Raw genomic sequence first — 53,174 nt, forward strand, 5'->3', positions numbered from 1 at the left:
CTTGTGGTCCCTTTCCTTTGCCATGCTTGTTATTTTCCGTTTAATAAAACCCTGTTTGCTTTTCCCCACTTCTGCCTTCGCCTCCGTTTTTCCTCGTAAGGTGACACCTGCCATGTTGACCACATTTTCATGCAGAGCATTCATATCAGGGTATAGTTCTGCAAATTCTTTCTGCATAGGCTTGGTCTTCTCCACTGGAGGATGGGCTTTTGCCAAATGATGAACATCTAGTCAGTGAGGATCCAATCTCAGATTCAAAGAGATCACCAGCTTCAGAAGCATGGGATAGAAGATCCTCTGTGATCTTCTTAACACAACTACTTTCTGCCAAAATGTTTGGAAGTCCTTTGCCTGTAATTCCTAATTAATAATTACTGTATATGTAACAGTAGACAAGTTTCTTCCTTTAATTAAAAAAAAAACAAAATACCTGGAATTCTATATGCATTCTATGCCTCCAGAACTCCATGCCAAGGCTTGAAATCTGGCATGTTAGATTAGATACACAGAAATGTCTTCATCCATGTTGATTTCTTCTTGATCCATAGGATTCACCAATGCAGCTTTGATGGGATAATTAACCCTGTTGTTGATTTCTGGCCAAATAGTTTCAATTCTGTGATTCTACATATAAGAAGATACAAACTAGCCAAAGAGGCAAGTCAATCAATTAAAACTTTATAAAGAATAAAGGAATCTTGATAGCTCTATTTTTAATAAAGGACTTGTGATAGCTCTGTTTTTAATTTGTATTGTAATTACAGTAGTTTAGGAATTGTTTTGAATCAGTTTTATAAGATTTAAATAGGTTTATCAAATGGATAGAGTGCCTTTATTTCTGATTGGTTACATTGGTTCCATCTTGTGATCTTGTGATAACGGGGAGTTATAGGGGACTGTTTAGAAAAAGAAAAAGGCAGTTCTATGCATGTGGCTGTTCACAAAGTAATTTGTCTCCTCAGCTTATCTGAAGGGTCCATCCGCTTAACTGCAACCCACAAGTCCCAGTCATTATGTGATGAGCGGGGTTCCAGACTTTATAGAACTAATTAGTTCCTTCATTGAAGTTAGATCGTGGGTAAGTTTTTAAAATTTGTTATTAATAATTAATATATTAAAACATGGCCACGATATATATCATTTTTATCTTTATGTCATGAGTGAGGCTCCGCAAAATTGAGAGAAATGGGTGAGATTAAAAATGGCCAAGGCATTATTAAATTACGTTTATAAATATATTTCAAAGATTAACACAAAGATTAAAAGATTAAGGCGGGTGGCTCATTCTTTCCTGGATGTCCCACACTATACAAGCACACAAAATCCATGATTTCAATAATGATTAGATTAATTTACTGTCCACTTATTTTCACATGGCCCTCTTGAATGCCTTTGGCTACTGCCAGTTTTAGACGAGTCTGGGAGAAAACTGCTTTGGCCAGCTTCCTAACAACAAAATACCTTTTGATAGTGGCTACTGAGCTTCCTTTGTGTATGCCATTAGATCATACAAATACGGAAATGCCTTGGTAACCCTTGGTAACCTGTTTTTACATTTCCATAATAATGTCAAATGGATACAGGGTTGGGAAACTGATACTGACTTGCCTGTTAAATATAACATATGCATAACTTAGTGTAGCCAATTAAGAACTGGACATCTCTTTCCTCTTTTTTCATCTTGTTTGCCGGCATTTGTCATCCAACTTAATGGATCATTAACACCCCCTTCTATTCTGGAATTTAGTTAGAACAGCAGAACATTACTATGATTCTGGGACTTTTTAGTTATTTAACCTGAGCTTTAATGTTCCAAACTATGACAGAAAAAAAGAGAAAATGTCCAAAATAGACTGCTGAAACCAAGGGCGTAGATTTGCTCTGGACATTGGTGGGGACCTATGACTCCACCCCCCCCCCCATCCCCTGCCCCACCCACCAACCCCGCCACCCCAACTCCGTCCACGGAATGCATGTTTTTTTAATATGCTGCAAAATGCAAAATCACTTTACATTAATACTAGCAATGCTTCGATTGATATTAATCCACTCTAAATGCAATTAATTAAGTTAAATTAATTAATTAAATTAATGTCAAAACCCCACTAGCATTAACGTTAACTGTTGTCGTTACTTTGATGGACTTTGATGGATTCACTAGCGAACTTGAAGTGACTTACACTTTTCTTTGAAAAAAAGCTCCTTATGTCCAGCTTCTTTTTTTTTGCTGCCCCCATCCTCACATGTGTCACCCAACACACCTTCTTGCACGGGGAAAAAAATCCACTGCATTTGGCGCTGCTTGTATCTGAACGCAGCCACAGCCTCTCACATGATAGCAGGAAAATGCACAGCCAATCAAAATGTTCATATGTGTTTTGGGGGCGGGAGGACTCAAGGAGAGAACGTGATTTATCCCTTTCTGCGTGTCTAGGTTAATGTTGACAGCACGATTGTTTTTTTTGTTTTGTTTTTTTTTAAGTGGATTAAATTATTGGTGGGGACATTTCAATGGTCGGAGGATATTGGTGGGGACACATCCCCTCCGTCCACCCTAAATCTACGCCCCTGGCTGAAACATGAAAGTAGGGTATCAAATCTAGTTAAAGATCATTTTCCCACTGCATTGATATGGGGATGGTTCGGAATACCCCTAAATAGGCATGAAATTTGCAGTCCATGTAACAATGCTACCACCCACTGAGCACAGAATGAACACAACCTGAAGCAATCAATTAGACAATAGATGGCTGATTTACTTTTAAGTTTCAGCTCTGTGCAAATCTCAACGGACTTGCATATTAACAGTAGTACGGAAAAGTTATGTAACTTTACTTTTTTATTAATAAATCAATTATTGGCTAACATAAATTAATGAACAATCATTTTACTATTTGGTTTCAACATTGTGCAATTCCCAAAACACTAGCACTATACTCACTGGCCACTGCTGTGCTAAACCAAAAATAAGCAGCGCACTAATAGCCTTCCAACATTTGTGGAAGCTGGTTAGATGGATTAAACAAAATGCAATCTCAATGAACATCTGTGAGCATTCTGTGAACATTCTTCATGACTGCTAGTGCCTCCCCAAGTCCACTAATTCTGGTAAGAGACTGTCTGGAGCCATTCATGTCTCCCCTGCATTTCAAACACCAACTGGAGGTTTGCTCAACACAGTCGGCATCCTACCAGACTTCTGCAACAACTTGATGCCATTGGATCCTCCATTATGTCTGTCATAACAATTAAAATAACACAGTATGTCATTTTACATAGTATGAGTGTAGCATTACTCAGATTGACCAAATTCTGTTTGCAATGGTAGAGTAGAAATAAATTTCACAGTCAAAAAACACTGCAATTATTTTGTGATTACATAATATTTTAAAGCCCGTTGGTGAACCCAAGAATTCTCTGAAGACACACAGTACCAAAGGAATCCAATCATCGTCTCAGGTCACATGATACTATCCATGTCTCTCAGCCATACAGTAAGACAGGGAGCACCAAGACCCTAAAGACTTGGACTTGCCCACTTCTCTTGCAAAGATATCAGGAGCACCACATACCCCTTTCTAGCGACCCCATAACCCCCCATGCTCTCCCAATCCATCTGCTGACTTCATAGAAAGAGTCACCCAAGACATGAATGTCACTGCCAAGGTAACTGAACCTCTCGACAAGGTCAACATTCTCCCTGCTGACAGAAATACTGCTGATGGCTGTGACCATGAGGTCATTAAACACCTAGATCTTGGTTTTGATCCAGGACACTCGCAAACCCAGACACTCAGACTCCTCGTTCAGTCTCCATTCACTCCTTGAAGATCACATCATCGTCTGCAGTCAAGATCGATAAACCAGCAGATGCCCCACAGTTGCCGGACCCAACGACTCTGCCCAACACCCAGTCCATGCGAGGAGTGACATCAGACACCTTCGGGAAGAGCCGAACCCCCACAGATACTCCCTGAGTATGGCAGCCATCAGCGACCAGACCAATAATAGGTGTATCCATCTAGAGCAGGGGTCTCCAACTCCGGTCCTGGAGAGCTACTATCCAGTAGGTTTTCTATCCTACTTGGCTTCTGATGAGCCGCATCTGTTCTTGGTATTTACCTGAGAACAGGTGTAGCCCATCAGAAGCCAGGTAGGATAGGAAACCCACTGGACGGTAGCTCTCCAGGACCAGAGTTGGAGACCCCTGATCTAGAGAGATCTGGCCACTCCACGGTCTGCGTACCTCAGAGAGTGCCGCCACTGAAAAGCAGAATTCACGAAACTCCCCCATCAGCAGAGGAAGATGGTCATCATGCTGAATAGACAAGATGTTCCATGTACTGACCTAGATGGACAACCTCAAATTAGGCCCCGAGTGATGCCCTGCAATGAGCGACGCCTTGGAACCACACCAGTCCCAACCCCAACAGGCTTGACTCCGCTGGCTCACCAACAATCTTGTGCCATGTAACAAATAAAAAATTAATTACAATGTGCAAAACAGCAGAATAAGTCAGTGAGTGGAGTTCCTGTGGCCGAGCAGTGTGGCAAAAAGATCTTCCTATTAATATGTCATATTAATTAACGAAAAAGAAAGAAAAAAAGTAATCAGTTCTCAGGGTGGCCAATGGCACCGATCCCCACCCAGCTCTACATCTCACACTATAGTCTAACTGGGAGTGAGCAGTTAGCTAGAGCTAGAACTAGATTAGTCCCTATAAGCTAGACTAAACAAGTAGAATATTGAAAGTGAGCCTGAATCTCGCACATCCGCCACAGCTGAGGAGCTCTGTAAGAAAATGCTCTGCTCCCTGCCATAGTTCTTTCTACTCTAGGTACTAATAGACATAGATAATAGATATGTATATCAGGATGTGACACCTCTAGCTATTGAGTGGGAGCATTAATCCATTCCGATGTTCAGCTGAAATGGTATTTTATGGATAAATAATTGAATGAATGAATAAACAAACAAATCCTTGACAAAAATAAATGAATGAATGAATTAATTTAATAAAATATTAAATACAATTTATTTATTCATTTATGTATGCCAAAGATTTTTTATTCATTCATTGCTTCAAAGATTTATGTACAGTATTTATGTATTTATTTCCACCTAACATTTATTTCTTCATGCATGCTAATGAGATGGGCTGTACTTAAAGGCCATCGGTTAATTACACAGAAAATGCTGTGCTAGATAATCTTCGCCTTGTTTCTTTCCAACCAAGAAGCAAGATTTTCAATTACCCACTGACTTCAGTAGCCATGACAGGAGTTCTGAGTCATATTCCGGCACATAAGTATGGCAACCATAAGCTCGTAAAGCACGGATTGAATGAATACCAAAACTTTATGCTAAGGCTTTAGTGTATTTGGTTTTACAGATAGAGGTAGGTGGTCTGACGAATTTATGTTGTGATCAATTTTAAAGGTGGCCACGATCTACTTTTTATGCAAAAATTGTAAAGATCGTGACCTTTTATGTCTTCTTCCTAATGTTTCCAAACTTCACATAACCTCAATGGTTAGTAATAACGTGGATCTATGAAAAGACGCAGTCTATGAAAGTGTAGACTTTGTAGGCTATGTTCTCTGAAGGACAAACAGAAAGACAGAAAGCATTATCAGATGGGATTTGGCCTATGGATAATTTCCTGTTTGGTTCCCCGGCTGTTCCCACTGTTACCATTGAGCCACGAAGTGCCGCTCCTATCGCCTAGTTGGGACACGCTCACTTTACCTCTGCGCAATGAATCTTGGGATATCTTCGGCTACGAAGGACACATTTGGTGGATCCTTCACGACTGAGCAAAAGAAAGCTGCATTACTAGACCACATTTGAAGGAGCCTTCAGAATGGGGCAGCCTTGCTGTGCTGCTGTGATGCAGCCCTTGAATTCGGACACAGCCTGAGTATGGCTGTAGTGGTTATTAACTGGAAAAAAAGCATAATGACTTCCTGCTAGATGGCTGTGCTGATTGGCCAAATTATATCATGTGTCTCGGTTACAGGGTCTTGTTTGTACTTGAAAAACAATTCAATGTGAGTTATTATGCAGATGATGAGCTGACGCCAAAAAAGGACTCTCGATTCAGTAGTGTGTCAGTAGCGGGGTTGGACAAAATACATTGAAAAAGTAGCGCTCTGTGTGCATGTGTGTATGTGTGTATGTCTATGTATGTGGGCAATATATGGTGGGCAAACCAAGGCATTGCAGCGGTGAAGGGCAAGACGAGACAGGTTCACACAAGTTCCTCTTTTAATAACAATAACCTCACAATAAGCAGCAACAGCACTCCGACCTAGACATGGCAAGGCAACACAGGGAGGTCCCATAATGGAGTCGTCCCAAGGCACCTCACATGGATGTGATACATTAAACATCACTAGAGAGAATATTATATTACATGGCAAGCTAACATTCAGTACTTGTAGTGGACACGTTGAATGCAGAAGAAATGGACAGGAATGAAGATGTAAGTGATACTGATAAGGGGTGTGGCCAGATGACTGGGTCGGTGGCTTGTGGGGTGCACACTGTCAGATGTGGTGAGCACTTACTAAGAGTGGTCCAAGGAGGGAAAAACCACAATCTGCAAACGGAGTGTTGGGCAGCCAACAGTTGTCGATGTGGGATGTGAACAAAGGGAATCCCATTTGGTGCATATTAGCAGAAGAGCTACAGTGGCACAAATCACAGGTAATTTTAATGGTAAGTACAGGAGTAATGTGTCATGGCACACATCACTTGCATCGGCAGTGAAGCCTTGGGCGCTACATGGGCTTTGATCAGCCATGATGCTGCATAGTATCACTGCATGCCTTTCAAATCTTCTTAAGGATTTTGTGTGCAAGGCAAAGTTCACAGGTGTATTATGGGGAGGTGCCACAGCAGTTGACGGTAAGCATGCTTAAGAAAATTTAGAGGACTATCATGGGACCAGGTGTGATATGGGGATTTTTAATGCCAGCTTGTACACAACTGAATGAATGAACTTTGCACCCATCAGTGGTTCTAGGTTTGCTTGCATACAGCAAACAGTGTTTCATCACTGTCAGCTGTTTCAGTGAGTATCCTATTACATTGATCTATTTCAATTTCATCCACAGTAATGCACAGTTGCGAAAGCAGGGCCAGTCAGTTCTTGGAGCATTTGAGGTTAAGGGTCTTGCCCATGGGGCCACTGGCAGAGAGTCCAAACCCAGTGAGTCACACCGCCCTCATTAGATCATTGTTGAGATGTTTTGGGTGAATCATCTCACTGACCTTGTCATCACATTGGGAATTCCCTGAAATTGAAATTAGGAAGGTAGTCGAGGGCCAGCAGTAACCTCTGGCTGGATTTACCGGCAGGACATGAAACACATCAGGACAGATAACATAGAAATTCTATTTATCACAGATTTCCAAATAAACAGAACTGTACGGTACACTTTGCATATCAAATTACTTCGTCATTTCCTCCATAGACCTATTCAAACTATAAATTATGCCCCTGTATGTACTGCTATATACAACCTGGGAGAATTACATTTTGGACCCATTATTAACAATGCAAAACTATCGACACTGAAAAGTTTAAAAGAGAAATGCAAGATTCCACAGTCACAAATACAGCTAACACATGGGTGAGGCTGGTTACCAAGACAAAGACATCTTATCATAATATTAAAGATATAGCATGCACTGTGACTGCCCCGCGGGAGCGCCCTTCTGCCTAGAGCCTGCATAACAAATTGGGGGCTCGTCCAATGCCTATAATAGCTCTGTACTTGTGATCTTGCTAAGCAGTGTCTTGGGTTAAATGATTTTTTTTTCTGGTTTGTTAGTGGCAGGCATGATGATATTTGGCTTTAGATATATGGCATCGCTATGCATTTAATGTATCCAGTGACACTAACCACTTTGTTCCCCTAGTTCATGGTTGCAAGCGTGAGGGGGGGGGGGGGGGGGAGTCAGTGCATAAATAACTATTGGGAGTCAGTGCATAAATGTACCCTAATATCTATAATAGACCCATTTTTGAAATATATCTATATATCTATATTATTGCTAATATATATTTTGTAAATATTATGGCTAAAGCACTTTCTGGATGGATGCAAAAACTGCATTTCGTTGCCAGGTACTTGTGACATGTGCAATGACAATGAAGTTGAATTCTATTCTATTCTATTCTATTCTATTCAATAAACTGCCCGAAGACTAGGGTCTGCTTTAGGCAGTATGGGAACCCTTATGTGCCTTATGTGTGTCAGCACCAGTGAATGTACTAGATTTCATTGTTGACAAAGTAGTGTCCTGTTCTATTACTGTTGACTCGCCAGAGGGGGGTGGCTATTGAAGGGATCCTTCAGAATCCCTGCTTGACCAGCTGTTCAAGGACCAGCTGTTAGCTCCTGCCGAACATTATGATGTTGGCCTGAATTAAAGTGATAAGCGCTCTAAGGAGGCTATTAAGGGAATTTTTAAGTCATCCCCAGTTGACCAAGGGGTTTCCCCTGCTGGGCTCGCCAAGCCACCCAACAGGAGAAAAAAAACTGGAGAACCTTTGGAACCCCAGATGGAGACAGGCTCTAAGGGAAAGTACATGCTAAATGATCTGAGAGGTTGATCCACATCCTGGTCATCATCCTGCAGCATCTCGGCCCCCCGCTCACACCTTGCTGGTGTTCACCTGAACCTTAAAAGTCTGCTCTGCTTTCGGGGCGGCCAGCACAGGCCCTGAACTGGGTGGTGCTTTTACACAGTCAAAGGTGCTTTGACATAAGGGGGGCCAGAGAAACAATCTGGACAGCTTCAGTTAGTTTGTAAAGGGCGCGACTATGAGAGAGTAATTTTTACCGAAGCTCTGGTAATAACCAGCCATTTGCAAGAACCACTTGAGTTCCTTATTTTGTAGAAGCTGGAGGGAACAGATTTATCGCCTCTACTTTTGTGTGCAGATTGGGCATATCCCGGACATATCCTTTTAGGACTACCTTTCTCAGATAGGTGACCATCGCTTAAGCGAACTCATATTTGGTGAGGTTCATGGTTACCCTTGGCATGCCGGAAGAACAGAGCTTCGAGTGCGGCACCAGTGTTGTTCAAAGGACTCACTATAGATGACTACATTGCCTAAGTATACCAAACAACCTTCTAAACCAGCAGCTACCCAGTTCATAAGTCTTTGGAAGGTGGCTGGCACATTTCAGAGCCCAAAGTTCATACCATTATAGAAAAACCACCCCTGCAGAGTAATTAAAGCTGAAAATAAAAGCCCATCTGGTCAGCAGAACCTGGCAATGCACTTTAAGCAAGTCAAACTTGCTTACAAACCTGGCTGCTCCTACACAATCCTCAACAGGAGGAAGAGGAAAGGAGTCTGCCTTTGTCACTGTGATTTTGCTTCCGGTAATCTGTACAGAAACTAAACGTCCCATCCAACTTGTTTACCAATAAACACGGCGACACCCAACTGGATGATGACGGAGTAGCCAGCTGATAGTCCAAAAGATATTGGACCTCATCCTCTAGGTACCGATGCTTACCTATGGGTACCAGGTAAAAACATTGCCTGATCAACGCAGCACCTCAATGTCATGGTTGATGACAATCACCCAAGAAGGGACATCGGCAAACAGCATAGGAATCTCTCATATGAGACTGATCAACTGTTGTTGCTTATCAACAGGAAAATGGTTCAGCAGACCAGGCTGACTGTTGACCAATTCAGAGTTACTCAGCCGAGCCCGCAGAAACCCGTCATTGGGGCACTCTTCTGCTTGGTCCGCCTGGGAAATGATCTACAACAGGGTTCTTCAAATCTGGACCTCGATTCGAAATCCAGGCCTTGTTTTCAGTTCTCCCAGGTAGTTAGTTTCATAATTACTGATTCTGATTGGTCAGAGGCTTCACACCTGACTGACAGGTAAAGGAAGGCTGGAAAACCAGCAGTGCTCGGACCTCGAGGACCGTGATTTGAATAACCCTGGTCTACACCAACAACATGGGCTCTTCACACTCCATGCTCAGATAAAATCACTTCAGTAAATTTATTTGGCAGCACTGCATGGGTTTTTTTCTCCGCTTAATTTTTACCTGCAATTTTAAGAGGTTCTCTTGTGCCAGTGTGCCAGTGTGCCAGTGTGCCCGCTAACACAAGTCGTCTCCTAAACCCCCCACTATCATGATCTGACTCTCTCTTGTCCCTGTTTGGCCAGCAGAGATTGCTGGTCTTCCCATAATCACCTTGCATGCAGCCCTCCAGTGGTGTCCTGTCACACCTGACACTTGTCAGCCAGTTCTGTTCCCTTTATATATATGTGCCTGCCCTTCCTGTGTGCCATCGGCGGAGCTGGGGGGGGGGGGGCTTACTGGGCTTAAGCCCGGGTTGTTGTTTCAGAAGCCCAGGGTCTTTTGGAGTGTAATTTGTTTCATAGTTAGATGCCTGACTGACAACTGTATAAAACAAAAACTACACGCAATATTCGAAGCACATAGCGCACAGTCGTAGATTCCCCCTAATTTTGGTATGATCCGAGCTCAGGCGACTGAGCACAGCACTTACGCATGTGAGCGAGGGGGGAGAAGCTGCTGCCTGCGAATTTGCTGTAGGAGAAGTGCGGACAGGCAGACAGAGGAGAGCTTAAGTTTGACCAGGTACCAAAGCAAATCATTCGTACTGTACAAATAATGTAAATATGACGGTGTATCACAAAAGATTGATATCAAACTGATCACTTGACCCATATTACGTTACTTGCTCTTCGAGTGAATCAACACATGGTGAAATGAAAAGCCGAACAACAATGCTGTTTTTTTTTTTATAGAGTCCTAGCTTACATGTGTGTTTATTTCATATTTTCAGTTGTTACCTTCCACGGCTAAATAAAGCACTCTAAATCGGTTTCAGTTATGTACTGATGTACACAACAATGGACATAAGGGCCTTCTTTCAAAGAAAAAACTCAGGTAAATGTTATTTTATATATTATGCTTTGTATGTTGTTCAATATATTTCTATGCAAAACAAGAGGAATTTCAATACACAGCAGTATATTCACAGTTGAAACCAGATATTTACATACACTTTAGGGAAAAAACATAAAAACATTTTTTTTTACTGTTAAACATCAATTTAGAGTAAACTTTTTTGTTTTAGACAAATAAATATTGAAATATCTTTTGAATTAGTTAAATGTCAGAATAAAGAGAGAGAGAGAGAGATGTCTATTTTTTATCACTTTCATCAAATTTAGGAGTATATATACACTAAGTTTATTGTGTCTTTAATTAATAAGAAAACTCCAGACGATTCCATTCTGAGCTTAAGATCTGATAGGTTAATAGAGTCACAGCCTAATAAATCTTCAACTTCACAGCATGTTTTTCAGTCACTTCTAACCCCCCCCCCCCCCCCAATCCCACATGCATACTACCCTTTGGGGCTAAGCCCCGGGTGTATAAAATGTCTGGCTCCGCCTCTACTGTGTGCCCCAGCTCAATCACTGTCAACATAAGGCATGTCTGGTCAAGAGTCTTCCCCAATAAACTCCACGTCTGTTCCAAAGTTGCTGCTTTTGGGTGTTGTCTTGCCCAACCTGTCGCATGACACTTTTATAATTATGCAACTCCAGAGGTGATTCTGTGCCTGTCCAGCCGCCTTTCATCATGGCTAGTGGTCCTTGGTGTATCCGAACACTGAGTCATTTGCACTGAATCGTGTGTTTTGTGGGTCACCTCTATAGTTCTTAAAATTAGCAATGGTAGACCCTCCTCCCAATTGCAGGCCAGCTGCACATAATCTGTTTGTAACAGCTACTTAAGTGTTTAGTGGAAGCGCTCGAGGTGACGCTGCAGGTGATACACAGAAGCCTGGAGGTGCTTAATCTGAAGCTGCTGTAATGTCTCACGGAATGCCCATAACGTGAAGCTGGAACAGTGGTTGGATTGAAGTCTTCTTGGAATACCTTACACAGACATGAATTGACTCTCCCTGCCGGCCCCTGGAGGATGGGCTCCCCCTTTGAGTCTGGTCCCTCCCAAGGTTTTTTCCTTCTAGGGAGTTTTTCCTTGCCACTGTCGCCTCTGGCTTACTCACTGGGGGCTTTGGGTGGGGATGCTGTAAAGCGCTTTGAGACAATGTAATGTTGTGATAATGCGCTATACAAAAATAAATTTGTTTTGTTGTTGTTGAATGCCTTGAGGATGGACTTAGGGGTAATGGAGTAAAGGGGATATGCAACAGGATACCATGTGGCCCAGCACATGGCTGTAAACAAGTAAGTACTGCTGGCCTTCGAGCGAGGTAACAGGCTGACACAATCCATGATTAGGTGTTCAAAAGGATGTCCCATAACAGGGATGGGCTGTAGAGAAGTTGGTCTCAGAGTTTGAGGCATGATCCTATTAATTGACAAATTTGGCATGCCTTAATATACGTAGTTAGATCATGTCTCATGCTGGGCCAGTAGAAATGCTGTGAAATTCTGCCCATTTGATTTCTGAAGCCCTAGATGACCCACAGCCTCATTATGAGCCATTTTAATAATGTGCTGGCAGAACACCCCAGGTACCACAACCTGGAACACGGGTTCAAGGGCAGAGATCTTACCATAGGGTACAACCTTCCTTAGCAACACGCCCTGAACACCATCACCCGCAAGCACGGGGAGCCACCAGCCTTGATTTCCTTAGCCCTGGAGTAAGTTCAGGAGGTGCCGGTCTTCACTAAGCTGGATCTCCGGAGTGCCTGCGATCTGATCTGTCTCAGGGACGAGAACGAGTGGAAGACGACTTTTATAATGATGACCAGTCAGTACAGATATCTGGTGATGCCTTATGGATTAGCTACTGTAATAGTCCTTCTATATTTGTCAGAGTGTAAGCTCCTGGTGAGCTTCTGACATGCTACATGATTACACACTGATGGAAGAACAGGAAACGGAGGTTTACATATACTGAAAACAGCCTTATATGCATCTAGAAATTGTCTTTTTGAGTGATTAAGACAACTCACTAAAAGGGGAAAAACTACAGACAGAAGGACTTGTGTGGGCATTGACTGAAATTTTCTATAAAAATAGAAATGCTCGTTCGCCTTTTGTTTGTGCATCTTTCCAAAGGAATGCATTAGAACCTTTTACATTGTTCTAATTAAGACCAGATTTGTGTTCTGAGGGCTGCTTAAGGTTCCTCAAAGCAAATCATCACCTGCTTTTTCAAAAACTGTCCTTCAAAGCAGACTGTCAAAGGAGTCACTTACATTTCACAGGTGACATTCTTTTCAGCTGTCACCCCATTTCTGTCCTTAGGCAATGTGGGTCTGATATTCTTTGGCACACATCACAAATCCAGTTTCTGGAAAGTCCCACAATGGAGAGGGACCCAGGATGGATTGCTGTACTTTTGTAAATGCTGTTAGTTTTTGTTTTTATACTATTCCTCTTAATTCTTTTTGATCAACAGTGGTCTGGTATTAAACCCAAAATAATTTGAATATATTTATACACAGCACACTGTTTTCCAAAGAGTAATTTAAAAATTCTGCTTTTTGACTAGACAGTTTAAGGCTAAGTAATAAGAAGAGGCCATGTTTACATAATGATAACAGTGTTTTGTCTTTATTGAGCCATCTGCTACTTTATTTGATTGCCCTAATATCCTTTGAAAAAAATAATGAAAGTTGTCAATTTTAATTGTATTTTCATATTTATCTTGTGTTTTTTTCTCATCTTTGAAATTCAGTTTCATTACTTCTGAGTAATTTGCATTGGACGTCCATGTCTCCCAGGATTCCCCTGCCAGATGGTTGGCAAAATGTTGATCTGAGTGACTCAAATTGCCTTGACCAGAAAATCAATAGCTGTTTGCAAAAGCCGCCTGATTTGAGTGTGGTGGACTTATGACGTAGTTGAAAGATTTTCCTGGAGGAACGATGGTCAACATTCAGCACAACCCACAGAAGAAGCACTCCCACTGTCTGAAGATCTGGATTTTACCATTATGATATATCCAAATTTAGACATGCAACCAAACAACCCAGTTCAGGTCAATCTTACCCCTTTGAAATCCTAACCCTCAAAAGAGTATCTTCAAAGATCTAAAGACAGCAATATGATACACATTGTTGCTGATTTTTAATTAATCTTAAGGGGAAAGAATGAGAGCTGAGAATATAATAGTAGTGAGCTGCAACGCCCAGATGTGCCAGCAGAGGGAAATCTCAACTGCTTGACTTTTTTGAAGATTATGGTTGGGTCATTCCTCCAGGTACTCCGGTTTCCCCCCACAGTCCATAAAACGTTACCAAATTGCCCATTGGTGTGCATGTGTGAGTGAATGGTGTGTGAAAGTGCCCTGCAATGGCTTGACGCTCCATCCTGGGATGACCCCCTGTGACCCTGAATAGGATTAGCAGTTACGGAAAATGGAGGAATGGATGGATGGATGGATGGATTGGCCAACTACAAGATCCACAACATGGACCATATTAATTTTTACAATACATTAGACATGCTACATGATTAGAGATTAATTACTTTGAGCTGTTTAAAAAGCTGAAGCCGCCTTATTTATGGACCTTACCTGACAGTGTCCAGGGATAAGAAACAGCCTTTTTTAAAGTGCAGTCGTAAAAACATGAGGAGTTTTTCTGCAGAGAAGCAAAACTGAGGCCATAAATGGGTCATGATGCAGGAAAGTATCTTGCTGTCAGTTTACCTATTCAGTTGCATGGTCTGTTAGTCATCAGTGATGTGTGAACTGTCTGACTCACTACTCAGCTATGTGGCTTTAGATAGGGACCATTAAAGCCTAATTGTTGAACTGATATACTTCCAGGCATACAGCACCACTGACCAATAAAATATTTTCTATGCCTCAAGTTCCTAAATAATGAATTGGAACCCTGCATCTGTGTGGAACATAGCTTATAAATTGCTATTTTCTGTACTGGATTTCAGCAACCTGACTAGTGTAGCCAGAAACAAGCAGCTGTTACTATTTAGTCTATATCTGGCTCTATTAATATCAGTGTTAGGACACACACACACCACAGGATTGTAATGATATCTTTGTGGGGATTTTCCATTCATTTCTATGGGGAAAACTGAAATCTCAGTATGATGATCTTAACCATTACCCAGTCTTCTTATGGTATATTTCAGTAGATTTACCACTTGTATGGTAAATCTACTGATGCTTTAAATTTCTTCAGAGCAAATTAAATAGCTTGATGTTTTTTCCCCATTTCATCTGTTGGAGCCCTTTATTTGGAATTTAAGGTAGAACAGTTAAGTCCCACAGCAAACTGACTGAGGCTGGTCTCTTTGCTGACACCTAGAGCAAGCTAATGAACAAACCTGAAACTTTCCCAGAAAGCAAAACTACATAAGGCAGTTTAACCATAAACCCTTTTGAAGTTCTTTTGAGAATAATTAGCTAATAATTGTGCTGCCTGTTGTTTCAATAGTTAACTGAAAAGACTTGAGGGTTATAGAAATGTGAATCCAGATCTATCTGTCTAGAGAGAAGCGATGATTTGACAAAAACACTGTTAACTCTTCCTTTGTTGTCACTGGATTAGAGTTGTGTGCTACACAAACACTGCTTGTGCTAACAGAATGGGGTTAGCCATCTCTCACCAAATAAGCCAGCATTGTTTTAAAGGGGATGACTTAAAAAGGTCAAAATTTTAAAGTGATTCAGAAGACAAAAAAAACTTTTGTCTTAGCAGAGCACTAGTTATTTACTTCTTTATATGAATGAAATTATATTTTGGGATGACCTCACAAGCAGCCACATTACATCATCTAATTAAAATTATTTATCCATATTCAGTGGAGAGCAGCTGGTCAGGGCGTTTATGAAGAGAGGAGCTGAGACGGCTGAGACAAGTCTTTGAAGCAGACCACGCCCTTTGGGAATCTGCATGTTACCCGTCATTCTTGATGAAAGGGTGTTCCAGAAAACAGCCCAATCAGAGTGGGCAAGGCAATATGATAAAGCAAGAGGTTTAGAATTAGAATGAGGTGAAATATTCTGTCACCTGGGATGAAACTGAGAAAAAGGACTGGAATTTTTTTTTTGACTGTCCACCTGTACAGTATGTGTCATGGGTAAATGGGATTTTCTTCAAAATCAAGCACAGCTAAACTAAGATATTTTGATACAACATTAAGCCTAAGAGAAAATAAGGGCAGTAAGTGTTTATAGACCACACAAACAGTGTGCTTGTTTGTTGTCCAGTCTATCTGAATGTGCACAACAGTTACTGCAGCGTTCCCTTTGTTCTGGGTGCATGTGCAGTTTGCATGTTTCCCATGTGACATGCCGAATTCCTCTCAGAACTCTGGCTTCCTCCCACAGTCTAATCAGAAGTGCAGATCTTGCCAAACGTCGACCCCCAATGGATTCGCAGTAATGTTCAAATGAGTGGTGGATACCACAGCCTTCAGGTACACTGCCAACACAAAGCAGTCGGAGGTCGTCTTAGGAACGCCTTCCACCTCAATTGGCGAGTGCTGTCCAATCAGGGAGCTTGATTTCCGGAGGCTCTCGGAATGTGACGCCCGACCTTGGATGTGAAAGCCGTGTTTCGAGGTGGCCCTCGTATGGCAGAAGCCTCCCTCTGTGTGAACAAGAGCTCTATTTATATGTAAATAAGGAGAAGTCATTATTTTCCAATAAAACGTGAAATAACAATTTGAGGAAAAAAAAATCCACCGAAATTAAAGAATTGAGAAATCTGAGTGCAAACCATCCCCACCAGTCTGTGGTTAGAGTTTGCAGCTGTAAAACTTTCCTGAAAAGAGCCATATATTCTTCAGCGGTGAGTTTCCCGAAGTCTTCTTAATGCTGCGTCGTCCGTAAGTTCTATCTTTTAACATAGAACTTACGAACAACGTAGCCTTAAGAAGGCTTCGGGAAACTCACCCTAGGTTGTATAAACAAAGCCAGTAAACCTGTGGCTGTACAGTAAGCAAGTGTGTATGTGTGTGTGTTGGTCATTCTGTCTATTGTCTCCAGAGGCCTGTTTCAGAAAGCAGGATTTTTTTGCTCAGCAGGATAATTTGTCGGATTTAAGGTAGTCGGGCCTAAATGTAAGTGGACAAAGATGAAGTCCATTTAAACTGGGGTACCTTAAATCTAATAGAATCCTGCTTTCTGAAACCCTGGGATTTACTTATAGGCAACAAACTTTTTCAAAAGCCAATGAGATTTTGGCAGGGAGATGTGGGAGCGTTTGGAAACAAGCTCCCTCTATCAGCCTACCTTAAACAGCCATTAACAAACAAGAACAAAAAAACAAAAAAAAAAACAAACCGGAACACGTCTGCTTTTTATTTCAGTGTAATGGGCTTTTGTTTTTCTGATGGTGGGAACTTTTTTTTTACGGCATTCTCCTTTTACAGTAAACTATTTTCTATTTTTAGATGCATCAGAATCAAATGGTATAAAGCCTTTCTTATAATTTCTTCAAGATCCAATAATGTGAACCAAGCATTTCTGTTTTTAGCTATTTTAACACACCCTGGGGAAATAAATATGCACAACAGAATACTGTGAATAATGCTTTAAATTGCAAATATCTAAATTCACATATACTTCATTATTATACAGATTAATGATGGATCCAGAGTTGAGATGTATGAAGTAAACTAAAGAAGAATAAAAGGCTCAGATCACACTGTGCTGCAATCTTCTGATACATCAAATACTTACTTGTTCAAACACATTTTCTGATGTGCTTCATGAAAACATAAACAACCTGTATTATCCAGTAATGCAAATCAGGTTGTGTTTACAGAATAAAGATTTTAGAATATCCATTTTCTGAAACCACTTACCCTGGGTCACAGGAGGTCCAGATCCTGTGGGCAGAAGGCAGGGAAGAACGCAGGATGGGACACCAACCCATTACAGGGCTCTCTCTCTCTCTCTCTCTCTCTCCCTCACACACACACACACACACACACACAATTACCTGGAGGAAGCTCCACAACAACACAGGGAGAGCATGCAAACTCCACACACATGGAACCCTGACAGACACTCGAACCCAGGTCCTAGAGGTGTGAGGCAACAGTACGAACCACTGCACTACCATGCCACCCTTATTTTAGAATATATATATATATTTTTTCATCCTGGAGGTTTTTTTTTTGTTTCACTGACTTTTTCTGATGTAGGTTCCTATATGAATGCACTGGGTGGGGGGAGGGGGGGGGGTTAGTTGGTTGTATATTTAACTTTAGATAAAAACAGAGAAGAAATACCAGGAATGGAGGTCACAAAAAACAATGAACAATGTTAATTGGCTCTCTGTAGGTGTCAGCATCCTCACCTCAGGGTTTTGAGAAATGAGCATTCCTCGTGTTGTTTTGCCGAACTGTGAGGAGAGCGCATCGAGTGGCTTGTGAAAGAGAGAAGCATTATATCTGCGAGCGGTGACACCGCTGCTGCTGTTAGCTGACGGCCGGCACACATGCCGTGGTGACCTTTCTCTCCTCCCAGCCACCTTATCATCTTTTACTCCGAAGAAGGAAACGTTCCTCATTTTGATGCCAAACTGCTGCGGTGGCTGTCCTATTTTCGCAACCCATTTCTCTGTGATGGCCGGGTGACAGTGACTGAGAGATTTGTTAGCTTTGCACTGACGCTTCCCGGAAAATTTCTAAAATATTTCACTTTTTAGGGCAGCAAGATGCTTGGAGGCCTGAAGAGAAAATTAAGGTCAAGGCCACAGACACTTCACAAGATAACAGACACAGTCTGTGCTGATTCGTCTTTTTGTTCCCTGCTAAAAAAAATCGACATAAATTAAAAGCCTTGACAAATATAGCGATGACACAAATGTTAAAAATATTTTAATGTTGAGGTTGTTTTAATGTTGAGGCTTTGGGACAAATGCACTTTTGGAAGTAAAAAAAAAAAATCTCACGTACGTCGTATGTGAAATGCTGTTGAGCCTTGTAAAATAACTGTGAATGTTATCCTTTTAAGCCAGTATCTCTGGCAGACCACTGACCACCAAGAGGGACAGCGACACAGCAGTGCTGTTTGCATACTGTACATTTAACTGGCAGAGCAGGCCAGCTTAGCCTGATGAAAACCACATAGCTTTGCCATCAGCAGGCTGAGCATTACCACCTGAGGCGAAAGGTGAAAAGCATCTCACGTCTCCTGGTGGAAGATTGTCCATCCTATGCTCTGTGCAGTCAGAAGTTGCGGTTGAGTCCCCATGAAAACTAGTGATAGACTCTATGTGAATTATGCCTTCTGATGAACATGCATCACAAGTTAAATCATAAATCTCCACGAACTGAGCACCCTATGTTCGACAGTGCAGATTTAGTGCTGCTTGTGTGGTGCATTAATCCGTGTGACGGCCCATGCCTGGCACAGCTTTGTGGTCTGCCAGCACTCTGCCACGTTCCGCTGACTGATGAAAGGCAGGTCAGTGCCCCTAGCTGTTTAGGATTACAGGCAACACATCTGTCACCTGTGATCCTTTTACTTAACTGGGTCACTATCTTCCCTCTTTGTCCTCTTCCTGGTTTTGTTTTTCTCTCTTTTGCGAGGGGAGGAAGCTGGGTTGGGGATTCCTTCCTGTTTGTCCCCATGTAAGATCACTAAACTATGTCCATTGTGTCCCACATTGCACACTATATAAATCCAGTACACACCACTTACCGGCCTCACATGTCATGTACATATGGCATAAGCCACACCCCCATTCAACTTTAATTTAGCTGATGTTCATTAACATCTGTGCTGTACCTGTAAGTGTGAGCTAATGGTGAACGTGACCAAAAATTCATCATGGAATTCATGGAATATCCCAGGGGACGCCATGACATCATCGGCGACCTTTTCACAGTTCCATCGTTTTTTTTGGCTTGTTTGCATGGTCTTAGAAAAGCAAAGAAAAGTAGCTCTGGATGGCCAGCTCCCTTCCCTCCCACGTCCGTTCTCTTTCCTTTTGGCTCAAAGCTATTCAGGTTCTCTGTGATGTCCTTCTGTCCGGCTTGTCCTTTCTTGTCCTGACAAGGCCCTGTCCTTTATAAATATGAAGCGTACCAATACTGCCCCAAGAAGGCAGATTCTGCAGGTATAGCCCTACCTGAGAACCTACTGCTAAATATGGCCGGCATAATAATCTGCCGCTGATGATAATTAAAGTGAGGTGATTTTAATCAACTAGATTAAACTGCCTCAAAAGTTCTACAGCAAAGAAAGGCATTACCCTCACAGCCTAACGCACATCCTGGTAACTGGAGCTGCATTAGCTCAGACATGCATCTTTATGTTCTTGGTGGAAACAAAGTGAATTACAACAAGCAGTCTGCATCAGGTCAACACCGTGTTCTCCCTCGCTGACGGTCCAAGAACCTCAAATGTAAAAGCTCGTCTTGTGATGATGTAAGTTGTGATGTGAGGGCCTTAGACTTTGCAAATGGCCTTTATACCTTCCTACTCTGCTGTTCTCACTATAAAACATGCATTCAGCCTTAGATGGATTTTCCAGGAATTAAAAGTCTAAGAATGTCGGCTGTTTCCATTGCCTCTCATGAGTCTGGACGGTGTGGACACTTCAGTTCATTTTGTTTTGGGGTTGTGTGTAGGTTCAGGGTCCTTCGCACGGCTTTGCTTCAGTGGGTATCTTACTTTGCATAAGTAAAGCACAATTAGTCCAGCTTGAGCCGTGAGACAGTGATAAAAGACTTCCTGACTCCCCGGGGTAGTTGAATCATTATACAAGTCTTTAGTTTCCTTTATGCTTTGTGACAAACGCATGCTTTCTCCAGGTGACAATGAGAAATACAAAAATATTAGCTAATTATGTTCAGTTAAAGTCAGTTATTCATTAGTTTAATTACATCCATTTAATTATATTTGGTTATTAATGCAGCTCATTACCACACTTAATTATTGGATCTCAAAGCCTTGTTTGCACAATGCCTTCGCCCTGCAGCCTGTTTTAGCGCGAGGCACGCCGGGCAGGACACTTGCCCACAATATGAGCCAGCGAGTCAAGCACAGGCCTTCCTTCTGTTGAAGCTCTTATTCAGATGTAATTATCGAGGAATAAGACATATGCACTTCTAAAATTAATGTACTTGAGGAGGATAAATACAACCAAGAAATGTAAATGACAAGCTTCCGCTAAAAATGCTTTCTGCCCGTACTCTGCGTGCGTCAGGATGCATGATATTCAGCCGGGGAAAGAGAAAATGCAGAACAGCCTCTCAGACTGATGGCTTCATCATGCAAAGTGCTCCCCGCACTGCCTTAAAGATGCTGTATTCAGCTGAAGGTTCAGCTGTATTCGCCCAGAAACGCGGGAGGTAGCTAGCGTGAGCGCGGAAGAGGCTCGGGGGTGCAGCCATCCCACCGGGCGTCCGTGCTTTGTCTGTGGTTCCCTGAAGAGCACAGCATCCCTTAAGTTTGGCTGAAGGTTTTGCCTGGCTGCCTGACCCGGTTTCTGTCACCCATGTGGGGCACCATGAATATGGCAAAGAGTAAATCTGGGTCTTATGATGCCAGGGTGTGTTTACCATTCAGCTGAAGATGCCACTTAGCCCCGCACACACTCATTAGGTAATCATGCACAATGAGCAGCAATTAGCTGTTTCCATGGAAACGGCCAGAGTCACGTGACCTTGCATGAAATTCTACTACTTGTTCAAGTACCTCAATAAGGGGGGGGGGGGGATGCATATTAAATAAGAGTGCAACATCCGTCTCGGTTTTCATTTATTGCACAAAAGTGGGAGTGAGATAAATGATGAATGACTGAATAGACGAGAGGTGGCATTTGCATGAATTTATCAGGCAAAGGGCAGTGAGAGCTGCGTGGGGGGGCAGCCAGTGAAGGCTGCTGCTGTGTTTCCTTCCCCGTCACGCCAATTCAGCGTGAGACCAAATAATCGAGACCCGGTTAAGTGGATTTGCCGCGGACTGGCATATCGCGACTGCGGAAACGGCTTTCCGTCTCCGTGATAACTGACCGTTCCCTTCGGCATCTTGGGGGGGGATGCGTATCTGATCCATTTCCACACAGGATGAAAGAGCTTCTCTTTGGGATAAAGAAGAGCACGGTTTAAATTTGGGAACAGGGACAGGGAATGGAGGGTCACAGGGAAAAGCACTCAAGGTCGTTCGAATGTCTCCTAGGACGAGGTCACCTCCACCTCCTGTCAGAAGCAGTAAGTGTGAGCAGCTGAATGCTGATAGGCATTCCTCCATGCCTCCATGCCTCCATTCCTCCATGCCTCCATGCCTCCATGCCTCCATTCCTCCAGTCCTCCATGCCTCCATTCCTCCATGCCTTACACTCATCCTCCCTTCCGGGGCCGCAGGTCGTGGCCCAGTAGAACAGGACACTGTTATTAGGGCAATTCAGACTCTTCCCAGGGGAGAGGGCCTGTGTGAGAGAGGCCGTTGTCCCCCGCCTGGTTGTGACACAGAGATTTGCGCTGTCTGAGGGGAGTGGTGAAATGAGAGCAGAGGGAACCTCTTCTTGAAAGGGGGGGGGGGGGAAAGGGGACAACCCCTCCTGTAGAAAATTCCTTTCATCCAAATCGCTGTTACCACGGTGACGCTTGCTGGAGAGGCTCCCGCTGCAGTTGGCCCTCTAATTACTAAGTGCCTCTGCAACTGGTTTTAATCACTCTGGGGGACAAGGTTAACCCCTTGGATTGGCCAACACCGCTGTGTTTGCCACAGCGGGGCCACCACCGACAGACAGGCCTGGCCACTTGCCACAGAGCACTTTAATCCATCCCCCCACCCCTACAGCCCATGCCATTGTTGGCCCGCGGAAGGTTTCTGTGGCAATAAATGTCATCAGATTGTTCCTGAGTGGCACTGATCACCCCCTGCCCCCGCCTTGGTTTTTTAAGGATTGCAGACTGATGGGAGTGTGGCCCCAGCTGGTAACCTTGGCAACTGCGAACGACATCGCATGTCTGGAGAGAGACAAGATCAACCCACAGTGCCAGAAGAAGGACACGTCATGTCTCACGTCTCTGACTTCTAGAATGATCTGGAGAGAAGCTCAACCTCATGTGTCCAGAGGGGCACAGGGAGGCTTGATTGTAAGAATAATGTGGTGATATTCACATCAGTAGGACAAGCAGCTGCTTTTGCAGAGCCCACTCCCTGGGTCTGCTCATCAAAAGGGGCTTTGAAATCCAGTTTCAGGCTGACCATCCAGATGTCCCATTCGAACTCCCGAATGACATGCATGTAAATGGGCCAGCAGGTCGGGGCTGGCGACAGCGTGGGAAGGAGGGCGGGGGGGGGGGGGGGGGGGGGGGGCATGGCAACGTGCTGGATTTCGTGATGCAGTTCATCCTCAGTCATGCAAAGTCACTAAAAAACAGAGTCAAGGTCAGCATCATAGATTCCATCTGCTTGTTCTGATCGCGTCTTGCAGGATCCTCACGTAAGTAAACTAGAATTCTTTTCTTGATAATAATAATAATAATAATAATAATAATGTCCTTATTACCACATCTGGCTTTTCATGGCTAGTAATAAAAGCACAAGTGAAGCATGTGTTTGGGGGTGGGGGGTGGGGGGGGGGGACCAGGGAGCAGGTGTTAGCGGATGCAACCACCATACAGCATAAATCCCACAGTGGTGCAGGGGGGGGGGGGGTTTCAAAGCCCTTTGAAGCTCCAGTCCGGTGGGGAATCAGAGGAAAACTTCACAGGCGGCTTTGGGCGTGGGCCGCAGTTTTAAAGGGGGGTGATTGAAAATGTCCCCTGCTCCATTCCTCACGTCTTCCTCTGTCAAGGGGAATATTTTAAAACTGAACATGTGTGTGCCTGCGAGCACCCCTCCCCCCCCCCCCACCCCCCCGTACAGGGCAGACCCCGCCATGGCCAGGGACAGCACCCAAGTCCTCGCTTTCATGGCTCACTTCAAACGTGGCCGCGTCGCCGAGCGGAAAGCGCCATGCCGTCTAATTAACGAGGGCCTCTAAGTACCAGCTAATCAGCTTCATCACGGCTCACATTAGTTTAATCTTCCCACCATCGCCGCTAAATTAGAACACTGACTTTTGGGATGTGCGGTTTAATATTTTTACTTGTGTCTTTCTCTTTTACACTCTGTCCCCAGCCTCCTGCTGTGCGTAGCTGTAATTTTCAGTGACATGTAACACATCAGGCCTGTATTTATATTTTCAATCACCGCCGTGTCATACTCTGCAAGGCGTTCTTCATATCATTTATATTGTGAAGGAGCTACATTAAATAACTGTAATGAAGGGTTCTATTGTGGGGCAATGTTTTACCTCTGGGGGAAGGTCAAAAGGCTTCCATTCGTTTCTCAGCCTTCCGCTTAATGACATCACTCTGCCAGCCGTGAGAAGCAGTCCTTCAGCCCCCCCCCCCCCAAGGAAATGTATGGCCTGGCACATTAATTTGTAGGTGTGAAGAGCTGAACCTGCACTCTGTCACAAACCACTGGCTCACAAGCAGGGGTGACGGAACCGAGATGGAAACGGGGGATTGAGTGAAGAGGCTGGTATGAAACGAAGCGGTGGGGGTTGATGTGGGCATACGTGGGCCCTGGGGGGCGGAAAGCTATGTGGTGCCCAGACCAGCTGCGGCAAGACCTTTAAACTCAATGACACAGATGGCAACAGAGAGCAAGGATTTGCACACTAAGACTGAGTGACAGGTGTAAAGGGAAATAAATGAGAGGAACAAAAAAACAGTAAAAGACGAAACATTGGGAGGGGGGAGACAGCCAGACTGCGTGGCAGTGCAAAGTCAGCGTGACACGTGAGGAGAAAGAAGATACGGACAAGCCAGCTATCCAAACAGACAAGGAAATGCCTGGAAAGGGAGTGGGAGGGAGAGAAAGGAGCAGGGACAGCCAGACAGAGAAAGACAGACAGAGAAAGGGAGAGTGAGAGAGAGACAGGTAGACAAAGAGAGACAGAGAGAGGGTGTGTGAGAGAGAGACAGAGAGAAACAAGCAGTCAGACATAGACAGAGAGATGGAGAGAGTAATTATTTGATGTATAATAGATAAACACCCTTTCCACAAGAACGGACAAGTTATCATTCAAGCAGCTCAGTTAAACGGTAATCTGGGGGGTGTCGGACTGCTGCTCGCCTTATCTGCTGCCTGTTCACAGACTTCTTTATTCGTAACCTAGTGTTTACTGAGCAGACAAGGAAAATCAATGCAGAAGTAAATTACGTCCTACCAATGAGGAACGGAGCTGTCAATCATGCTCCTGGTCTCACTTTGATGATGCGTTTTAGGGCCTGGCTTTGTACTTCCCCTTTTCTCAATCGGCTGATGAAAACAGCGGCTGGGTCTTTCCCACCTGGGTGTGGTCCCCTACTGGCATTTAACGGGATTCCCCGTTTAAGCAGCGATTGCCTCTCTACCGCGAGCAGCCCGCTCAGCTGTCATTCAGAAAAGTCTGCTTATCAAATGAATTTCACCCATTTAATTAAAACTCACTGCAAGACTTGCCACAGGAAGCAAGGGCAAAGGGAGTCACATGCGGGGAAGCGAAGTCAGAATGGAGACTGTGGGCTTTGGGTTCGATGAAATGATAGAGAGAAACAACAACGGAATGAAGCTGTTTCATAGCAGGAGGGGAGCATAGGAAAATAAAACAGGTCAGATCTTGGGAAAAGCTCCGGCTGGACCGAAACATGTGGTCTAATCTGATAGGGAGACCAGTTTATATTATCAGAAATCAGACACAAGAGAGTGAACGGGGTCATCATGGCCCAGGATGTTCAAACCCTCACACTTACACTAATCACACTTAGACATACTCTAAACAACAAAGGATATCAGCACCACTGTGGAAAACGATTTGTCACGTAGGGGCTAAAATGTAACAGTCCAAACCATGACAGCCACGGGATTGAGGCAGGTAGGCACAGCACCGGCAATAATAATGATTAAAATAAATCATGAGCGATTATGTATCCGAAGGAAGTGGACTCTGGGCCTGTGCACCAGACCACGCCACCACGACCGCCCCCCCCACAAGTGTTTACCACGCTGCGCAGGAGTGCGGCTCTCCCAGTTGATAGTATCGTCCAAAGCTGCCTTGAAGGAGTTAGCTGCCGTTCGTCGTGAGCTGAAAGGCACAGAGCTCTAACGGCACCTGGCCAGTAGCATCCTTCCCGATGGAGCGTTCACCCAAAGGATAAAATATGCTAACCTTGTTGACTCTAGTCTGAATGGGACTGTGGGTATAAATGCATCTGTTCTGCCTTGCGTGAAAATCCCCCCGGACATTATGCTAATAAAAATGTAATTAAATAGAGCTAGCGTGGTTTTTAGCCATGCATTTTGGCGCTTCGGCGAGGTACGGCTTTTCGGGAACATACAGTAACGAGCTGTCATAACAAATCTGGACCAAGACAACGCAAAGCTCCTAAGGAGAGGAGATGGGGGCGGCGAGCCGGCCTGGATCTCGGGCTCCGCATTCTGAAACTGCAAAATTAGCGTGGCCAGGTTGGCTCTCGAATCCGTAACTGTCAGACCGGGACAGGGTCGATATTAATCACGTCGAAATTGATATATTCCCAGCCAGCGGGGAATTGAGCGTGTTGGGGGGGGGCGGGGGGTGTGTGTGTGTGAAATATGAGGAAACCTACGAATGAAATACAAGGAGCGGGTTGCGGGTTTATTGGTTTGTGTGCTATATTTGCGAAAGGGGAAATTTTGTAAATGCTGTGTTTCATGTACGTGTTTTGCAGTAATTTTTTTTTGTGTTGTTTTCTAAAAAGAAGAGGATTTTTAATCTGGGTTTTTGGTCATGAAATGAAGCTCTGTTACCCGTCATAAATGCTGACAACACATTCTGGAAACACTGGGTGCTCACTGCCCTCTGGCCTCAGCTCACCTCGCCGCCCCCTTGCTGGGGTCACCCTGGGCTTGTTTGGCCCTGGGTAAAGCAGACCCATGAATCGATGGAAGATAAATCAATTCAATCTTTCCTTTCCATGTGTATACTACCATGGATTTTTAGTTAGCATGCTTGTTTGCTGACCGCTTGACCTTTGAACTGCAGGGAGGCACATTGAAACAGGGGAGAGGTAACACAATTCACCACGGGTGCATTCCCCAACGTCCCCTTCACACACCCTCCTGTGGACAGTGATGCTTAAATCCAAAGCAGGACTGTGAAATGTCTTGCTGCCCAATTACTATAGGTGACATTTATTACCCTACTGAGATCAGCTCTGAGTGGTTACACAGAGGATATTTAACTATAATTCATGTGTCCACCACAACATCACTAATTTAAGTGCCCACCACATCACCACGTTCGTTTGATCACATGGCAACTCATGACTTAGCCTATTAGATATATTTTGAATGCGATGGATACAGAAATTACAATTTTACACATAAAGGTGTGCAATTGTTGTTGTTGTTGTTGTGTGACGACTTAATATTTGCAGTAAATATTTGATAATACCACTAAATGCAGAACAGTTCTATTTGTAACATTTTACTTCTATGAGTTCCGTGCAAAAATATCACATCATCAAGCAGCTATTAATTATCGTTAATAATATGAATTGGAAATTATAATATAGCCTAACTAGTAAATGGGCAGCTAAAATCCATAAAAGACGCTGAATATTTAACTGTTTGTTTATTTTACGTCCCCGGTGCACTTGCACTCATGTTCCATCTGAGAAGTACCCAGCACTTTCGTCGTTTGCTGAGAGTCAGTCTGCAATCGGAAGCGGAGCCGGCCGGCGGCGGCGACCCGAGTCTGGTCCTGGCCTTTTGAAATTGCCGTCAGTCCGCCGATGGTGTCACCGCGGTCGCCGCCTTCCTGGGCCCCCGATTGGGTGACCCGTGGGAATACCTCAGTCTGCTCCCCGGTCTGATTGGTCCGAGGGCGGTCTGTCGCGAGCCGGGAGGATGCACCGCACCGGGCGCCCACAGTTCCTGCAGTTCAGCGCAGGGGGACGGATCGGTTGTCGAGGAGTGGGACTACGTGCAGCGGCCGAAGCCTTCACCTGACCGAATCGCCCTTAGTAAATACGGGAGACGGTGCACTCTTCGCTGCAGACAACTGACCGGTGCCTCGCCGGCGCAGGACTTGCGGACACAGCATCCCGAGCTTAACCGAAGGACGGGAATGATTTGCGAGCAGACGAATGGAACTCGGTGGAGGGGATACCCGTTCCAGCCGTCGGGGTTTTACTGCATCGTAACACACACCCGCAGCTTCTGCGTGTAAGTCTGCGGGCGATCGGGGCATCGCCTCCTGAGCTCCCCGGGGATCGGGGCCGGCGAGTCTCCCCGCCGCTCTGTGGATGAGCGGAGCGCCGAGCGCGTCCAGCGCATCTATAAACGCGTGTGCGCGCACAGCCCAAGCCGACTGCGTTTGGAGGAAAACCGAGGGGAAAAGGCGCTGATGTGACATTGAACCTGGGCTCCGATCGTGAAAATGCACGCAGGGGGACGGAGGGGGAAATATTTGGTTTCAGTAACAAGAACCGGATCATTTTGATACTTTGTTAAGTGGAGGTCCGATGCTGAGGCAACAGCTGAACGGATTTTCACGGGTTTCCGCACGGGGATGATGAACCGAGTTGCTTTATTTTTTCTTCTAAATTTGTACTAAGACACGACTTTGACCGAGGAGCCAACTAAGTCCGTCGGGGTAGCGGCCAGCCGAGACCAGATTGAAAAATGTACGATCGCCAGGAAATTGATTCGGGAGATGTGCAGCCCGAGTCGCGCCGCCTCGCCTAGCCCAGAAGGTACCCAGACAGCCCGGGCACAGTTGCGGGACTTCGGGATTAATCATGGAACCACGGTTTTGTGCCCGATTCCTACCGGTGTGAGGGAGATTGACCAGGGCACTGATACTGATCTCTATGGATCTCTGACTTGCAACACCCAACGATTAATGGTAAATAATGACCCTTGAGTTTGGAGCGGAAAATATATATATTTTTTTAGACCCCGTTGCAAGCAACGAACGGGGACGCCATATGGTGTTTATTAATGAGGTTTGTTCCTTTATAAATAAGAGTAATTCTTTTTTTTTCTTTTTTTTGCGGTAACAACTTGCTGTCAAAACGTTTTAATTGCCTGGTGTGGGAAGCTGGGGACTGTGCCGGGAAGTACAACTTGTCTTTGAAGTCAGATGACCTTTGCGAGCCATCAACCAAATTGGTTTCATGGAATGTGTGTGTGTGTGTGTGTGTGTGTGTGTGTGTGTGTAATGAGCTGGAGGAAAATCAAGGTGTCTCCGTCTGAAATGGCTTCAGAAACTGATCTGAAGTGCCGCTCTACTTTAATTTCAGAGCTGGGTCTGGACGGGTAATAATTTCAGTTTCCAGCGAGGAAGCCGGCGTTCAGCAGCTGATCCTCGGGATATAAAAGATTATAGGGCTCTCTTTTGTACAAACCCAGCGTGCTTTGCATGTGGGGAGTGGGGAAATTTCCCCTGCGCCTCTTTCCTGCTATCTAATGTAATATTTGGTCGTGTTTTATATATTTTTTTGCGTTGTCATTTTTAGTATATTACTTTATAAACGGATATATTAGGATATTTAGTATATTACTTTTTAATCCGCTAGATTAAAAATAAGCAATGGACGTTGTCCTTATTCTTGACACTTTTATGTGGTATTTACTGCGCTGGTGCTGGTGTCTTGAGACCATTTACGAGGTGCCCGTGGGAGAAGAGCAAATGTGCAGTGGTGAATTTGGTATTACTGTTCTGTATCAGTGAAATAATGCGTAAATGGCATAAACATGTCCTGCTGGGACCCCGAACAGCCTGTCAAATTTCTCCTGTTTCATAAGCTGTTATTTAGTTGCTTGACAGATCCCTCAATAGTCGGATACTGGTCCAATGACAGTGATCGCCTGAAATATAGCAAATACGGAACACGATACGGCCGCAGTTACAGTTTCGGCTTGTAACTGAACACGTTTCTCTAAAGGCGAATCTCTACACTGACTGACGAATCTTAACATTTATGAAGTTTGCCATGACAGAATTAGGTGCAGAATTAAGACATTTTGCTCCTACTTGCTTTAAGGTAGACGATCAATATTTGGTAACGCTTATAGGCCCACGATATATTTTGCAAAGTGATGTTTTAAGGATGTATGTCTGTGTTAGACTAATTCCAACCAAGATTGCGGGAGGGCTTCTCAGAAATGGCCATTTTAAATATCAGTTTACACAATCTGACTGTCTTTGGTTATTGATTTACCAATATTTAACTTTCACTTGGAGTCACCAAAGCCATCCTGGGGGATTGACGTTTGTACTGCTATGGTGAAATGGGGTTAATCGAGGAAAGTAGTCTCTGGTTTCTTCTTTTTTTTCCAGGACATCCCTCAAGTGAGTCTCTGGTTTTAGGCGGTGTGATCTGGGTGTCTTTTGATCCCCGGTTGACAGAGGAGATGACGGTCTGTGTCATCTGCAGCCTTCTGCCCCGTCGCTCTTGGCTTTGCTGCTGCAGGGTGTTCGGTTGCTGGGTTTCAGATAAGGCCACAAAGGCGCCCCAGGGTTGCGGCACGGTGGAGCAAATGAGAGCCTCTCAGTAGTAATTGGCCAGCCTATTTCTGTTCCTCATCCTTTGTTAGGGAAAAATACCCCTAATGATGGACCAAAAGTGTCCAATCTTCTCTGTCTTCTCCCCGTTCGGACACGCTAGTGAGGTCTCTCGCCACAGGAACGTGCCACACAGCCGGACCTGTGCCAGAGGCTGTTACGACTGGGAGGGACAGTTTGTAACTGGATATCCTCTGTTATGATGACATAAAGAGGTGTAGGTATATCTGTCACACTGGTTACATGATAAAGGACTGGTAAGGCACCATCATGAGATTTTCCCTTAGCGCTGCTTTCTGAACATAAGTGTTGATTAACATCCCAAAGATTCACCTGCTAGGAGAGGAATCCCCATTTATGACCCGTGTAACCTGGACCCCCGGCGGCTGTGTGGCTAGCTTGTTTCAACCACGATGTTTCCAAGGCAACCTTAATATGTAGGTCACCGAATTGCACCTATTGGATCCCTTTTCCTCTCTCGCTCTCAGATCTCAACTCCTGATGCCTCAGAGTGCAAATTGCAAAATAAACATTATTCAAGGCTTGCCATGCAAATCAGTACCCCCCAGTAAGAATATTACTCCCACTGTCACCCTATTCTGCAAAATTCACTAATTTTTCAGCTTCAGTCTCATGTCAAAATGATGTTTGGCTTAACAGTGTGAAAATGACGGGCCACATAGTGTCAGTGGCATGGCCGTGAGTTTGACACGGGTCCAGTATCGGCACTTTAACTCACAGACAGAGATTTGAGCAGCCTGAGCAAATGTTTTCAGTGTTGCTCTGCATTTCCCTCCTGTGCATGGTAGTCCTGGAGTGTCCTGGGGGAAACACTGTGGTTCATCGCAAATGTAAACAAATAGTTCTGTAATTTGTATGTAAGAGGAAGACAGAATTGCTGTACTGCCTGTAGTAATCGCTGCAGGAAGATGGCCAGAGCAGGAAAACCAGAGCTGAGCCTCATACTGGGTGTCATTACTGCCAGACCCAGGGCCCCCTAACTCTGTGTCAGTACTGCCAGACCCAGGGGCCCCTAACTCTGTGTCAGTACTGCCAGACCCAGGGGCCCCTAACTCTGTGTCAGTACTGCCAGACCCAGGGGGCCCTAACTCTGTGTCAGTACTGCCAGACCCAGGGGCCCCTAACTGTGTGTCAGTACTGCCAGACCCAGGGGCCCCTAACTGTGTGTCAGTACTGCCAGACCCAGGGGCCCCTAACTGTGTGTCAGTACTGCCAGACCCAGGGGCCCCTAACTGTGTGTCAGTACTACCAGAACAAGGTGCTCCTAACTTTGAGCCAGTACCAAGGGCTAGCCCCCCCCCCCCCCACAAAATGTCACTTTGCACCCCCCTCCCAGTTGGGTATGTACTTTCGATCTGAAGAAATATGCGTAGCTAGAACTCACTGACCCTGTGTACCTGAATACCCTGAAGTGGGTACAGAAAATGGATGGATGGATGGATGGATGGATAGAACTCACTGAACGTTATTTCTTTTTGTGAAGTACAGAGTCCTTTCTTTTCTTGACTGATATTAACAGGCTGGTTTTATTCCTTGTTTTGTAAGCACCTCAAAAATGAGTCTGTATAAATGGTTTCATATATGGTGTGATTGTGGTGGACTGACCGTCATGGTGATCCCCTGTCCCCCAAACAGTTGCATGATGACATGACCATGTGTGCCCCCTCCCCAGCCACGCAGCATGCTGATCACAGGCACCTGTTATCAGACTGGACCTCCCACAGTGCTCCTACAGCAGAAGGGGCTGAGATGCAGCTCTGCATTTGAAAGACCACAGTGTTCTTCCTTCCAGATGAATATGACAGACACCAGACCACGTTACCTCCTGCTAGAAGTTTTGAGCCCCCTGAAAAAATGTCACCTTGGGTCCCCAGTTACATTATTAAAATTTTTCATATTGAAGGGTCCCTGTAAAGGGCTGGGCTCCCAGAATCTGCCAGGGTATCCATGCCCCTGCTGTGACTGAATTCTCCTTTGTGCAGAGTTCACGTTAAATTAAATTTTTGTTGATGTCAGGCAGAGAGCATCTTGTGGAGCTGTGAGGTTAACACACTTCTGGTAGAGAGCCCTGGACCTGTGCCTGCTCTTGGAAAGCTCCAAAAGATGAGGTGGACATGCCGTTCACCCCATCAAGGTCCGTGAGGACTCAGAGGCCCTTGTGAAGCCTTCATAGCCTTAAACATCATTTGGGTGATTGTCGCCATTGATCTCTTGGGCCTTAGCCAGCCCCTCCTGGCATCTGCTTTGGGGTTGTAACTTTAAGTGTAACTGGATCTTCTCAAGGACTCCCAGCTTCTGGTAACACCATTTTGAGCACCAGGGTTGTACTGGGCTGAGATAACTGAGTCCCAGTCTACGCTGCATCACTCGCAGCCGATTCCTTTGTCCAAAGCTAGTTGAGTAGCTGACGGATTCTCTGTTTATGTTAATAAACATTTCCCTGAATTAGTAGAGAGTTTAATAGCAGCGTGTCTTGTTTTGAGGTTTCAGGTTGTGCTCTGCTGGTCCCGAAACGTGTGCTTTAGACATTAGTCCTGAACTATTTAAATTATAGACCTTGTGATTTGGATATATTATGTTTTTCTGGTATCACTCGTCACAACACGCTGGGTGTTGACAGCTCTCAGGAAAGCCTGGGTGATGCAAAATGCATCCGCTCCTAAAAGCTCAGCTTTAGATCTGCAGGTGAGGTAATTGGCATAGACTCCAGAAATATTTTAGGATTTATTCTGGTGTAGCCTTTTAATTTGGGATGAGATGCCTGATTATTCTGGTCTAATTATATGTCAGTACAAATTGCCTCTGCTTCTGAGCGTCTGATCTCGAGCTGCGTGCGTCTGCATCTCTGAACTCTAGCCGTCATGAAACCCAAAGGTAGGTCGTCCTGAGCGCTGGCTCAGGCTCCACGTGAGGACCGGCCACAGTGTCTCCTGCCAGTCCGCCGTAATAGGAGATCTGGAAAAAACGACTCGACCCAGCCAGTGATACTCGCTGCGAGCCTTCTGCCTCTATTACCCAATTATTCAAGGAGACGCTGGAGTCTGAAGACCAGGAGAAGTCTGGGCGTGAGGGACTATTGATTTCCATCCATCAGGCTGTATAGTTTTCATTCTTTTTTCCCCCCTCTGTCTCTCCACCCCTGCCCCCGCCCCAGCCCCAATCCATATCGTGTTGTCTGAGGAGTTGGGAGGACGGTTTTGAGAATGAAAGCGGGAGATCGAACTGTGAGCGGCGATTCGAAGGGTATTGAGCTGACCCGGGGCCGTGCCAAGGGGCTGTAATGACGTCGAGCATATCTTCCCTGGAGTTACAGTTTTTAATAGCTGTTACGCTCACAGTTAATTTATGACACCCCCTGGACTTTAATTAGAATAATGAGGTTTTGACAAAAACAAAAAAAGAACCTGATGACCATAAAATTAGCCGACATGTTGAGTCCGGGGCATGTTGGCTGGCCGTCAGGTTCCAGTTCAGAACCGGGTTGAGAGGAGAACTCTATGCCCGATCCAGATGGAAGCGGCTTGCGGAGGAACCCGGCACATCACTGGCTGCCTTCTAAAAGCCGTGGTGAATTAGCCCGCACCACAATGATGGACTGTGTGCCATGATGGTAATAGTGCTGAAATTGCTGCTGGGCAAACCTGCTGAATGCAGTGTTTTGTGACATTTTCTGTGTGAAAATGATAATAATGCCAATGATGATGCCAGGCTTGTGCTGGGTCGGCTGAAATCCGGACGTCTGATAGTTTGTCCTTCTGTCTCGTGCTGTCAGGGTTTCCCAGAACGATCCTGCCTGTTTTTTGGAAAAAGCCGTTTTCAAAGTTGCCCTTCAGACCCAACTGTGTGTAACTTCTGGGCAGAAATTTTATTTCTGAACTTTCTGCCACGTTTCTGACGCCTTTCCTCTCCCCCCGACATCTGACCGGCTTCTGCTGGTCTGGACCGGCTTTCTGGCTATAAGTCATGCTGAGGAGCTGGTTCTTTCTGGGGCGGGCAGGTAGGGGGGTGTTTGTATGAATACGGAGCACCCCCCATATCTCTTCATAACCCAGCTGCCTCTAGCTGGAAGCCGCTGCCGACTTTATCTCCCCTTTATTATGTTGCGTCACTGGGTCCTGAATTCCTGCAATATCATGCCCCCCGGTATTGCCGCCTCTGCACGCCGACATGCCTCTCTGGGGAGCTGTGGGCGCCAGCGTGCACCCCCCCCCCCCACCCTCACACACACACATGCGTGCACTCCCTCCTTCTTTCCATTTTCTGTCCTTCCTCGCCTCTCGTCAGCTTTGAACACCCACACCTCTTTCTCTTATACACTCCCACTCCCCCCATTTCATCCTCCTGTTCCTCTCATTCTTTTCCATTTCTCCATCTTCTTTCGTCTCTATCTCTTCCGTGTGCCTGCCCCCCCTTCGGGCTGCTTTATTGCTTCCCGACTGGCTCCACTAAAAGCCCCCCCCCCCATACCCCACTCCACTCTCCTGTGTGCTGGAGGGGAAACAACTCAATTTATCCATCCTGGTTGTGTGTGGAGTATGAGCTCTGTCACTCCCCTTATCATTCTGTTTGTGAAGTGAGTGGGGAGAGAGAGAGAGAGAGAGAGAGACCGTGTGTGTGTGTGTGTGTGTGTGTGTGCGTCTTTGGGGGAAGGGGGGATAATGGGTGTGGGTGAATGGATGGATGACCGGTGCACTCTGTTGTGCTCTTATGGGGGGGGGGGGGTCACAATTCAGCTGCCCAGTAATCAGCCTTTATCTCTGAAACATGTCATGTGTAATTATGACCTGGCTGCCATCTTTCTGAAATCTGCCTAATGGCTCTTTTCATTTAATTTCTGTGGGTGCTCAGGGGCGGGGGGATGGGGGAGCGGGGGGGGGGGGGGGGGGGGAGGGCGGTGGGGATTTTGTGTCCAGTTCATTCTTGTGGTTTGTGCACATGGTGATGACTGATCAGGCGTGTGCAAAGCCTCTTCCTGCATTTGCTGGACAGGGGATTAGCCGGGTTGGGGGCGGGGGGGGGTCTGGGGATCGGGGAGAGCAGCAGTGTTCGGTGCATCTGTGTCTGTACTGCAGATATTTTCATTAGTCAGTTCAGGCCATAAAGGTTAATTAAGATGAGTTGCCACTTGGTCACAGTATTTTTTTTTGTGCCGGGGGGGAGACCTCAAAATGCCCCCCCACTCAGATATGCTGCTCTGTTGCTGTGCACCCAGGCTTTTGAACACCTGGATCTTGATGCATATCGGAGCATGAAGCGTGTGTTTAATTACGGACTTGACGACAGTTCTTTGTGTGACTGGTGATTGGAAAACTCAGCTTTACCCACGTGTCTCTTCTGCCGACGGCAGGCAGAAAAAGTCCTGTTAAATGCGACATTTTTTTCTCTTTTTTTGTTGCTCGGTAGATAAACCCCCTTTTTTGAATTTGAAATGAAATAACACTGGATTTAGGAGCGGCCCTATGTAGGATTATTCATTTATTTCCCTCCCAATCTGTTGAGTGCTTTAGGAAAACCCATTTATTACATTTCGCTTTAAAATTCATTTCTGATGTCGGAAAGGGTGCCGGTTAGCATCCTAGTTAGGAGATTGTTGGTAGGAGGCCCAGTGCCGCAGGACCGAAAGAGGTGTCAGCTTTGGGCTCTTTTACCCCCCATGGAAAATGTGCCTCTGAGGTCAGGGTGAGGAGGTAGCGCCATCTGCTCCCTGGTCCCGGGTACGAGGAGCACCCTGAGAGCTGCTCTGCAGATGCCACATCCTTGCTGATGAGGCTCTTGTTCTTTGCTTGTTCCGGTACTGATTCCGGTTATGTGGCTTACGGAGAGACTTCTTTAAAATATCGCTTTTAGCATGTGATTGGCTGACCAGGAACCCCCCCCCCCCCTCCTCACAACCCCTGCGTCGTCAACCCCGTTTCCAGAAATGGATGGCGATGTAAGGGGCGGGTCATTAAATACCCTTATTGTCGGTGTCATGGCCGCTAATCTCCGCTAATAAATGGGAGCCTAAAACCCACGCGAGGGAAAAATGGGGCAGTTTGTCTTCACTGCAGAGGGAAAACAAATCCCAGCGAAAATGCTTAGCGCTGGAAATCCAATCCGCCGTGAGCGTCACGCTGTGGCCGCGTCCCGCCTGCAGTGCCCTTGTAGTGCCGGACAGCACGTAAGTCCGGGGAAGGGGCCGGGCGATTGCCGGTTTGGGAGCCTGTACGCTAGCTGCTGCGTGGTTTGAGGTCATGAGCACGGACACCAGGCACGATGAGTAGCTCCAATCGATTTTAATATTAAAAGTTCCTTAAGTTTTCTAGTGCGTTGACTGTCCATTTCTACAGGCTTGCAGACCATAGTTTTTGGCTAAAGGCTTTTCCTGTTAAATTGTCCCCAGTACAAATCAGCGTGTTAATCTCCAGGCTTTCCGTCCTCATCTTCCTCACATGGTGATGTAATGCAGCCTGCATTCTGACTCACTTTAGTCATCCCTTTTTGCACTGTGGTCGTTGTCCCCTCCTCTGTGCCCTCAGCCCTCCCCCCAGGAAGGACAGTCTAAGTGTAGAGCAGGGCTATTCAATTCAGGTCCTCGATTCCAAATCCAGGCCTTGTTTTCAGTTCTCCCAGGTAGTTAGTTTAATAATTACTGATTCTGATTGGTCAGAGGCTTCACACCTGGCTCACAGGTGAAGGAAGGCTGGAAAATCAGCAGGGCTCGGCCCTTGAGGACCGTGAGTTGAATAGCCCTGGTGTAGAGCCTGCTGCTCTGACAGACCACTTTCCATTGACATTTACATCCTAATCCCTAGTTATTAAATTGACAATAACTTTTGTAAGTTGTTTTAGATAATGTCTCAAGGCTGTACGTATATGCCTTGGAGGGTGATGTAATATCTTCAGGAAAAAAAAATAAACATATACACTCAACAAAGTTTGAAGGAACTTGTACCCTAATCATTCCAGTCATTTATTAATGTTTAAACACTCAGTTGGTGTGTCCACTCATGGCCTCAATCCTCAGGGTTTGATGTGAGACCTTGCGCCTGATTGGTTCCCGTAGCCCAGCAGTGGTACCCTATCAGCGAGAGCGCTCACCTTCTTCCTCGAAGCCGCAAACGTTACCGCCTTAGATTCAGACATTATGGATGCTGCAAAAGTTCAGCTTTATTTTTTCTTTCTTACCAGGCATGTTGGGGTGAGGTGATATGAGTGCGGCATGATTGAGGGGGAGCGGGTTATGCTTTTAGCGTGAATCCCCGGAGCTCTGAGTCAGACTCCTGCCCGCGGTCATGCCGGAGCGGGCGTGGAGAGCATGGCTCCGGCTCCGCAGAGTGTTAAATTAGGTGTGCTGGCCTTCTGTAGGAAGCCAGAGAGAGGAGGGCAAAGGTCAGGCCCGTTCCACTGCTACCAGAGCAGATCTGTGTGCAAAACCCGTGCGGTTTAGCTCTCATAATAAAATCTCAGCTTCCAGATTTTAGATTATTTAGTTTTCAGTTTGCTGGTCTTTAATGCTTCTGTAAGACATGATAACGGTGTGCTTTTGTTAGGGTTGATTTCTTAAGCTCATGTAGTTATTTGGCAATCGCATTAATGCATTATAAGCGTTTGTTTGGCTTTTTCATTCATTATTCAATGAAGGATTCATTTTTAATGCCATTTGTGTGGACTTGGTCTCTGCAGCTGGAGCATTATGGGAAAGAAATCAACATATTGATAAGATGTGAGTCTGCTGACCTTTGTCTTTGTGAAGTGGCTTTTTGCTTTCTTACTTCCTGTTGACGCTGAAGCCTCGGGTGATGTGTGAGGGTGAACACCCTAAGGACCTGGAAACTGAGCTGAGGTCTGGGATTATCCCCTCATGTCATCAAGAAGGCAGCAAGGTCACCAGACAATCAGGCAGAGGTCTCCGCTCCCCGGACGTGTGGACGTGGAGGTGTTGAAAGCTGGATTTGCTCATGTCACACTTGGGATGGATTTAACAGAACCCGCAGGTTCCCTCCCAGGTGAAATGCAGGAGATCGTTAGCTGAGATAACATCAGACGATGCAAATATCTGTCATGACTTTAGCGCGAATCAAATTAAATCAGTGTTTCCTGACAGGTAAACAAATATTGGGGGCCAACAATCCAAATGGATTCATGCTTTTTTTGACATAATTTCCAAAGAAGATGAAAGACCCCCTTTTCACTGAGCAGAATCTTTGAACTGTGTGTATATATATATATTGTTGTTGTTGAATCACACACTGTGATAAATTGGCTTCTTGTCCAATAGAATCGCAGCGTGCGTCTACAGCGAGGCTGCCGCGTTTGGGCCCCTCGCCAGCACATGTCTGATAAGACCCGGGCTTCTCTCGTGCTCCGCTCTAATACCAATTATGCAAACTATTAAAGATTTATAAACAGGCTGGGGCTCCCCCCTGCCCCCCCATTAAATCCCAAAGTAATAGATTCCATTAAAAATGCATAAGAGCAGCTTTGCTGGGGAAATTGGAAGTCGGTGTCCGTCAAACGCCATATCCTACCTCTGTGCCTCCTCCGGATCTGCGGTGGGGGGACGGATCCTGCTCACTCAGGAGGGGGTGGGCCTTCGCGGCCCAAGGAACCACAGTGTGGCTTGCCGGGTTACTGATGGCTAAGCCACAGTGATCCACTTTCTTGCCGGCATTGTTCCCGTGTATTTCCCTGGAGCCTGGTGCTAGGCTCGTCCCACTGAATGCTGCGGATTTTGGATTCTGGGCCTGGCCTCGCAGTCTGGGTCCCTGCCAGGTTCTCCGCTCCTTGCCTCACCCTCTACCTCTCCGCTGTGCGCTCGTATCGGTTTTTTTCAGCCTGCTCTGGTTCCTTTGAAAAGTTGCCCTCTGTTTTCTCCTCCGTATTTCTATGCATAATATCTACGCTCAGTGGTGTAACTGGAAGGCTGGAGAACCTGGGAACATCGGGCCGCAGAGGTTCGAACACTAGCTCGTGGGTGGGTGGGATCGGAGCCCTACGTCACCTGGAGCTTCAGAGAGCAGGCTTCAAGCAGAATGTCGAGCCCCTAGAGACGCGAAGTGAAACAAACGCTTTCAGTCTGTGGTGTCCAGCTTTCAGGAGCCAGAAACTCAGGAGCTTTCCCAGAATCCCCTGTAACATGTTGAGCTTGGTACCAGCCCTGAGATGGAGCCCTCCCAGGCCTCAGATGGATTCTGAGGGAAGCACTTAACCCACAAATGGTGCTGAGTAACAGGCTAATCTGCTTTCAGTTAATTCTGGGACGCGCCCATCAGTGTCTAATCAGGACACGCAAGGTAGCCCCAGACTGTGCAGTGTCCCGAATGGCCCCCACCCCTCCCAGTGTCCTCCGTATTAGAGTAGCCCTGCCTCCTGGCTTGCATACGACAGCAGGGGGGGCAAGGGAGGAACAGATGCTGTGTACCCCCACCATTAATGCTGCATTTATGCTAAAAAAATTGGATTTCAAATTAACATTTGGTGATTACCCGAAGATCAGACTTGGGGTTATTGTGTGATGGGGGGAGGGGGGAGGGGAGCAGGGTGATATTACACCCCGTCACTCTGTGTTAGCGGCGACGTGAGTGTGTGCGTTTGCGTTTTCATTACCGCCATCGGCAGGCTGTCAGCGTTAGAGAGCCAGCCTCTCTCCCGTCATTTGCATTTATACACAACTGTATTATAAGGGACGTAATCTCCCGTGCCGCGTCCGACGGAGGGGGAGAACGACTCCATCGCCGCTAATTACCGAGGCCAGCTAGTGCTGCGTGTTGACACACAGGGGACAGACCTCACCCTACTCCTTACTTTTCCATTCCTATGAATAGTGGCTTAATTTGCCAGAGGCCAGGGTGGGTTTGTGGTTTGAGAAACGGGGGCAGGTTTAACGTGACTGTAATCTACAGTCTTTAGCCGGTGGCTTTTTAAAAGCAGGCTGACTGCTGGTCGCTTACGGGCCTGTAGAGGATGATGGATCTGGGTTTGTCATTACTACTATATCATAATCGTCTTCACGTCTGTATTGCTCACAGGAAGTGAACATGTCTAATCTAATCCTCATTTTCTGCTCAGTCCTTCCCCAGACCCCTGTCTCTGCTTGGCCTTGAGTTTGAGTTCTTACTTTGTAAGGAAGATAAACATTTAAATATGCCTGTAATCGTCCTCTTTGGACATCGCAGTGCCTTGATCGATTATGTAAAATGATGGTTATACAGGCAGTAATGGTAATAATATTGACCTAGTCCACTTCCACTTTTAGGGGCTTACGGGATGTTTTAAGTGGGGGTTTCACCTTCATGTAATGCTTGCAGTGGCAGGAGGATTGCGGTTAGAATAAAAAAAAAAATGCAGCACTCAAGAAACGGAAGAAGGCAGATTAATGCTGAATAAAAAGCGCAAGGTCTGAGTGGCGTGTGGCCGTCTGGCGGGGGCCACCTCCCTGCTTGGTGGGGGCCACCTTGCCGCTTTCATGGGAGAGCTGGCAGACAAACATGGGAGGAGAATGGCCAGACAGCCCTGCCATTCCTAAAATTAGACTCCTTTTAATCTGCCCCCCCCCCACACTTCAAAAGACGAATTTAGGCAGGGGGGTGGATTTTTGCCCGTCAAAGCAGCCTTATCAAAAAGAAATCCTTGAAACAAAAGATCAATCCCAGCATGCACGGCTGTTATCTGTCCGGCGGTCCTGCACTGAAGCGTGTCACCAAAGCAGTCTTATCGGCCCGCCGGCGTCCCGGGAATCGACAGCGATTTAGTGTCCATTTTTCAGATCATTCAGTGATGCCAGGCCAGTGCGGCTGTGATGCTGTGGCCAAGGGCAGAGATATGGGAGCCTAATGTAGATGCTAGAACTGCAGAGAGATTGAAACGGGGGGGGTGGAGTGTAAATGAGTGTCTGGTGCGAGTCTGTGGGCTCGATTAAGCACATTATCTCTGTGATGTTGCGGGCCCTCCTGTCTCCGCCTGCCCCGAGTTCATTTTCTGTCGTCTTTTTCCTCCCTCCTGTCTCGGAGTTTAGCGCCTGTCAGCTTTCCCCAAGCAGTGGCCGCACATATCTGCCCAGAACGCGTCCAAACGTGGCTCTAATTTCTGAAACCCGCCGATAAGGTCTACAGGCGTTAGGGCTGAGTTTTCAGCTTTGCGCTTTTCTCGTGCTCAGCAGTCCGTCTGATGGATACCGGTGCTGCCGTGCCCCCCCACCGAACGGGATCAGCATATACTGAAACGGCCCGGTTTGGGGGCAGAGGGAGTGGTGAGCTTTCAGGGCACAGAAGATTACATCAGCAGATCATTAAAAGTAAACATCTGCTGAAGGGGATGCTGGCATTTTGGGGGCCTGAACTGATGACCGTGATTAAACATGAAATGATTAATGTTAAAAAACTTAAAATGAGTTACTGTGAGTTTGGACCTGGCTGTTTAGGTGTCCTGTGCAGTGAGGAACATGGCTGGCAGTGTTGTTAACAGGACCTCAGTGGTTTAGATGTGAGCACAGAAATTCACTTTGATGGAAGGATGAAGAGGACTATTTTGTCCTTTAACAGATATCTGCCAATGTGAGTGCTCTCTGTCTCTCTCTCTCTCTCACTCTGTCTCAGGCTTGCTCTCTCTCTCTCTTGCACGCTCTCTCTTCGCTTTTTTGGTCTCACTGCCTTTCAAAAAAAAGGGGAAAATTGATGAAAATTGGTTTTTCAAACGGAACAAAGGAGTGACTTTATAATGCACTTTATGTAGGGGAAAATGGCGAGTAATAAAAGAGTTTTCTCACCATTGTCTGTTCCTCCCACCCTCTCCAGCGCGGCGCCTGCTTTTCCCCCCAGCCCCGCTCTTTCTCGTCGCCGCAGCCGGACGGCCCACTAAGAGAGGCGTGTCGGCGCGATTTGGGCCAGAGAATTGCGCCCCGTGAGCCTGTTGATGGTGATGAGGCTGTTTGGGGGGGGGGGGCACTTTTGTGGCTGCACTCTGGAATGGGATGTCGTCCTGCCCTGGAGCTCCCATGTGTACGATTGATCGGATTATTAGGGTCAGCATTCCTGTCCATTATGGGCTGCCCTTCTATATATTTGTCTTTGAATTACATCATTTTAAAGATATAAGCATCCAATGAAGGACATAGCCAAGCACAGTCGAGTGAAGCAGCATAATTATTAATTCTGCTTTTATTTTTAAAATGTTAAATCCATACTCTGATTGCTCAGAGCTGGTGCCGGGAATTCCTGATCGACTGGCTGAAGAAGACGGGACCAAATAACAAGGTGGAGCTGGCAGAAATCCAGTTAGTCCGCTGTGCGTCACATCTGGGGATGGGGGTCAGTGACACCCACCCCTCCTCCCCAGACTGCCGACAAGTGGGGGTGGGGGCTGAGAGAGACCGATGAGAACAGGAGGTGGGGAGGTGTGGATGTTAAAGTCCAGCTGGTGGTTTTGCCCACAAGCTGAGAGGTTTCAGGCTGTGAGGTTGAATAACGGCCCCACCCACCTGAATGGGGGTGGGGGTCTCGGATCACTATTTGATTATATTATTAATAGATGGCTTGTTATTAACAGTTCAGTTTGTATCGTACATTTATGTGGAGCTGTTTCCATTGGTCTGCTGAAAGGTACAGTAAGTGCCGTAGCCTGTGTATTTCAACACTTCCCTGTCTAATGTATCCCAACAAAAGTGCTCTGATGTTGTACTAAGAAACAAGAGATTGGAAATTTCCTCAACACCATCTGGCAAAATAGAGAGTGTCTGTTTCACTGTGTTTTATGAAATATGTAGTTTATTGGGAACAGGTGGGAAGACTGTATGTTTTATAGCGCGACATTGTGGGAGCTTTAGTCTGGGGGTTAAGGCAGGTTCACTGGCAAGCAGAGTTTTATTTTCAGAAGGTTAATCCAGTTTCATGCAAATCTTTGAGAGGCTTTGTTATGTAATTTCAGACGTGGCACACTTTGCTCAGTGTTTGCTGTTTCTGTTCTCCTCACACTCGTGTTTCTGCTCAGCGGGGGACTGGCTGCCCCCCCCCCCCCCCACCGTCAGCTTTCCGCCTGCCCGCCTCTGCCAGAGGCCCCCCTACGAGGCAGCGCTGGGGAGGAAGGCGGCGAGATTTATGGCAGTGCATGCTGGGAGATTGATTAGTCCTGTCACCAGCCCTCGTGCACCATTGGCACTAACCACCCGGCACGTGCAAACACACACACACACACCACACACACCCACACACGCACACTCATTCATCCCAGGCTACCCACATTTTCCAGGGACTGACAGTGTGGTGCTACACCATACCCTCTCCCTGCCTGCAGCGGCTGAAACCTCCCCCCCCCCCACCCCCAATCGATCATAGCGAATTGGTGGTTCAAGAGGGAAAAAGCTGAGTACTGGGTGGATGTTTACCCTGTTTACGAGGCCCTGCCCAGAGGTAGATCAGGCAACCATTTAATGGACGGTCAAAAGGTGCCTTGGTACTTTTTCCAGTGTGTTATAAGTGTGACATCAGTCTGAGATGAGTTCACCAAAAGATGAAGGTTCGAGGACGACATAGCATGATCACCAAATTTTATTCCTTGCTCTCTGTGATCCGACAGATGCGACGGAGCGCCCCCTGGCTGTAGACCTCCACTGGTGCGACATGTTGGCCTGCTTGCAGAGGAGGCAGAACCCCGCGGAGCAGCGGCTGCCTTGTGGCAGCAGGAGCCTGGAAGCCCCACCCCCTGTCAGCAGGAAATGTAAGACCTCCTCTTTGTACCCCGTCACCGACTGACGAAATGATCTTCTGTGGATGCCTTGGGACGCCCCCTGCAGGCCTTCAGCATCCCGGCTTTCATGCCCCGGACGAGAGCCTGTTGAAGCTCTGTTTAAGGTTCACTTGCTCCCTGGTTTTATATTTTTGGGGGCAGACAGTGTCGGGATCTGGGAGCGTGGAGCAGAAGCCAGACTGTGCCTGTCTCCTTGTGGGTGGGGGACTGGGGCGTGGGTATGGCATCCCCAGGAAAGAGCATGGCAGGCTTTAAAGGGTGGGTTGGAGAAGACAGCAGCCAGACCATCAATGACAAAAGGGATTAACGTCCTAACCCCCCCCCACCCCGCTCCCACCCCGGTCAGGCAGAAGACCTTGGGCTTGCGTGGCACACAATCGATTTTCACGTGAGAGGGCTTAGCTGGTGGAGATAGAGAGGCTGGGGCGGGGGGGGGACTTTCTATTGTCATGGTGCACTCGATGATGGGGGGGGGGGGGGGGGGCGTGTTTAAAAGCCATTGACTCCCTGCCCTGTGAAGTATTTCGGTGGATTAGCCACACAGATCCACGCGAGGAGGAACGTGCCTGATCACAGCCGGGCTCCTGTGACCCTGAACGCGGCCCTTTATGGTCAGATCTCATGGTGGCCAGGGGGGGGCAGTATGTCTGCCAGCCTCCACGCAGAGTGACGCTTTAATATGAAGCCCAGGACGGACGTGCACGTTGGCCGAAATGAAAGGATTTCCTGTGAATGACTCTACAGTGCATGAAAGTGAAAGTGAGCCTGAGCAGGACAACCATCCAGTGGATAAGTGGGAGGTAAATCCTTCACAGGGCATTTCTGTTGGACTGCTGAGGGGCCGCATTTAAATTTTTGGTCTATTTTTCAAGTTTTTAGCAAAAGGTTTTTTTTTTTTTAATTGAGTGTTGACTTTGAATCACCTTCCCTGCCCGCCTCTGAACGCACGGCAGGGTCCGGTCCAGGAGCGTTCTGCTTGGTTAGCGTTGCCGGGACAAAAAAAAGCTGTTTCTGGTTTCTTTGGGAAAAAAAAGGGATTAATTTGATTGTGAGGCATATTTAGCAAACAATTGGATGTTTTGATTAACTGTGTCTCTCTGGCTACAGCTGCCTGTGCGGGAAGCTGGGCCCAAGCCGTCCCTTTGTCTCGTCTAGCTGTGCTGTAACAGATCGAAGCAGTTTCTGCTTTACAGCAGGCTTGTGTTGCCCCCTTCCCCGCGATGTTTGTGCAGTTTTAAATATTAACTGGAATCACTGGAGGACTTGTCTCATAAACACTGGAGCCAGGAGGCCCCAACTTGCCTCAGGCAGCCCGTGGGCACCTTCCCCTCCCCCATGTACCTGTTCCCCCAACCCAGCTTACCCACAATGCACAGCATTGCTCCTCGCCCCCCCGTGCTGGCTCCTTTTAAATGCCCTCGCTTCCAAGCCCCCTTGCTATCCCCCCCCCCCCACATCATCTGAATAAAGAACTGATTGATTGTTTTTATTTTGAATACCTCTCTCTCTCTTTTTAATGTCTGTTTATTTTCTGAGCAGATGCCTTTAACCAGAGTTGCATAGCTTACAGTTTTGCTATTCCTGCACGTTTACACAGCTGGGTATTAACCAAGCCAGTTCCACTTGAGTATCAAGACTTTCCGAGCTCTTTCAGGACCTCTTAGAATATTTTTATAGCAAGACTTTTGACCACCCCCCGCCCTCCCCAGGGAGAATGCACTGTGCCAGTCTAAGTCTAATTGCAGTGTTTAAATGTATCATGTCTTTTTTTAAACATCTGGTTGTACACACGTTCACATGAATCACTCTAACCGTTACGTGTTACGTGTTTCCTCGCCGCGCCTGTGTAACTTGTGTTAGTTTGGATTGCAGAAAGCTTTCAGCAATTATGGGTAACCCCTGACTGTCAGGGACGTCCCTGTCACGTCGTTATCAGCGAGATAATGGATGAGAGCTGTGATCTCTCGTCACGGTCCTGAGCCGGGATAAAGCCCAGACCCAAAGAAAACTTTTGGTTCCCATGATGCCGTGGGCCGCTGGATACACTTCCACAAAGCGTCCGGCAGTTGCTGAGCACCGTTTTGGGTTTGCCAGAACATCAGTCCTTTCCTGTTTTTCGGCTGACCTCCATCAGTCAAGACGACCCCCTTTGTTTATCTTCACGGGGAGGCTGGGAACCTGGCTGGATGCGAGGAAAGCAAAACCAACGAGGGCCCCAAAGCAGGTTATGTGTCTTCAGCGTAGAGCTGGCCGTAGCGGTGAGTCTTGGTTTATATGACAGAGTGGGAAGGTCTCCTACGGGGACGGAGGCCTGCGGAGGCCGAGCCGGTCTTCCACAGGAGATGAGTAGCGGATTTAGAAGATGCGAGGAATAGCCTGTGAGTCATCGTATACCTTTGGGACTCATTCTCCAAAGTGTGTAAGATCGTTATTTTAAGGCAGGTATACCGCTGTGTAACTGCTGCATTTTTAATTTAGTAATGAATTAAGAAGATGGGTAGAGGGACCAAAAGAGAGAGGAAATGAGTGACCATGGGCTCAGGACAGAGGCCTCGTCGCTTCATCATGGCTCTGCATTGGGAAGCTCTCTGCAAGCCCTGTCCCCCAACTGCCCTGTTCCAAATAGCGGTAACCTATTTATTAACCCATTTGAAGATGGGGAGGGATTCCTTTTTACTCATATCCTATCCAGTTTCTCTCTTAGGGGTTAAAAAGAAGTGGTTGAAGCTTTTTTTGAGGTGGTGGGGGCTCATGGCAGTTTTACTTACACAAAAAAAAAAAGTTCTAAGGGCAGAAGGAAAAACAATTGACTCAGAAAGAATCTATCAGATTGTAGAGGAGGCGGGTCTAAGCAACTGGAAGAGGTGAGACCACCCAATCAGATGTCGTGGTCCCACCTATTCTAGTTGTCTAGTAAAGCTGGTTTTCGGCAGGTAGGGCACACTGCTATGACTTCAGGGATACACCTGTAATGCCAGAATGATGTTTTCCAGTTAAACCCCCGACACCAACACATCAACTTTTCGTCGAGGGTGTTACCAGGTGGGGTGCGCTGGTCTCTAGTACTGGTCTTGTGTCAGGAGGCAGCAGTCTGGCGTTGTTCGGGTTGGGTTATTGAGAGGTTAGCCTGACTTACGTTTGCCAGGAGCGAGTGTATTATACAGGAAGGGCTCGTGGGCTCGGCCGCCTGCTCCAGGTGGACTGCAGATGAACCGGTTGCAAGACGCTGCGCCATCAGACGTTTTGAGGCACCCGGTTTGGCCCTTCGATGCCGGGAGGGGGGCCTTCAGGCATGGCATGCCATTGAATCTTCAAAAGTCTGATTCTATTTTTAAATGAGGCCAAGGGGCTCCCGTTTAGACCGCTAATGAGAGATTAGCTTGACTAGCTGTGTAACAATGAGCCGGAAAATGGTCCTACTTTGCTCTGAGGGGGCCGAGGCTTCAGCATTGGGTAGGAAAACAGATTAGCTAGCTTTCCGTCGTGGCTAATCACTCCGTGCCGTTTAAGGAGACCTTCCCAGCGGTCAGAGTTTCCTGTGTGACGCCTAATTAACATCCTTTCAAGGTCGCTCGCCGGCGTGGGAGCTCTGCTTGTTAAGTGACTGGCCGATTTGTGGGCTCCTTCGATCTTTTCCTGTCCTCCCTAATTAGCTGGCCTCTCTTTCTCCCCAGTAGCTGCTCGCTCGCTGACGTCCGCAGACGTGGGAACACGCACGTGTTTCGCCGGAGACGTGCCAGCGACACGACACACTCATTATGATTGAGGGTTCGTTACCAGCTAATTAGGCCAGTGCTAATTGACTGTAGCCCATTGTCTCAGCCAGGGGATGGCCCATGTTGCATTGAGGAGAAGCTTACAGGGTGGGGGGGTGGGCGGTGTCGTTTACATCACCATGGTGGGGGTTAAATTGATCCCTCGACTCTGATAGGCCATGTGTTTTTTTTAGCCAGTTCAAAGGAGCGTGTTTGTTGTTTTTTTGCTGTCAGAGAGCTTGGTTCACATCAGAAAGAGGCTAGGATTCACAGCAATGGAACGAGAGCATGCAGGCTTATGACCAACCTCCAGAAAGTTTGTCTGCATTGGGGTCCACACGTAAATCTGCGAGGTATACTGCAGTGCTCAGCCCCGAGGAACCTGGAGGAACACGTTTGTCACTGGAGGCCTGCAGAAGGGCGCTGGGATCTTGGCCCCTGGGCCTCTTTATGAAGGCGGGAGTCTGCAGAAGATCGAGGCCGCAAAGGTGCTCCTGGTCACATGGGATGGAGAAAAGCAGTGTTGGGGGGGCTTCCTTTTTCCCGAAGCCCATTAGGTAGTTTTCCTAGTTAAAAATACCCTAAATTAGTTTTTTTTCTACTTTGCGTTGAGCAGTGCAGTAATACGTAAGCTTCCTTCATCTGCCAAAATACTCGGTGTGATATTTTCAGAGCCATGAGAGAGGAGATGGGAGAAAAGGCTGGCTTCAGGCGCTGCTGTTTGGGCTGAGGAATGGATGTGACCTCTGAGGTAATGAGGGGTGATAAAGCCATTGTGGAGGTTTCTCAGTGCTGGTGACTGACATTGAAGTTGTCCTTGATTACAGTCTCGTGATTAATTTTTAGTTGTTCTTTCTGGGCTTTTATGTAGTTTTTAAAATTTCCACACAATGTTGTGGTCAGAACGACTTACTACTGATAAATTAATTACATAAAATTAATTAATTGTAACACTAATAAATACTCTGGGTTAATATTCCATGATTAATGTCCCTATTTCTTTTGGGATATATTTCTGTGTGTGTGTGTGTGTGTGTGTTTGTGTTTGTGTGTTTGTGTGTGAGACAGAGAGAGAACAAGAGAGACAGACACACACAGACTAGCTTGTTTGTTTCTGCTTCTAGGTCTGGGGTGTGCTCTCCTGGTGAGTGGATGAGTTGACTAGCAGGTCCAGGTGGTCTACAGGTGTCCCCACATCTATCAATGAGTCACACAGTGTGCAGTGAGGAGAGTGCACACTGCACACTGCACACTGCACCCTGTCTGCTTGGCCTGAGGCTCAGGGCGACGGAGGAAAGTGCGACTCGGTCGCTGACCAGCTGCCCATTTCTTGTCGTTTAGGGATTTAAAGGTCTGCTAGTTTAGAGCCCCTCCCTGCCAAGGAATCACATGCAGTGTTTATGTCTGCACCTCCTGAATTCTTCAGCATAATTCCGCCAGGTTTCTGGTCACTGTAGCACGCAAAGTGTCAATTTAGAGTGTGTCGTTACTTCCTGTCACTTGATACATCACCTCACGAATGCCCCCCCCCCCACCAAATCTTTCCTTTGTTGCCGTGAGCTAAGCAGCCGTGAAATTGCCTGAATGATGGTGCTCGAATCCAATCTCTGTGCACACCCACCCCTGCAGTCAGTGTCAGACCCCTGGGAGTTGATACGGGGGGGAGGGGGTTAAGCTCCAGTTCCTTTAAATAAGGTCCGATTGGGCCTGTGCCTGTCGCAGCAGAATCAAGTTTTGTTCCTGCAGACCTGCACTCTGTGGTTACCTGGGTGGTCTGGTGTTCTCAGCCCAATGGAACCGTGACCTGTTGGACTGTACCGCTGAATGACTGCTATAGTCCATTTAAAATTGCCATGGTAACATCTCCACACTTTGTATTTTATGTTTGTTTTTTTCTTCTTTTTTTTCTTTTACTTCGCAACATGCTAATGAATGAGAGGTGTGTGTAAATACTGGACCCAAGCTAAACAGTTTTCTTTTCTTTTTTTACAGATGAGTAGATGTCAGTGGTAACTCCATTTGCTTATGAAAAAGAAAAAAAGGGCTAGAAATTAATATGATATGTCTGAAGGGTCTCCTTGGAAACAAGATTTTTATTTTTTTTTTTAAAAAAAAAGAAGCATATGTAAGGCTAATCAAAGTAGAGCGTGTGAGCGAGAAAGAATGGAGGAGACCTGGGAACATTTGGGGTTAAAGTCCTTGGTCTAGGGCCCAATGGTGATTCAATTGCTCTCAGGGACCTGGGATCTTAACCCACAACCTGGGTAGCTGACCTCAGTGTGTGTCTCTGGTTCGTTTCAGGTGAGCAGGCTGCCCTGGCCAACTCGAGGAGGTATCCCAGCCCAGCAGAGCTGGATGCCTACGCCCAGAAGACCTCGGACAGCCCCCTGTCCATCAAGATCTACCCCACCAATGTGCGGGTTCCACAGCACAAGCATCTCAGTCGGTCTGTCAATGGCTTCGACACCTCAGGCCTCCGCTATGGCTCCTACGCACACTTCCACTCGGGGGGGTACCGGGGGCTGCTGGCTATCGCTAAACTCAACCCCGCCCCTGCAGCCAAAGGCGTGCTCAAAAACCCGGAGGGCAGGCGGACTAAAGTCTCCCCAGTACAAGTCGCTGTGGCACCGTACCCACTGCCCGGCAATGCTACCGCGACACACCGCCACAGGCACACGGGCTACCCGCCGGCGCCCCAGAAGCCCCTGGAGGTGCCTGTCCCGGGGGGCCGAGGATTAGCTCCGCCCAGCCAGTCCGGTCTCCCTCCCATCCAGAACTTCATCTACCAGATCAACCAACACTGCCAGTCCCAGGCCCCAGGTCCTGGGGTGTTGGCAGCCAGAGGGGCGAGCGCCAGCCCCTCCCTGCAGATCGCTGCCGTGGCGGCCGTGGCTCGGCCCAGCGTCCCTCCTGTGGGCTTCGCCGTGGGTGAGGGCCCCCAGGACGGCCTGGCATTCACAGGGGCAGTGCTGCCCGCTCAGGGTGCGGAGATGGCAAAGGCTGGGGCTTACGTGGACAGTATTGATTATATCCTGTGGCAGCAGAAACAGCAGCAGCAGGTGGCACTACGGATGTACAGCACAGGCAGTGGAGGGGGTGGGACCATAAGTCGGTCCCCAAAAACGTGTATTCCTGGGGGTGGGACCCAGGGCTCTACCAGGCCTTATCTGATTGGGGGTGGGGCTATCACTGGGGGTGGGTTGGACCGGCTAAGCTCCTCCCCTTTGAACTGCACCGCTATGCACGGGAACTTCTCAGTGGGCCAGTACTTCCCGCCGCCCTGGAACAGCGTGCTGGCGACTCCTGACAGCGACTGCTACAATCCCCAGGAGCTAGCAGGGGGTGGTGTGGGCGGAGCCCGGGAGCAGGCCCTGCCCCTCCACGCCCCTGCGGGCTGCAGCGGGGGTCCGTGCTGCTCCCTGCCCACCAAAGGCCTGTGTGTTGGCTCCACCCTCAGTAGCAGCCTTCAGTCGCTGGAGTTCCTGATCAGTGGCATCCGCCCGCCCTGCATTAAGGAGCAGATGCTGGGGAAAGGGTACGAGACTGTGGGCGTGCCCAGGCTGCTGGACCACCAGCAGGCACACATCCGGCTACCTGTCTACAGATGAGAACCGGGTTCTCTCTAGCCTCTATCTAGCCTGTATCTAAAGGTGGGAACCTTTAGCATGAGCAAACCTAGATCTGTGTGTGCCTGTATTAATGTGGGGGTGTTTCCAGTGGGTTCTGATGGAAACCGAGCTGTACTGGGAAACTGGAGTATGTAGGGCAGGTGTAGAAAAGCCCTGATGTTTTCTGATTGGTCACTGTGCTGTTCCAGCCAGTGTCCTGCAAAGGTAGTTTCTGTTCAGGTTTAGCATCTTTTTGTCCTTTATTTTTAATGGAATTTTTTTTGGACATTAAAGGGCTCGACTCGAGGAGCTCAGCCAAGTCTGCTCCCAAAACTCCACTAAGGTGTTCTCTGTGACCTGGAGCTCTGGTCTGTGGGGCGTGTATAGAACAGGATTGAAAGCTGACCGGAGACGCAGGTATGGAGAACATGCCCCACCCACTCAGGACCGTGACCACGGGAAGCAGACTGGAAGCAGATGGCTGGGCTGAACACTGCTTGTTTTGAGAAAATGCAAACTTGAAGATTATTCACTCTACATCTGCTAGGCATACAGAATTCATTAGCTGCTAAAGGGGAAAGTATTTATTTGTCAGTGGTATGTTTATTTAATGTGATTTTTGTTTCTGTTTTGTATTTTTCAGTAATTACTATTATTGTGTGGCTGATGTGAAGCTGCAGGCCTTGAGGTTTGTAGCTATGGCAATTCTGTACGAATGGGTCACTACAGTAACAATTGCTGAATACCAATATAGGTTGTTTTGGAGGGTGTGGGAAAATAAAATGGATTGAAAGACTATTCTATATTGAAGGCATTGCATTTGCACCCCCGTATTTGATCCCTGAAAATCTCTTTTTATTGTCCTTCAATGAGTGCAAACAATAATTTTGAGAGCATAATAACTATAATAAAATTAAAAAAAAAAAAACATAAACTCTTTCATTTGGTGATTTTGCTGCTGGCCTGATTTTTAATGCCAGGAACTGGTATAAATAATCTTGTAATGGTGTTTTCAATTGTGTGCCAGCAGGGGGCATGGTGAGCAAGCAGCATATTTCTTTTTGTTCAAACATGAATTTTCAAGGTTAAGAAAAGGATAGCTTGGCTCTAGGACATATAGATCCCGTCTGGTTTGCAATGATTGTCCTCATCGATTGGAAATCCAGTACTTACCAGCTGAGTGTCACTCAGGGCAGTGAACAGCCGTCCGTCTTACTGCTGTGGTTAGGTAAGGGTGGCACACGTGACCAGAGTGGTGAGGGACAGGTCCCTGCGTAAGGTGGGGACACTGTGATTCTGCTTTTGTTTGGACTGTCCCCATGTTTCATCACTGCATGCTGACAAGGAAACCTGGCATCCTGCTGTCTCACGTGACCTGTCCACGTTTGTCGAATGTTTTTATTCCAACCCACACTGCTTTCAACCTGCTAAATTCATTATTATCCTATTAAGGACCATATAAGGTAGGGTTGGAATGA

The 53,174-nt window shown here is 46.6% G+C and overlaps 1 protein-coding gene and 1 long non-coding RNA gene across 6 annotated transcripts; both read left to right on the forward strand.

Annotated features, from left to right (window-relative positions):
- Positions 1 to 27,819: 27,819 nt before the first annotated feature.
- On the forward strand, positions 27,820 to 52,494 carry LOC111849775 (protein FAM222A-like). Of its 5 annotated transcripts, none has more exons than XM_023822949.2 (4): positions 27,820 to 28,928; positions 44,163 to 44,303; positions 50,390 to 51,738; positions 51,991 to 52,494. In XM_023822949.2, the coding sequence occupies exons 2-3, from the start codon at positions 44,207 to 44,209 to the stop codon at positions 51,694 to 51,696; spliced, it is 1,404 nt and encodes a 467-aa protein (XP_023678717.1). In that variant the 5' UTR covers positions 27,820 to 28,928; positions 44,163 to 44,206; the 3' UTR covers positions 51,697 to 51,738; positions 51,991 to 52,494. The 5 variants fall into 5 exon arrangements, with proteins under 5 accessions (XP_023678717.1, XP_023678714.1, XP_023678716.1 ...); XM_023822946.2 differs by adding an exon at positions 42,788 to 42,864 and having other exon boundaries at positions 27,821 to 28,928; positions 50,390 to 52,494; XM_023822948.2 differs by adding an exon at positions 42,788 to 42,864 and having other exon boundaries at positions 27,821 to 28,246; positions 50,390 to 52,494.
- On the forward strand, positions 48,224 to 50,181 carry LOC111849776 (uncharacterized). Its single transcript, XR_002839634.2, has 2 exons — positions 48,224 to 48,839; positions 49,213 to 50,181. It is a non-coding gene; the product is annotated as an uncharacterized lncRNA (long non-coding RNA).
- Positions 52,495 to 53,174: the final 680 nt, after the last annotated feature.

Source organism: Paramormyrops kingsleyae, chromosome 7 (genome assembly GCF_048594095.1).
Source record: "Paramormyrops kingsleyae isolate MSU_618 chromosome 7, PKINGS_0.4, whole genome shotgun sequence".
NCBI lineage: Eukaryota > Metazoa > Chordata > Actinopteri > Osteoglossiformes > Mormyridae > Paramormyrops > Paramormyrops kingsleyae.

What these genes read in the sequence shown, in the direction of transcription:
- LOC111849775 (XM_023822949.2), top strand. Translation starts at nt 44,207, where the DNA reads ATGTTGGCCTGCTTGCAGAGGAGGCAGAACCCCGCGGAGCAGCGGCTG. An exon ending in ACCCCCTGTCAGCAGGAAAT is followed by an intron (nt 44,304 to 50,389) that starts GTAAGACCTCCT and finishes GGTTCGTTTCAG; the next exon opens with GTGAGCAGGCTGCCCTGGCC.